Consider the following 72,089-nt stretch of genomic DNA (forward strand, 5'->3'; position numbering starts at 1 on the left):
TGTGTAACTAGGGTTACCATTGTGAATATAGTCCACTTTTTAATATTGTTCATTTCTACAATGTGTATATCTTTCCCTTAACCATTGGAGCGAGGTTTGTTCACTGTTGCCTATCTTTCTATTTATGCTGGGTTATTGTGTCCCTGTTAGCATTATCTATTCACAGGCAATTGAAGTCATCAATATGCTTGATTTCCTGTAACTCACCTCTGGTCACAGCTTTCAGCTTCAATAAAGCGCTGAGCCCAGCTGCTTCTGTGTTATTTCATCCAACATGCTTGTTGTTCCCAACATGACTCCATTAAGACATTAGAGCATTTGTCTAGTATCATTACTTTAAAAAAAAATTGCTGACTGATATCCCTGCTGATGAAGAAGTTTAGAAACCCCTTACGTTGTGGTTGAAAACAGATGATGCATTTGAGCTGAGAGCAGCTATATGGGTGAAGAAATTGCGAAATGGCGACTTGTTAAAAGTCACAGCTGTAACAGTTACTTGTGCATGTGTACACAAACAGAGGCTGTGATAGAACATCTGTGGGACCATTATATCTAGAATCCAGGTCTTTGCAACTGGCATATATAGTTTCTCAAGTAATTGTATTCTTGTATGGAATTTTAAAATCCTGGATGAATGTAGAAAGTGTCAGCCTGACACTTAAATGGGAAATTAGGAATGCAAAGATACGGCGTGGCAAGATGGCGTAGTAAAATCAATGACAATCCAAAGAATGTTATAAAGAGCAAGAGATAACTAAGGAAAGAGAAGACCTATTAGAGACCAAAAAACATATCCTGTGTGTGGAGGCAGCTAATGTAATAAGGATCGAAATGAATATTTTGTGACTGTCTTCACAAAAGAGATGTTGATTTACATAACATGAACAAGCGTGAAATATCAGACAGAATAAACACAGTGGAAGTGTTAAGGTGTTCATCATCTTTGAAAGTGAGTAAATCATTGGGCCTGGATGAAATATATCCCAGGCTGTTAAAAAGGAAGGCTCTGATAATTCTTCTTAGCTCTCTGGCTATTGGGATCGTGCCAAAGGATTGGAGGGAGAACTGCTAATGTTGAGTAAAGCAAGTAATTACAGGCCTGACCAATTTAGTTTGATTTTGTTGTTGGGCATATTATTGTCCATTCTGAGCTGCAGTGTAAATCTTAATTTAAAAATGCACAGATTAATCAGGGACAGTCTAAAATGACATGTTAAGGGATTGTCATGCCTGAGTGACTGGAATGAATGTTTTGAGGAGGTAACAAGGAGTGTTAATGAGCATTTGATGTCATCGACATGGACTTTAGCAAGGGTTTTGGGACTGGTCAAAGGCTAAAGGTCCATGGGATGGTAGGGAGAGAAGCAAACTAGCTCCAAAGTTGGCTTGATGGCAGGAAGCAAGTGGTAATGGTTACACAAAACACTGCTGATAACTGATTAAGGGCGGCACGGTAGTGCAGCGGTAGAGTTGCTGCTTTACAGCGAATGCAGCGCCGGAGACTCAGGATCGATCCTGACTACGGGTGCTGCACTGTAAGGAGTTTGTACGTTCTCCCCGTGACCTGCGTGGGTTTTCTCCGAGATCTTCGGTTTCCTCCCACACTCCAAAGACGTACAGGTTTGTAGGTTAATTGGCTGGGTAAATGTAAAAATTGTCCCTAGTGGGTGTAGGATAGTGTTAATGTACGGGGATCGCTGGGCGGCGCGGACTTGGTGGGCCGAAAAGGCCTGTTTCCGCGCTGTATATATATGATATGATATGAACTGTAATTAGGAGTAAAAACCAAACTGCTGGAGGAACTCGTGGGTTAAGCAACATCTGAGGAGGCAAAGCCAAGTTGAGTGTTTTGCATCAAGACCTTCATCGGGACTGAGAATGGAGAGGGAAGAGAGCCAGCGTAGAGGTAAGTCAGTGGCTGGTAGGTGATAGGTGTAACCAGGAGAGGTTGGGGATGATGGGCAGATGGGGCCAGGTTGGGGAAGAGAGGGAGGAGTTGTGAGAGAAAGTGACTGATGGATGGTAGGTGGAAACAGATAAGGAAAAAAAAGAGCAGATGGAGCCAGGTGTCGGGAGAGTAGGGGGAAAGTGGAGACAATGGCTGGAAAATGATAAGTGGAACCAGATAAGTGAGGGATGATGGGCAGATGGAACCAGATAGTGGAGAGGATAGGAAGGGTAGATTAAGGAAGAAATAACATGGATGAACTAGTGTGTTGGTGACAGATAGATAGGAATGGGAAAGGTGAACAAAGGGAGAGAGAATCTATATGGCTCAGTAGAAGTGGGTAAGGAACACAAAGTATGAATTACTTGAAACTGGTAAATTCAATGTTCATGCCTTTGGGTTGTAGGCTGAGGCGTTGTTTTTCTAGTTTACTTTTGTCTTTGGAGTGGCAGTGGAGAAGGCCAAGGACAGACGGGTTGATGAGGAAATGTGGAGGGAAGTTGAATTGACATGCAATTGGAAGCTCAAGATGGCCGTTGCACTCAGAGCAACTCAGTGCTACTCAAAACGTTTGGCTTGTTCTCACCGATGTAGAGGAGGACACTTCAAGAGCACCAAATGCAATAGATGAAATTGGAGGAAGTATAAGTATACTGCCACAAGAATTCAGCATTTACCATCAACCATCCCCACCATTTGGTCCATGGCTCTTCTTGCTACTGTCTTTAAGTAAGAAGCCTAAAGTTATGCACTACCAGGATCTGCAACAACTATTATCCTGCAATTATCAGATCCTTGAACCAACCTGCACAACGCTAATCCTAGCTTACGCCATGGAACACCATGGACCACATGGAACGCCATGGACCACATGGAACACCATGGACCACATGGAACACCATGGACCGCATCTTGCACCACCAGGGACTTGTTATGTTTTCGAATTGTGTTTTGTATTAATGTCTTGTTTTTTTGCACAGTTCTTTTTACTATCTTGCAGAATTCATGTGCAATTTATGTATATTTTATATTTGTGTGTTTGTCTGAGTCTGTGTGCCTGTGATGCAGCTGAAAAAAAAGATTTTCATTGTACATTTACCTTCACCGTTCTTGTGCATATGACAATAAACTCGGCAACTTGACTTGGATCTCTGCCTCGCTTCGCCTCGGTGCCTGGATATTGTTCAGGGAGGTGATGTAGGTACAAGTATTTGAACAAGAGTAATTATTGATGAGTGTCTTTATGATACTACAGCCTTTACTAGTGGGTATCCACAGGACTCGGTGCCCAATTCGTTGCTTTATATAATATTATTGATTTAAACCTAAATGTAAAGGATGTGATACAAACATTGGCCTTGTGATTGACAGTGAGGAGAACGTTTTAAGCAAAAGGTGGAGATGATCAGTCATTGGGCAGAAAAATGGAAAACAGAATCTAATCGAGTGAAGTAATGCATTTGGGGAGGTACAATAAGATAAGGGAATTTACAATGATTGGGAGGATATTGAGTGATGTGAAGGAACATAAGAAGCCAGGGGGATATGTCCATGGATCCTTAATGGAAACAGATCAGGTCAATAAGGTGTTAAAAAGGCATATGGGATTATTCCTTTAATTAGATGATGCATAAAATGCAAGTGGAGAGAGGCCATGCTGGAAATTAACACAACACAAATTAGGCCACAACAGAGTGCTGGAAGAACGTAAAGCCCACCGTTTGACCTGTTTTTACAAAATTTTAAAAGGCCAGCTCGACATAGATCACCACATCTACACCAAACCCAAACCTATCAGGAGTAGACGAGGGCAATCGATTCAATTTGAGATACCAGCTATCAAGACAGATGTGTATAGCAATTCATTCTTCCCTCGCACAATTAAAGCATGGAATAGTCTTCACCCTACTATAATTATTCAACCAGATGCAACTAAATTTAAGGCAGCTCTTCTCCAAGAAGCCCTTCTTGCTTAAGTCCGTACTCCGCCACCTTCAGTTTAAATTCCATTTGGAATATTTTGGAGGACCAAGAACCAAGAAGAACCAAGAACCAAGAACTCAGCAGGTTAGGCAACATCTGTGGAGGGAATGGACAGATGACATTTCAGGCCAGGATCCTTCTTCAGACTGATCACCACTGACCACCAGATCTGGTCACCACATTACACGAAAGATGTGACTGCATTAGAGAGTGCACAGAGGGATTCATTATAGATAATGTGGGACTCAAGAATTGTACCTATGAAGAAAGCTGGGGTTATTTTCTTTAGAACAATAAGGTTGAGGGGAGACTTAATTGAGCTGTAGAACATTATGAACAACTAGTACAGAATAAGAAAGATAGATCAACTTCTCTTAGTAGAGAGGTCAAAGACCAAGAAGTAGAGATTTAAAGTAATTGGCGGAAGGATAAGATGGAGGTTTATAAAGTGTTATTTTCATCAAAGGGTAATAGGAGTCTGGAAAACACTGACTTAATCGGATGTAGACGCAGATTTGTACCTGGATTTGTACGTTGAAGAGACATGACATGTAGGAGTATGGACCTGGTGCTGAGATTAAGTCTGCTTCTTGTTAAATTGCCTCAGATACAAGGGCAGAGTGAGCTTCTTCTGCATTGTCATTTTTCTACGATTCTATGAAATTTGTACATTGAAGGTGACTGGTTCATCACGATCATACCAGTTCAAAAACGCTCTTCAAACTTGCGTCCATCCCCCGCGACCAATCAAGAGCCCTGTAGTTTATGGTATGTCAAGTGCTCACCGAGGTGAATTTAAGTCTGAGACATACGTCCTTGGTAGTGTGTCAATATTTTGAGGGAGTCCTCAGGGCTGTATTAAAACTTTCAGGGAGTCCTCTGCACGTGTGTCATTATTGTGTAATAGTCCAAGTCTAAGTCAATATTTTCAGGGCATCCCGATGAAAATGCCAATATTATCTGAGTGCCCCTGGGAATATTTCAATATTTGCAGTGATTCCTCCACACAGAAAATCTGAAACTGGTTTTCTCAATATAACAAAAACTAAAATGGACCATGACAAATATTAGAATTCAGGAGTCTTCTCAAAAATCCAAGCCAAAGATGACAGAAATTGAAAGTATAATTATTCAGCATTTCCTTTCAATAAAATTAGACCTAAGATTATCCCATTGAATTGAATAGAAATGCAGAGTTAATAGCAAAAACAATAGCAAACTTTTTTTTTCCTGATTGAGCTTCCTGTCATTAGAGCTTCAAGTTGTTCTTTATATAGAATAATACATGACTGGGATTGTATAACATGCAGGCAATTATTCACAAGGTCCAGGAGATGACACAATGATTACTACCTTGTAATCACTCACCATCACATTTATTTCTTTTAATAAATACTAATCACATCGGAAGCTCTTGCCATTTGGAAGTGTGCTCTGGCTGCAGCATGACAGTTCACAGAATGTAATCTGACATCCCATTCATTGCATTGTCTGATTACCAATTCCGGCAACTCACTCCAGACCAGTAACCTTGCAGGAGACCAGTGGTTTTGAAATTTGAAACCCAAGTCTTTGTTTTGCAGAATAAAAAATGTTTTGATGGGATTGGCTGAATTCTTATGAATATTTGATTGCAATTTTAGAACTGCAGGCTTCTTTTCAATTCAAACATAATGTACAAACTCATTTGTACATAATCTACCATGCCGCTACCTAAATTTCTTCAGGGCAATCTTTAAGTGGTAAAATTTTAAAAGAATTAGAAGAATAGAGAGACTTGGGGAGTTCACAAACATAAATCTTTGACAACAGCAGGATGAGTTGACAAGCATGCTATAAATAGAGACACAAATACGAGTGTGGCTAAATCTTTATAATTATAAGGGGGACTGGGACCAATTGGGAGAGCTTTACCAAAGAGTTGACATAGGCACCATGTGTTATGCAATTCTATAATTCATTCAATACAAACATATATTTTTAATTTTTTAACAAACCTAAATCTTACTGACACTTATTGTAATATAAAGTATGTTAGAACGAACATCATGTTTTCATATAGAATTAACCATCGTATTCTGTTTGTCTAATGAACAAAGTTTAATAATGATTTAATGACACTAATTGATAACAAGATTGTTGGACCAATGTGCATATATTTGATCCTGAAAGCCATATAAGATTTAATTAAATAAGATACTGATTGTAAATCCCCTACCCTTTCCCCCTCCTAAATGCCACATTTAAACTTGCAGACACTATCATTCAGGATGCTTTGCATTGGTCACTTATTTCATTAATTTACTCCATTATCAGCTAAATAAACAAGGTGATGAATATATTTGCTGTGAGTACTGAAGATCTACAGGGAGTTTTGTGACTTTGGTTTTATGGCACTCTGACTGTGAGAGCCAAAAGTGAGAACGCAATTCCCACCTGGAAGAATCAATCATGCTGACATTTTATAAATAGGCTATTAGCAAAGGAGATTAAGATGAATAAATTGAAGGTAGATATAAAACTTGAATAAAACTTGTTTGGAAGAAGAACAGGATTTAGAAGAGGTTTGTCAGGGTATTTTAAAGTGGGTGGAGCATTAATGATTTGGAGGTTGTACGGGACAGCATGGGGCAACAGAAGGACATTATGAGTAATTCTGAGGGCCAAATTGAACTGCAGTGAGGTATCAAGATAGTGGAATGAGCAAAAAAAAAGCTGGAGCTTTAATTAAACCAGTAGGTGGGAGGTGGTTCACTTAGGTAAGAAAATAAAAATCGTTTGAAAAGGTTGGATGATATGGAAGAGCAGAGGAACCGGGGGTGGGGGATATTGGCTTCATATGTTATTAAAAACATTAATCAGTAGACAAGGACATTAAACATTTCATGCCGTTTTCAATTTCATAATAGATGTACAGAACACAAAACTAATGTCAATTGTAGATCTATTTGAAAATGTAATAAGTGGCGCTGTAGCACAGAAAACTCAACAGATCAGGCAGCATCCGTGGGAAGAGAAATAGTTAACATTTCAGGCCTTAGATAGTTCATCCGGTGTTATAGGAAATGGTTACGTTGCTGATTTAATAACCAGTGCATTTGCTATGCAAGTGGAGCAAAAATAAACTGGAGGAATTTGGATTGCAACGTTTGGATTTATTGTTGGAGCAAGGGGGAAATGGTCCCCGATAACGATTCAACTATGTTTTCTTGGGTTTTGAAGGTTTAAATCTTTCTCTACCATAGTTGCAGGGGTCTATCTGGGACTATTGATGTTTTATGGGTTTTTAATGGATTTATAATAGTAATATTTTTGTGATACTCTCCAATTGCAAAGTGGTGTGAGGATTTATTATGTATATCGTCTTCATTCCTGTAATAGTGTTTTCTACATGTCCTCAACATATCAGGTGATGTTATCAGTACCAGCCTGACAGTCTGATCTGGTTACACCTAAGGAGTGGCTTCCTGCTTGGGTTTTATTTTTATGTTAACTTTTTATTTTTCCTCACCTCTTTAACATTTTGCAGTCCGTGGCTATTTTTCACTGTAGAGGGTCAAGCAGTATTTGTGGAGGCAAAGAGATTTGGGTCAAAGCCCTGCAATTGGACCAAGTGAAACCATGAGTTTGAATCCCATTATTAAAAAGCGAGTCTTGCCTCCTTCACCAGAAATATTTCTATATTCTCTTACAACATAGAAGGAAATAATTTAGTCTATTGAGTTCATGCCAGTTCCCTGGGAAATCCCATATCTCCACTAATTTCATGGAGATATACTGCATGGAAACAGAGCCTTCAGCCCAACTTGTCCATGCCAAATAAACTGCTGATCTACATTAATCCCATTTGCCTGCATTTGGCCCACATTCGATTAAACCTTTCCTGCCCATGCCATGTGCTTGTCCAAATATCTTTTAAAGATAATGGTATCTGCCTCTACCACTTCCTCTGACAGCTCAACTTACCACCATCCATGTGAAACAAATTGCACCCCCGGATCCCCTTTAAAGCTTTCCCCTCTCTTCTTAAACATGTATTTTCTCTGTACATGTAACACTATGTTGTACACACTATTTATTTTCTCTTTTGAAGTATCTATATACGCTGTATGGTATGATTTGCCTGGATAGCACACAAAACAAAGTTTTTCACTGCATCTCAATACACGTGACCATAACTAAGCAATGCCAATACAGTCTATCGTGGGGAAAAAGACTGTGACTATCTGCCCTATCTATGTCTAAACCTCCATAAGATCACCGCACAGCTGCCTTCACTCCAAGGAAAACAGCCTGCCCTGTATAGTCTCTCTTTATTACAAGCTTTCCAGTTCCAGGAATGTCCTTTTTGCATTTTTCTGCATCTTCTCTAGTTTAATCTCATCCTTCTCTATCTTAATCCCATTTAGTACTGTCTAACCAATGATTTGTACGACTGTAACAAAACACCAAAACTTCTATATTCAATGCCTTGGTCAATTAACTTAACCATAACACCATACCTTCTTCACCTCTATGCCACCACTTTCAGGGAACTAGGTGTTTGTACCCTTGGCTCTCCTGGACCTCACTGTTCAGTAATACTCCCCATTCACTTTTAGATCCTGGCATAGTTTGCACCACTTTGCACTTGTCTGAGTTAAATTCCATCAGCCATTTCCTTGCCAATTTTCCCATTTTATTCTGTTGTAACCTTAGGCAACCTCCATCATTGTCCATTATAACACCAAATTTAGTGTTGTCATATCTGGACATATCAGGGCATATCTGGCCTGTATGTAAATCCATGGCCATTACTATGAAATGCCCTCTGTATTGAGATGCAGTGAAAATCTTTGTTTTGTGTGCTATCCAGGCAAATCATACCATACAGAGTAAATAGTGTGTACAACCTGCGAATTTCCTTCAACTGTTCCTAGATTCTCCCACTCATCTACACGATAGAGCCAATTTACAAAGGCCAGGGAACCTACCACCATACATGTCTTTGAGATGTGAGAGGAAACCGCAGCCATGGAGGAAACACAAGGGGAATTTGTAATTCAGGGCAGGAAATCTGCTGTTCCTATCTGGCCTGTATGTAAATCCATGGCCATTACTATGAAATGCCCTCTGTAATGTCCACAATTCAGAGGGGACAATTACAAATTAAGAACAGCCTGTAAATAAATGGAAGAAAAAAATCACAGATTTAGGCTCTAAGCAAAAGGAAGTCTACTGAAAGCTTGGAGTCCACATGGAACAGAATGCTGCTTGGTTGTTTTATTTGATAGTAGTTTAAAATTATGAAGGTTCCTGGTAGATCGAATTGGGTAAGATGTTTTCATTATTCTAGAGCATCCAGAAGTCAAGTCAAGTCAGGTGGAGTTTATTGTCATATTCACATGTACAAAATATAAATTATACATAAATTATGCTTAAAAGTACAGCATATATAAATTATACATAAATTATGCTTAAAAGTACAGCACCACGCTACGAAAGGGTTGCACAGCTAGAGAACCATTTACATTGCAAGTTACATTACATTGTATTTATTTAGTTACTATTTCTCAGCTAAATTCAGTCAGAGCCAATCTTTAGTTGGTAATTCAGAAGCTCTGTGAATTCCATGAGGGTAAATTTCCGTTATCTGAACTGCCACAAAATGGGGGTAGAGTTAGACATGGATGAAGAGTTCTACAATGTATTGGTTTGATGATGAGATTTGGAAGAGAGGAAAGGACATATATTTCTAAGAGAGCTGGGAGGATGCGAAAGGCCTGCTCGGGTCTGAGGAAGAAATGAGGTCAAAAGTTTAGAATAGTTTAGATTAGTGGTTTCAGAAAAAAAGGAATAAAGGGAACACATGGGATTAGGAGTATGGAATCTGCTGAGGATAAATGCCGACTGAGCAGCTGAGCTTGATTCTGAGTTGTAATTCCCAATATTTTTATTCCATGTGCAATGTATTCAGCCCTGATTACTCTGCAATGAACGGCCTGGATAGAATGCATCCCAGTAGGCACAATGTTTTTAAATCTGCCAATAACACTTCCATCTGAGTCAGTGCTTGGGCCCCTGTTCTCAAATGAATACAAATCTTTTGTTTCGCTATCGTGCTGTTGTCAAAAGACACCCAGCCTCATCTCCAAGACTGATACTTTAAACAAAGGATCGCCAAGGTCTACATTGCAACAAGCACGGCACATTTCAGGAACAACTGGGGCTAGAGAGTACTGATCGAGAACAGTGATCAAGTCTGACATAACATTTTTTATTACTAAATGTTTGTGTTCTTCGTATCCAAAGTCGCTGGCAAGTTGATCACTAAGTATCCATTGTGTTGTGTCCAAGCTGATGATAAAAACATCTGGGATGAAGAATTCGGTAGTGTCACTCTGTGCATACTTGTTGGCCTTTCTCCTTTGCAATGTTATGCTACTTTTCATCAGTGTTAGGAATGTCTATTAACTGCTCCATCATTCTGCCGTGGAAGACATTTGGGATGGATTTTTCTTCCTTAAATTGTAATTGTGCCTTTTCCCCTTGCTGAGGTACCCAATGACCCCCATAGACTCCATCAGCTGTCTTCTACAGGCATGCACCAGGATAATGTTTTTTTTTCTTTCATTGTCAGCCTGCAACTTCTATTTCATACACCTTTTGCACTGGCAACCAGAAATACATTTGTCCCCGGGGTGTTTCAGATGGCTGATCCACCTGGAACACATCGCATCTTGATTCAGTCCTGTTCCCACTTCATGCCCAAAGAAATGCTCTTCCTACTGTCAATGAAGAAGAGGATTTGATGTTTTACTATTTCCCATTCTTGGCCTAGTATTGCTGTCGGTCACTGTAGGAGTCTAATGGCTGGTTCGACTGAGATTAGTAAAGAGAAAAGCTTTTAAATCAAATCTGGAAAATGAACAGTCTGACCCGAACTGTTGCCCATTCCTTCTCTCCTGAGATGCTGCCTGACTGGCTGAGTTTGATTTATTTTGTGAATAAATACCTTCGATTTGTACCAGCATCTGCAGTTATTTTCTTACACCATTTATTCCATCCAGTTAATCCCAAAATGATTCTATATATTTTCATTCATTTAATTAATCTTCTGATAAAGGATTTACATTTGCCCCACCACTCAAAAGTAGATCCATATAATTTTCAGGACCTTGACAATTATGAAGCCTTATTTTTCATTCATCGTTAGATGAACTCCCTTTATTTACTCTGTTCCTAACCATTAATTTCTATCTTATGCATTTTCTGATGTGTTTAAAAACACCCTGGGGTGAAGTGACCTGTGCAATAGTGACCTGTGTAATTTGACACCAGGCTATTTCACCATTCCATCCACCAGATGCAAAAGAGAATGGAAACGACCATCAAAGTGCTTCTGTAGCTGAGCCTTATTGTAGGCAACTAAAGAGCAGTGGCTGGTACAACAATGTATCATTATAATTAATATACACTACATAAATGCTGCTAATGTCATAACATTTTGATTGACCTCTCTCTTGTGCCGATCATGGATGTTGCCTGGCATTGATAGGTATGATTGTTACTTGTAACTTATAAGCTCATGCATGAATATTGTCCAGGTTTTACTGCATGCCAGCATGGATTGCTTCACTTGCTGATGTTATAGATTCATATAGTTACACAGCACGGAAACAAGGCCTTTGGCCCAACTTGTCCACATCGACCTGCATAAAATAGTCCCATTTGCCTACATTTGGCCTATATCCTGCCAAACCTTGCGTATCTATGAACCTGTCCAAATGTCTTTAACATTTTTCATTTGTACCTGCCTCTGCCACTTGACCTAACAGTTTGTTCCAACTACCCACCATCTGTGTGGTAAAATTTGGCTCTGAAATCAATTTAAATCTTTTCCCTCTCACCTAGAAAAAGGCCCTCCACTTTTAGATTTTTCAACCCTGGAAAAAATACTGTGGCCTTATCTACATCATTCATGATTTGTGAATGGATTTATGCCGTGTCCTGAGTTTTGACATGATGGAAGGAAGATCATTCATGAATCAGCCGAAGATGGTTGGGCCTGAACACTACTCTAAGGATCTAGTGCTGTGATCTCCTCGGATAATTGTGTTCCACCAATCATGTAATACAAGAGGAAAAGATAACAGGCAATATGAATGAGTCGCTGTGAGAGTAGCACAGCTGCAAGATGGAGATGACTGTGACTAGATTTCGCTCAACACCTCCGCTCAGTTCGCCTCAACCAACATGATCTCCCGGTGGCTCAGCACTTCAACTCCCCCTCCCATTCCCAACCTCACCTTTCTGTCCTGGGCCTCCTCCAATGTCAGAGTGAGGCCCAGCGCAAATTGGAGGAACAGCACCTCTTATTTCGTTTTGACAGTTTACACTCCAGCGGTAAGAACATTGATTTCTCTAACTTCAGGTAGTCCCTGCTTCCCCTCTCTATCCCCTCCCCCTTCCCAGTTCTCCCACTAGTATTCCTGTCTCCGACTACATCCTATCTTTGTCCTGCCCCCTCCCCTGACATCAGTCTGAAGAAGGGTCTCGACCCGAAACGTCAATCATTCCTTCTCTCCCGAGATGCTGCCTGACCCGCTAAGTTACTCCAGCATTTTGTGTCTACCTTTGACTGCAACTAAAGATAATTACTAAACTAGAAAGATTATCTCACAAGGAAGCCATTGACTAAAAAGGGCCAAAATCTAGACAGCCCGATTTCACAACTATCCACTCAATGAAAGTCTAAAATACTGCAGATTTTGGTGGCATGGTAAAATGCAATAAAAAGGGAAGTGTTAGGCAGGCACACAAAAATAGACCAAGCAGCATTGAAGAGAAGAGCCCTCTGTAGCGATAAAAGGGGAAGGAAAGATATGCCCAATGCCAGAATCCTCTTGAACCTCCCTTTTGTCTTTCTCATGTAACCTTCAACCTCTGTTGCACAGAGTCTCTTGCCCAGAGTAGGTGAATCGAGGACCAGAGGACATAGGTTTGAAAAAACTGAAGAAATGGCAGGCAAGTTGGTGCAGTGTGTTTCCTGCAGGATGTGGTAAGTCAGGGACACCGCTGGAACTTCTGGAAACTATACCTCCAGAAAATGTGTCCAGGTGCAGCTCCTGAATGAACGTGTTGGGGAACTGGAGAAGCAGCTGGATGACCTCAGGGCCATCTGGGAAAACAAAAGTTTCCTGGACATGACCTATAGTGAGGTTGTCATGCCAAAGATACAGGAAGAGTGAAGGTGGGTGACTGTGAGAAAGGTGAGTACAAGTGGAGTGACCGGCTGTGCCTAATGAAAATAGGTATACCCCCTTGGTAGCTGTCGGGGCAGAAGATGCTTCCAGTCCGAACAGCGGACAGGTCGGTGGCCTCAATGATAGCGATGAGACTTGACCGGTGAGACCGATGTCGGGCAGAGCCATAGTGGTGGGTGACTCCATTGTCCAAGGTACGGACAGGAGATTCTGTGGTAGCAGGTGAGACTCAAGGATGGTCTGTTGCCTCCCTGGTGCCAGGGTTCAAGATGTCACGGACCGACTTTAGAACATCCTAGAGAGGGAAAGTGAACAGCCAGAAGTAGTTGTGTATGTGGGCACAAACGACGTTGGGAGGAAGAGGAAGGAGGTTCTGCAACGTGAGTTTAGAGAGTTAGGAAGGAGACTGATAAGCAGGACTTCAAGGGTGGTTATCTCTGGATTGCTTCCTGTATCTCGTGCTGGTGAGGGCAGGAACAGTGAGATAGGGGATCTGAATGTGTGGCTGGGGGGCTGGTGCAGGGAGCAGGGATTTAGATTTATAGACCACTGGGATCTCTTCTGGGGTAGGGGTGACCTGTACAAAAGGGACGGGATATACCTTAACTGGAGACGGACTAACGTTCTGGCAGGCAGGTTTGCTAGCGGAGGGGTTGACAAATTGGGAATATAAAGATGGAGTTAAAGGGGAAGTGAATACAGGAAAAGTTACAAAAGACTCCCGAATTAATGGGAAGGAAAGTTTGAGAAGGAATAAGAGAGTAAGGTCAGGGCCAATAGCGACCGGTGTGAGAGGGGAGGTGAATACCGAAGTTAGAGTGCTGTATATGAATGCGTAAAGTATAAGAAATAAAGTGGATGAGCTTGAGACTCAGTTAGAAATTGGCAAGTAAGATGTTGTGGGAATTACAGAGACATGGCTGCAAGAGGACCAGGGCTGGGAACTGAATGTTCAGGGGTATACGTCCTATCAAAAAGACAGACAGGTGGGCAGAGGGTGGGATAGCTCTGTTGGTAAGGAATGATATTCAGTCCCTTGCAAGCGGTGACATAGAATTAGGAGATGTATAGTCAGTTATGGATACAACTGAGAAATTGTAAGGACAAAAGACTCTAATGGGAGTAATCTGCAGGCCCCCAAACAGTATCCTGGATATGGGGTGCAAGTTGAATCAAGAGTTAAAATTGGCATGTCACAAAGGTGGTTATAGGAGATTTCAACATGCGGATAGACTGGGAAAATCAGGTTGCTACTGGACCCCAAGAAAGGGAGTTTGTGAAGTGCCTCCAAGATGGATTCTGTGGCAGCTTGTACTGGAGCCTACCAGGGAGAAGGCAATTCTGGGTTTAGTGTTGTGGAATGAACCGGATTTGATAAAGGAACTCAAGGTAAAAGAGCCATTAAGAGGTAGTGATCATAATCTGATACGTTTTAATCTACAATTTGAGAGAGAGAAGGGAAAATCGGAAGTGTCAGTATTACAGTTGAGCAAAGGGGACTATAGAGGCATGAGGGAGGAGCTGACCAAAGTTGACTGGAAAGAGACCCTAGCAGGGAAGATAGTGGAACAACGATGGCAGGTCTTTCTGGGAATAATACAGAAGGTGCAGGATCAGTTAATTCCAAAGAGGAAGAAAGATTCTAAGGGGAGTAAGAGGTAACCGTGGCTGACAAGGGAAGTTAAGGACAGTATAAAAACAAAAGAGATGTATAACACAGCAAAGATGAGCGGGAAGCCAGGGGATTGGGAAACTTTTCAAGAGCAACAGAAGATAACTAAAAAGGCAATACAGGGAGTAAAGATGAGGTACAAAGGTAAGCTAGCCAAGAATATAAAGGAGGATAGTAAAAGCTTCTTTAGGTATGTGAAGAGGAAAAAAATAGTTAAGACAAATGTGGGTCCCTTGAAGACAGAAGCAGGTGAATTTGTTATGGTGAACAAGGAAATGGCAGGTACTTTGGATGAACAGGTACTTTGGATCTGTCTTCACTAGACACAATCTCCCAGATGTACTAGTAGACAGAGGTGCTAGGGTGACGAAAGAACTGAAGGAAATTCACATTAGGCAGGAAATGGTGTTGGGTAGACTGATGGGACTAAAGGTTGATAAATTCCCAGGGCCTGATGGTCTGCCTCCCAAGGTACTTAAGGAAGTGGCTCTAGAAATCGTGGATGCATTGGTAATCATTTTCCAATGTTCTATAGATTCAGGATCAGTTCCTGTGGATTGGAGGGTAGCAAATGTTATCCCACTTTTCAAGAAAGGAGGGAGAAAAAAAACAAGGAATTACAGACCTGTTAGCCTGACATCGGTGGTGGGGAAGATGCTGGAGTCAATTATAAAAGATGAAATTGCAGAACATTTGGATAGCAGTAACAGGATCATTCCGAGTCAGCATGGATTTACAAAGGGAAAATCATGCTTGACTAATCGTCTGGAGTTTTTTGAGGATGTAACTAGGAAAATGGACAAGGGAGAGCCAGTGGATGTAGTGTACCTGGACTTTCAGAAAGCCGTCGATAAGGTCCCACATAGGAGATTCGTGGGCAAAATTAGAGCACATGGTATTGGGGGTAGGGTACTGACATGGATAGAAAATTGGTTGGCAGACAGGAAACAAAGAATAGGGATTAACGGGTCCCTTTCAGAATGGCAGGCAGTGACTAGTGGTGTATCGCAAGGCTCAGTGCTGGGACCGCAGCTATTTACAATATACATTAATGACTTGGATGAAGGGATTAAACGTAACATTAGCAAATTTGCAGATGACACAAAGCTGGGTGGCAGTGAGAAGTGTGAGGACGATGCTATGAGGATGCAAGGCGACTTGGACAGGTTGTGTGAGTGGGAAGATGCATTGCAGATGCAGTTTAATGTGGATAAATGTGAAGTTAGGAAAAGGGGAAGTACAATGAGATTTGGGTGTCCTTGTTCATCAGTCATTGAAAGTAAGCATGCAGGTACAGCATGCAGTGAAGAAAGCTAATGGCATGTTGGCCTTCATAACAAGAGGAGTTGAGTATAGGAGCAAAGAAGTCCTTCTGCAGTTGTACAGGGCCCTAGTGAGACCACCCCTGGAGTATTGTGTACAGTTTTGGTCTCCAAATTTGAGGAAGAACATTCTTGCTATTGAGGGTGTGCAGCGTAGGCTCACGAGGTTGATTCCCGGGATGGCGGGGCTCTCGTATGTTGAAAGAATGGAGCGACTGGCCTTGTATACACTGGAATTTAGAAGGATGAGAGGGGATCTTATTGAAACATATAAGATTATTAAGGGATTGGACACACGAGAGGCAGGAAACATTTTCCTGATGTTGGGGGATATGTCTAGAACCAGGGGTCACAGTTTAAGAATAAGGGGTAGGCCATTTTGCATGGATATGAGGAAAAGCTTTTTCACTCAGAGAGTTGTGAATCTGTGGAATCTCTGCCTCGGAAGGCAGGGGAGGCCGATTCTCTGGATGCTTTCACGAGAGAGTTAGATAGAGCTCTTAAAGATAGGGATAAGGGATATGTGGAGAAGGCAGGAATGGGGTACTGATTGTGGATGATCAGCCATGATCACAGTGAATGGCGGTGCTGGCTCGAAGGGCCGAATGGTCTACTCCTGCACCTATTATTCATTGTCTATTATTCACTTGGACAAGGAAGGATGCCATTTGCCCCAAGCTGGCTCACAAAGTAATGCCTTTCTTCCCATTCACTAATTTTCCCTATGTCCTATTCTCCCCACATAACCAACAACTTTCTCACCCATCACACCATGGAAAATTTACAATGACCAATGAGCTGAACAACCTGCGCCTCTTTAGGATGTGGACGGAAACCAGAGCTCGTGAAGGAAACCTATGTGGTCACAGGGAGCATCTACAAATACAACGCCAGGCATCAGGATTGAACCCATGTCTCTAACGCTTTGAAACAGCAGCTGTTATCTGCTGCACTGTGCTACCTAAATTTAAAGTTTTTCTGCAACATTATTATACAGTATAAAATTATCCTTCGCATTCTGGTCAATACTTATTCCTCAGCCAATACATAAAACATTGGGAGGCTGACATTTGCGGTTACCTACTGGGTTCAAATTGACAACTGTTTCAGCATTATAGCACTGAAAATGCTTAAATTACTTCCCTGGCTTAAAGGGTTTGGGTGGCCTGAGGTTGTGAAATTGTAAGGCAAGTCTTGCTTTTGAGTGCTTCTCAAATACTTTTACTGAAAGCAGCCTTTATTGCCGTTGGCTACACTTGGGCACTATCCTGTGCTTTTACTGTACATGCTCACATGCCTGCTCCAGTGACAAGGTCTAATTGTCCTTCCAGAAGATAACTCCTAAAACAATGCAGTTTTGTTTCACTTTTTAAATTCACATTTGTCTTGAGATAAGTTGTGCATTTTGAAGCTGTCAGTAAACTGATATCATCTTGATGAACCATTGCAAACTGAAACATTAACCCTCTTTGTCAGTCCAGTCAGTTTGATTTTGGATTTATATCCACAGCAGTTTCCATTGAGTTTTGTTTGTGAACTAATTTCACCTTTAGGAATATCCATATAATTCCCATGACTTCATCCATGCCTATTGAGGTACAAAACCCTGGAATTCCCTCCTCAAATTCATTTAATTCCTCCTTTTAAAATAGTTATTAAACCCTGCCTCCAGTTTATGGTCACTTATTACGTGAATCTGCTTAAGTGGTTCAGTTTTAGATTTCTGTCTAGTTATATTCCTGTGACAAAACCAGAAAACACTGTAAATATTCAGTGTTGGAAGGATGAGGGGGGATCTTATTGAAACATATAAGATAATTAGGGGATTGGACACATTAGAGGCAGGAAACATGTTCCCAATGTTGGGGGAGTCCAGAACAAGGGGCCACAGTTTAAGAATAAGGGGTAGGCCATTTAGAACGGAGATGAGGAAGAACTTTTTCAGTCAGAGAGTGGTGAAGGTGTGGAATTCTCTGCCTCAGAAGGCAGTGGAGGCCAGTTCGTTGGATGCTTTCAAGAGAGAGCTGGATAGAGCTCTTAAGGATGGCGGAGTGAGGGGGTATGGGGAGAAGGCAGGAACGGGGTACTGATTGAGAGTGATCAGCCATGATCGCATTGAATGGCGGTGCTGACTCGAAGAGCTGAATGGCCTACTCCTGCACCTATTGTCTATTGTCTATTGTCTATTCAGGCCACAGTGTGAAAACAGTATTTTCCCCAGGGTTAGAGAATCGAGAAAGAGAGGGCAAAGGCTTAAGGTGAAAGGGGAAAGATTTATCAGAACCTAATGGGCAACATTTACATTTATATGGCAAGACCTGTATGGAATGAACTACCAGAGGAAGTGTTGAGGCAGATATAAAAACATTTAAAATATATTTGGACATACATGGAAAGGAAAGGTTTGGAGGACTATGGGTCAAATGCAGGAAAATGGGACTAGCATAGATGGACATCTTGGCCAACAGGGATGGGATGGCCTGAAGGGCCTGTTTGCATGCTGCATAATGCTATGACTCAGCAGGACAGCAACAATTGTGGAAAAATAATTAGATTTAATGTTTCAGTTTGAGGAGTCTTCGTCAGAATTAGGAGAGTAAAAGGAGACACAAAAGATTGCCGATGAGAGAAAATGGGCAGCTTTACGTTTCAGTTAAAGTGTGGGAATGGATGGAGAATCTAAAGGAAATATAGGATGAGTGAGGGGCGGGGGGGGGGGGGGGGGGGGGGGTCGAAACTGAGTCAATATCACACAGAGCAAAATGCAAAATGTCTAGTTCCTTAAATGTCCTGGACAGAGAAAGGAGGACATTTCAATATTCAATATCAATAATATAAACTCCTGCAGGCTGAATCATGATCGGATGAAATGTGGTGGTATTCCTCAACATTCCTGTGTTGGCTCCCTTTGCAACGGAGCAGGGGGCCACAGACCAAGAAGGCAGGGTGCGACTTGTATGGAACATCAATGTGGCAAGCAAAGCAGAACACAAGAAGACACAAGAAACTGCAGATGTTGGAATCCTGTTGGGTTTTTTTTAATTACCGGGAGAGCCACTGGCTCACAGTTCCAGAGACCCAGGTTCGATCCTGATCTCGGGTGCTTCCTGTGTGGTGTTTGCATGTTCTCCATGTGATTGTGTGGATTTTCTCCAGTTTCCTCCCACATTCCCAAAGACTTGAGGATCTGCAGGTTAATTGTCTTCTGTAAAATTGCCCCGAATGTGTAGGGAGTGGATGTGAAAATGGGATATCATAGAACTATTACGAATGATGGTCAACGTGGACTTGGTGGGCCGACGGGCTTGTTTCTATGCTGTATCTTTAAACTAAACTCAATGGGTCAGGTAGCATCTGTGAAGGGAAATGGACAGATTGGACCATTTTCAGACCATGACCATGGACCATGATTCAGATTGGACCATTTTCAGATTTGATCAGTCCCCACCTGGAAACATCGTCTGTCCGTTTCCCTCCACAGATGTTGCTTGAATTGCCAAAATCCTCCAGAAAACCCAGGGTTATCTTTGTGGACTGAACATAAGCGATCGGGAAAGCAATCACCCAGCCAATGTTTGGCGTTTCCAATATAGAGGAGATCATATCAACTAGTTTGGAGGAAATGTAGGTGAATTGTGCTTTGGGGGAAGTTTCCCTAAACGGTCTCGACCCGAAACGTCACCCATTCCCTTCTCTCCAGAGAAGCTGCCTGTCCCGCTGAGTTACTCCAGCATTTTTGTGTCTATCCCTAAACCATGTTGGGATCTACTTCTCCGTGGTCCCCTGCTTCTGCCCACACAGTCTGCCCCGTCCCTGTCCCAATGAGAAAGAGACTTCAACCTGCCTTTCTTTCCCTTCTCCCACACATAAACTCTCCCTGAAGGTCTGGGCTTGTCGTTGCCGAGAGCTGTCTCCTCTCCACACAGCCTTCCAGCCCTCTCCTGGCACTGGCAGATGCGGTGCGAGGGGCGGGGGGCGGGCTGGGTGCAATCTATCAGCCTGCCTTCACACCTTTGAGTTGGAGTGCGCGTGAGAGAGAGAGACAGAGAGAGAGAGAGAGAGAGAGAGGGAGGGAGGGAGAGAGAGACAGAGAGAGGGAGGGAGAGAGAGAGAAAGGAGGGGGAGACGGCGGGGCGGAGCTCGGTTCATCTCAGTCGCTGCAATATTGACTTATAGAGAAACGAGGAACCAGTGGAGGAGGATGGAGCGCCAAGCGGCAGGTTTACACCACCTGGAGACCCTCTGCTTGGAACTGTTGCAATTGTTTTAAAACAAGACCGGTGTAAATAAGAGTCAGGCAGTTGTCGGATCGTGGAGAGGTTGATTTTGCTTTGATCCGGTGCCACTTGGTTGGAGCAGAGAGGCTCTGGACGCCGGCTGCTGCCTGCGCTCGCTGCTGGGGACCCGGTGCCACGGTCCGGCCATGGAGACGGTGCGGGGCTCCAACCCAAGCGCCCGAAGCCGCTGATCCATCCCCCCACCCCCCCGATGGACACCGGTGCCCCCTCCTCGCTGTCCACCAACCTGTCCGACGGCGGGACAGGGCACACCACTGGCATCCGCTCCACCTCCGTCCCGGTCAACATACTGCTGGAAACCATCATGGTTCTGATGTGTGTGGCTGCTATCACAGGTCTGGCCTGAGTAACTCGCTGCCGTGCGTGGACTTAGCTTGTAAAAGGGTGGCAGCATCAATGTAAACCCTTTAAACGGAGTCATCCGCCTCTTCACAGGCTTCGGCGTTAGACTCAAGCGGGTTAACATTGTGCAATAGTTTGTAGCGAGGGACGAGAATCAATAAAATGCCATAAACTACCACCGCAACATCATAAACTATCGTTCAGAACCTTTAATTGGTGTTTGAGTGGAGATTAATCTGTATCCGTTTATATCTAATATACATTGATGTATTCGTGTGTAAAATGTCTGCTTATGTGTACACATACACACGTGTGTATTTTATATATGTACATAAAACTAACCAAATCGATATATCCAAAGCTATTGATTCAGCAAAAAATTAAACCTGAAATATTAATGGGCTGGATTAATATTAGGGGTCATTGGAAAGGAAATTCATTACTTCACAGATTCTCGTTTTTTAAAGCCTTTCAACGATGCTTCAAAGACAAATTGCTTGGGATTGTTCTTACTTCATGGTTACTGTTAATGCGGTTGTGGTTTTGTTATCAGTTTGGTGGCATTTCAGCCCTCAGGGTTTAAAAGCTTCAAATCTGCTATTTTCCTGTCCGATTCCCCCCCCCCCCCCCCCCCCCTCGTCCAACTGCCCCAATTCTGTGCTGCCCTCGAGCCAATACGGCAGAGCCTCAAAATGATTTCTTGTTTCATTTCATGTGAAGAATGAAAAATGTCCTGGCTGCAACATTTTTGAGAGACAAAATAACTTGTTTTACCCCTACTGTTGTTTTCATTATACTCAGAGACTGAAGTGCTTCCATGCTATGCCTTTGTCACAAGGATCCCCCATTCCCATCTTCCTACATGCCCCTTCCAACTCACCTGCAGGCCAAACACCTAGACTATGTACTTACACGGGTACAGAGATCATAGCAAATGCATAACTTATGAGGGAGCCATTCAACCCATTGCATCTGTGCTGGTTGAAAGAGCTACCCAACCAAAACCACTTGTCCTCCCCCCCCCCCCAATCACTGCAGCCTGAAATTCATGGTCCTTCACCAGGAGATTGGAGGTAATGAGGATTTCTACCTCTCCCACCTTCCGTGAGTTCCAAATCCCCACCTTCCACTGGGTGGTGAATGTTTTCCTCATTTCCCCCCTAGCCCTTTCATACTTTAATATATCTCAACTGAAAGCCCCTCGGTATCCTCTTTGCAAAGCAAACAGCCTTTGCATACCTAGTATTTCTTGCCAACTAAAATTTTCCATTCGCAGCAACATCATAAGTGTCTGCATCTCTCCTGCGTAATCACATCTTTCCAGTAATGTGTGACCAGTACTGTATGCAGTACTCAATCTGTGGCCTCATTAATGTTGTATATGGTTCTCTCTTCATCTTACTTTTTGTGCCTTGGCTAATAAAAGGAACGCAGCTCGAATGCCTTTCTAACTTTTTTAACCTGATATACCTTTGATGTCCTGTGGATACAAATCCCAAGTTCCACTGTTCCTCCATATCGCTCAATTTATTGTGTATTCTCTAGCTTTTCTGCACCTCTCCAAATACATTACTTTGCACTTCTTTAGATGAAATTCAGTTTGACATTCGTCTGTTCAGCTGACCAGACCATCTCTATTTAGTGTAGGAAGCAACTGCAGATGCTGGCTTACACCGAAGATAGACACAAAATGCTGTAGTAACTCAGTGGGTCAGGCACCATCTCTGGAGCAAAGGAATAGGTGACATTTTGGGTCGAGACCCTTCTAGGTTCTAGAATCCCATCTAGATTCTAGAAGGGCCAAGAAGGAGCTAGGTTCTAGAAGGTCCCGACCCAAAACGTCGCCTGTTCCTTTTCTAGAGAGATGCTGCCTGACCCGCTGAATTACTCCAGCATTTTGTGTCCATCTCTGTCCAGTATGGTTGAAAGCACACTAGCCACCATCCAGCCAATTTTTATATAATAGCAATCTTCTTTATTGTGTCCCCTAATTTTATTACTATATTAAAAGTCCAGCGGATTGAGAACTGAACTCTATGGAACTCCACCAGTACCAGACTTCCTATTATAAGAATCCCCATCAAACATTCCCCTCTGCTTCCTGTCACTGAGCTGGCTTTAGATCTAATTTGACTGTCTCTCTTAGATTCATGGGTATAAAATTTTTGGGGGATCAGATTCCCAGGTGGGACTTCATCAAAAACTTTGCTAAAATCCATGCAGTGCATATCAAAGGCAATGCCCACATTGTGTATCTTGTTACTACCACAAAATATTCCAACGAGTTATTTGGAGTCTAGATGTGGAGCCTAGAGCTCCTTCCTGCAGACATATACACAATTTGTACAGGTGTAATCCAGCCTCGCATACTTTGTCCCACTAACTCCACCCCAGCATTCATGTACTCATGCTGCCCAGTCACCCTATTTCGATTGATCTAGGTTCTAGAGGCTGTTCCCTCCAGGGCAATCCAGAACCTCTCTTTAGAAGGCTTGTTTTAGAACCCTTGCATGCAGCTCTCATCAAGGCATCTCCTATTCCTTCTCTGCCAGCCAACCTTTGTTATGTAAGTTTAGTTCTAACCCTCCCCAACATCACTTCAGTTGAGAATCCCAGTGCTGTTCTCCGTGGGGGGGGGGGAAGCTGGCTTAGTTTGTGTGTAATAATTCATCTTTAGTCCTGGATCATTACCTATGCTGCTAGAAATTACTGAATGGATTTGTTTTGTTTTAGGTAACGTTCTGGTGATTGCCATTATCGCTGTGACCAAACACTTCCACTCGGTGACCTCGGTGTTTCTGGTCAATCTGGCTGTCAGCGACTGTTTGGTGGGGCTTGGAGTCATGCCATTTGTTGCCATGTCCGTGTTTTATCAGGATTGGAACAGATACAACGTGAGTGTTGCTCTGACTTTCCAGTTAACATTTTGCTTCTGATGATTAAAACTAGACCGCATCGCAACATCACAATCTAGAATGGAAATAATCCATACTTGAGCAGATATATTAATTCTACATTCAACAAACCATGCCCTTATCTAATGGAAAGGACTTGTAGATATGAAAAGTTCCCTGAGGTTGTGTAAGGTAGTGGGAGCTTAGGAATAATCTTTGACCTCTGACCAGAACTCCAGGATACAATTGTTGATTGTAATACATGGAAACCCCTCTCTTGACTGTTGATGCTCATTTTAAGACAGCGAATCTTTCTATAAATAAAAACAAAGTAAGACAAAAACAAGAACAACCCATATTTGCATGGCACCGTCAATATTAAACATACACACTAGACGATTCTTAATAGTATTTTAAGGCAAAATTTAATATCCCGTCATATGAGGAAACATTTGTCCAAAAGCTTGATCAAACAGCTGTGCGCAAAAATTCATCATTGGTCGTATGGTCGTATTGTTCTCTGCCACCAATTTTTTTAATATATCAAGGATGCATTTCTAAATGTTAAACTTTAAGCAGCGTTAAAGGTGGAGATGGAGGAAGAAGGTGATTGGGGAGAGAATTTCAGTGTATAGGTCTTAGGAGGTGGAAAGAGTGCAAAAAATTCAAATCGGGACTTGCTAGGAGGCCAGAATTGTAAGGATTTGGGGACCTGGATGCTGTGGGCCAAAAAGAGATTAGAAGGGGGTTAAATTGATGAATCTGGATTCGGGCCTGGTTTCTAAACAATAGTCCTGTGCAGAACTCTTCGAAGTGAGAATTACATCTCAAAACGTTTAACATACATAATCATTTTGAAGGCAAACCTGAATTGTGAATTATTTCAGTTTATTTTGAGATTATTTCAGAACAGTTGCTAAAATTCCTGGCACGCTCATTGAAAATCAGCATTCAAAGTGCTGATTATCCTGAGTTTTTGAACAGAAATAAACATGTGCAATGCTGGAATGTCAGGGAGGCACCTGTGTCTGTATACATCCAGAAATTAACATTTAATTTTAAAGGAATTTTTAAAAAATAAATTTGTTCTCGCTCCTTATCGGCTGTTCTATTAGATTCCCAAAGTGAAATGCAAGAATTGGGCATTTTTAGTTACTTATATTTTCAAGATGTGGACATCATTGGCAAGGACAATGTTGTTCCACAACCTTGGTTGCCCTTGAACTAAATGGCTTATTAGATCATTCAAGAGGGCCCTTAAGAGTCGCAATGCAGACCAGACCAGGTAAGCACAGCAGATGTCTTTCCCTATAGGCCATTTGTGAGCCAGATGGTTTATTTTACTACAATGGTTGTTTCACGATTACTGTTATTGATGCTGATTTAATTCCTGATTATTTAATTAACTGAATTTAAATTCCCCAGATGCCACATTGAAACCAGAACTCATATCTCCAGACCTGTAGTTGAAGTCTATATATTAGCTGAACCATTATGCTTCTGTGCCCACAATATTACAGGGTAATAATAGGATAACTGTGGTTTCAGAAAGATGGACGGTATTAGAGATTTTAAACTGCAAACTGCTGCTGAAGGATTCAGGATTCCATGTGATAAAAACATAATTTTACTCAGTCACTATAACCTACTACCCCAGATTTTAAATGAGGCTAGTTGATAACAAAAAAAGACCTCCCATGTCCTGGAGACCCAGGTAATAAAAATGGAAATTAACTCATTCAATCACCGTAAACCAGTCGTCATTCTTTGATCTATTCCTTTCATGAAAGCGTTGAGATTCAAAATATTAAATCATTGGCATTTAAATTACGGTCTTTTTTGTAACCTTGCAGTTAAATTAATCAGGATATCTTTGACAGAAATCGTTCCTGATTCGCTAATCCAAAAGCACTTATTTTAAACTCCCCGATGTGTTTGCTAAATAAAGAACCTGGCAGAATTGAATTAGCATCCCCCCCCCCCCTCCAGCTTTCTACAGATTGCAGTGCAGAAGTGAGATGTTGACAGACGGGGACTTTTGCTGATAACTGCTCTTGTTCACTGAGGCTTTTAGCAAAGATTTGCATTTATGTAGCACCTTTCACCATCTTCAGGATGTCTCAAAGTGCCTTGCAGCTAATGGAATCCACTGGAGGTGTGATCAATGCAGCAGTGAAGAAATAAGTGTGTCCCTTTTCCATTAAAAAATGAATTTATTTTCTCTCAAATTATTTGTACAGGACCCATAAAATTAGGCTGCACATAAGCTCATTGCATTTCAAACGTAGTGTCTTATCTTGAATTTATTATGTATCTTGAATTCAAGACTGTAATGGGCTTTGATTGTGAAATTGTGTCACGGAAACAGGCCCTTCAGCTGACCTTGTCCATGGTACCTTGTCCATAGTGGGCTAGTCCCATTTGCCTGCATCTGGCCCATTGCCTTCTAAACACTTCCTATCCATGTTCTGTCCAAATGACCAAAAGTTGTAATTGGATCTGCTTTTATAGCTTTCTCTGGCAGCTCATTCCAGATACAGACTATCCTCTGAGTGCAAAGGTTGCCCCTGAGGTTTCCCTTAAATCTTTCCCTTCTCGCTTAAGCGTATGCTTACGGCAGAATATAGACGAGCTGCAGTAATGGGCATAAAAATTGCAAATGGAGTTTAACCACGCAAGTGTGAGGTGTTGCACTTTGAGAAGTTGAATGTCAGGAGAAAGTATATACTTAATAACAAGACGCTTAACAGCATTGATGTGCAGAGGAATCTTGGAGTCCAAGTTCATCGCTCAATAAAGGTAGCAGCACAACGAGATAGGGTGGTAAACAAAACATATGGTATGCTTGCCTTAGTTTCTAGGGACATTGAATATAAGAGTCAGGAAGTCATAAAGCAGCACTATAGGACTTTGGTTCGGCCGCATTTGGATTATTGTGTGCAGTTCTAGTCTCCCTATCGTAGGAAAGATCTGGAAGCTTTGCAGAAGGTGCGGGGCAGGTTTACCCAAATACTGCATGAATTAGATGGTTTCAGCTACAGGGAGAGGTTGGATAAACTTGGATTGTTTTCTCTGGAATGTTAGAGGTTGAGGGGAGGACTTGATAGAAGTTTATAAAATTACGAGAGGCATAGATAGGGTAGGCAGTCAGAACCTTTATCCCAGGGTGGAAATGCCCAACACTAGAGGGCATAACCATAAGGTGAGAGAGGAAACATTTAATGGAGATGTGTGGTAGCTGGTTTTTGCACAGTGGTAGGGGCCTGGAACTCTGCCAGAGGTAGTGGTGAAGGCAGATATGATAATGGCATTTAAGAGGTTTTTAGATTGGCGCATGGAAGTGCAAGGAATTGAGGGATATTGATCATGTGCAAGTGGATGAGATCTGTTTAGCTCGGCATCATGTTCTGCGTAATAATTCTGAACCAAAGGCCCTGTGCTGGAATGTTCTGGAATGTTCTATGTTCCATGTCCTCTATTTTAGAATCCTCTTCCTTGAGAAAAAGACTGTGAGCGTTCACTTTGTCCATGCCCTTCATAATCTTCTACACTTTGATAAGGTCACCCCTAAGCCTTCTACATTCCAAAGAAAGACGTCTAGCCTATCCAATCTCTCCCTATAACACAAACCCACAAGGCCATGTAACATCCTGGCCTTGATCAGGATTGATTTTTGAGGACGACAAAGGTGATCAATGGGGGTAGTGCAATGGATGTTGTCGATGTGGATTTTTATAAGGTCCTCCATGGTAGACTTATCCAGAAGATTAAGATGCACAGGATTCATGGTGACTCGGTTGTACGGATTCAGAACTTTCTCACTCATACAAGACAGAGCGTTGTGGTGGAAGGACATTATTCTAGCTGGAGGTCTGTGACCAGTGGAGTTCTTTGGGAATCTGTGCTTGGACTTCTGATTTTTATGATAAATATAAGTGACTTGGACATAAATGTAGATGGGTTGGTGAGTAAGTTTGCAGATGACACCAAGATTGCCGGAGTTGCAACAGTGAGGAAGGCTGTCAATGTATACAGTGCGATGTAGATCAACTACAGAAATGGATGGAGAAATAACAGATGGAACATAATCCGAGCAAGTATGAGGTGTTGCAGTTTGTGAGGTCTGAGGTATAAAGTTGATCGCAAGATGCTGAACAACATTGATGTGCAGAGGGTCTTGCTCTCTGAAAGTGGCAATAGAAATAGATAGAGTGGTAAAGAAGGCATATGGTATGCTCTTTTTCATTTGCCCCATTACAGGAAGGATGTTGAGGCATTGGAGAGGGTGCAGAAGTAAGTTTACCAGAATTATGCCTGGATTATGTGTATTAGCTACAAGGAGAAGTTGTACAAATTTTTGCCTCTGGAACCCTGAAGGTTGAGGAGAGACCTGATAGAGGTATATAATTATGAGAGGCATAAATAGAATTAACAGTCGGAACCTTTTTCCCGGGGGGAAATATCAGATGAAAGAGTATAGCTTCAGGCTGAAAGGAAACGTGCAGGGCAGGCTTTTCCCCCAGGGTGTTTGGTTCCTGGAACATGTTGCCAGGTGTGCTGGTGGAGGCTTTGACTTAAGTCAACATGACCTTACACTCCTGTCTGAGGTTCTAATGAGTGGGTACCACTTCTAAACTATTAATATTAGTGAACAGTTGACTAGATGAGATTGGTGTATTGTTACTCACACCAGGGTGCAATTATATTCCTTGTTCACACAATGTTCACAGAGTATACATACAGTAATGAATAAATACAACAATAAATACAATAATGAGTGCAAAACAGCAGATTGCAAGATTGCATAGCAAAATCCAGGTAACAGAAAATAATATTAAAGTACAACGATGGAATACCCAAATGGGGTAGAATCAAGAGTAAGAGAATGTGTCAACACCTCTGGAAATGGGGTGTGAAAGGTGCTGCTGTTTTGAGGCCCCAGCAAAGATTCTTGTTACGCAAGCCCCTTCCTTCCAACTCTTTTCTGCATATTCTTCTAACCAGACTCCTATTCGGGTCAATGACTTAAATTCATTTCCATGACCTTTAATTTTGTTGAAAGCCTCTTTTGTCGAATTGAAAATTTTCAAACGCCATCCAGTTGCTTCTTTGCCCTTGCTGCTTTGTCCGTTTCACAGGTTTGATCTCTTTATGGGGAAAGAGAATACCAGTCCCAACATGACTTTTTACTATTATGTGGCCCCTTGTCATTTGATTGAATAAATACTGAGATTGATTGATTTGTTTGTAGAGCAGGAAGGGAAATGGAGACAAAGTCGTGCGATTATGCTTCAGTTAAGGAGTCGTGGAATCATACAGCATAGAAACTGGCCCTTCTGCCCATTGGTTTCATGCCGACCATCAAATGTCCTTCCATATTAATCCCATTTACCAGGACTTGATAATATTACATACATTGGTGGCTCTAATGCTTCTTAAATGTGGAGAGTCTCTGCCTCCACAAATTTTCTCAGGCAATAGTTTCCAGAGGTCAACCATCCTCTGGGTAAAAACCTTTCTCATTAGATCCCCTCTGAACCTTATTCCTTGCCGTAAATCTATGACTTTTGATGACAGGCTGGAACATTGGTCAAATCACATCAAGAGTACTGTGCAGTCTCCTTATTTTAGGGAGGAGGTGAGGCAGTCCATGAGGTTTCATAACCTGCTGCCTGGCAATAGGTGGGTTGTTTTATTAGGAAAGGTTGACAGGCTAGGTTGTATTTGTTGGAGTTTAGAAACGTGAGAGATAACTTGATTGAAATACATAAGATACAGATGTTTCCTCATGCAGGAGAATCCAGAACTAGGGGGTCACTGTTTAAATATAAGGAGTCATCCATTTAAGATCGACTGTCAGATCCCTATTTCCTCTGATTCCTTTGCAGTCTGCCAATGTCAGTGTTAAATATATGTGGCTGAGCTGTGACTAATAAATGTGGCTGAGCTGTCCTGGTCGGAGAATTTATACACACATGAATAAAGAAGCCCTTAACTGATTTCTAAAAGGTGTCTTTAGATAATGGGTGAAAGGAGGGAGACTGTTTGCAGATGGCACAAGGACCAGGGCAAACTAGATAAAGGGGATGGGAGGAAACGGCTTTTATGCAAAAGGTGGTATTGATTTAGAGCCCAGTGCTTGTAGGGGTGGTCAATACAGAATTAGTTTGGGCTTGCAAGAGGGAGCTGAATAAATACTGGAGGGCAAAGAGCAAAGGAACATCACTGACTGGATTTCTCTGTTAGGAGCTGGCATAGACTCAATGTGCCAGATGGCTCCTTTCTGTGTCTTAATAATTCTAGGGGTGCAGTTAACCTGTTATTCTGAGACAATGGCTCCAGCCTGAGGAAACAGCTGTAGATCCTTTCACTTGAAGCATCTCAGGCTTATAACACAGGTGTGTGTAGGCCAGATTTACTTAGTCTCACTTCACAGGATAAGCTCCTCACCCTAGAGATCATTCAAGTGGGTGAGATACAAACCAACCCAAGATTGTGCTACTTTTTTATTCTTCCTGCCATTTATTTGGTTCCCTTTGACTTTGAGTAACGGGGTTGGGTATATACTGTTGATTCAGCCTGCTATTAAAATATATTTCACGTTTCCCATTATCATTGGTTTCAGTAGTTCAATACTGGATGTTTATGTTCATACCCATTGTAAAAATTACCCACTTTATTGTTTCTTATGATGTTATAGAACTTCCAAAACACAAAACATAAATCATCTCACTATTGTCATCAAACTGTGTAAAATGGATATTATGCTAGCCCTTTATTTTTACATCAGTTGGGATAAGCTCTTTTCGTTGAGAAATAAATTTGTATTGATTTTCAATGCACTGTTACAAATACTTACACAGAAGAAGCGAGATACGAACTCATTTATTCTCCAGACTTCTGAAGACCCGAAACGTCACCCATTCCTTCTCTCCTGAGATGCTGCCTGACCCGCTGAGTTACTCCAGCATTTTGTGTCTACCTTTAATTTAAACCAGCATCCGCAGTTTTTTTTCCTAGAGTTTGAAGGGAGGTGGGCAGAAACTGTTTCCCGTTGCAAATTTACAGATGTGGCTGTCACCACACATTCTGCATCCACTTATTCAGGTGATACATGTTACTCCCACAGCCCAAAATTGCACAAATGCGCATGGCTTTGCCCAGTAACATATAAAAAACAAAATAAATAACAAAGTCAATCATATGTTAATTAAAATAGGGTCCTGTAAGCATGTCCATTATATACAAGTTATAATGCAAAAGGAAACGGTGCAAGTATATTGAACTAATTTATTCAATCACAAGATTATAACAGAAAATTAGAATGTCAAATACTGATTAAAATTATCCAATGTTCTAGGAATCAAAAGAGACAGGATTAGTTAGGAGACTCGTGACTAAGTTTTGTACTACACAACCTTACATACACATGTACATGCAGAACTCATTCAGAAGTCTATTGATAGTTATAGAAATCATACATTTCATTTCATTCTCCTCCCCCTCCAAAACAAAAACAACAAAAAATGCTTGTTATTCATCGTCACGATCTTGATCACTCACCGAAGCATAAAGCTATAACACCAACAGTCATCTTAGTGTACAAATGAACCATAAATACACCTAGTTAATAGTTTTGACAGCAGTATTTTCTTACCTCGAAGAAGTAAAACTGGAAAATACGGATGAAACACAGGTCTGTATACACGCAGCAGCGAGAATGTTTATCGTGAATGACCTATGACCTGGGCATGCGCAGTCGAGATACCAAACTCGCTTATTTGATGGCATGGGGCTCAGTTAACCAACCAAACATGCTGAGGCGCATACAGACAGTGTGCAAGCTCCACGTTCCATACAAAACAGGCCAAGGCCATTTTGCCCATCAAGTTTATACTGGCATGCAGAATAATTCTATTCCCCCAACAATTTTTCCTTTACCTATTTTCCCCACATTCCCATCAATTCCCCACAGTCGCAGTGGGTCAACTATGCACTAAGGGCAATTTACAGTGGCCAATTGCCAACCAATCTGCATGTCTTTGGGATGTGGAAGGAAACTTGTCAGGACACAGGGAGAATGTGCAAACTCCGCAAGGACATCACCACAGGCCAGGATTGAACTGGGTTGCTGGGGCTGGAAGGCAGAGCACTACAAGGTGTGTCACTGTTGGCCCTGATCCTGAGTTCAGCTCCTACTCTGAACTTAAATACAGTAAATTAACATCTGATATAATATCACCAGTTATCATGTTTTTGCTACATAACTAATAAATTGTTAAACGCGTTAAGTAACTTTCCTGATATGTGGACATGCATTCCAAGATCTCTCTACACTTCTCAACATCTTGTCATTTAAATGTTGTTCCTATTTGGTTAACTGTAGCATTTTAGGGGATCCACCTTAATGCTCTTAAAGAGACCAATATCTCTTCTTTCTTGATCTCAATATGCCCCAGCATATTACTGTACCCAACACTGATCTTGCCATCATCCATGTACTCCTTGATGAATACTTATGCAACAAGCTCACCTACATCCTCTGACTCCATGCATCCTGAAAAATGAACAAATAAAGTTCTACAGTTTGAGAAGCTGGCTCACCATTTTCTTTTCAAGGCCAATTAGGGTTGTTGTTCTTGGTAACAACGGGCGAATTCATTGAATGGAACAAGACAACTTGCTAAAAAAAAATTGCAGAAACCAGAAATAAAAACAGAAAAGTATTCAGCAGGTGAGACAGCATGTGTGGAGATAAAGTTAATATTTTTGTTATAATCTTTTATTAGAATTCAGAAGGGTGAGTTAACAGGCACATTTTACTTTGCAATGGCACAGTGGTGCAGTGGTAGAGTTGCTGCCTTACAGCGCCAGAGAACTTAGTTCGATCCTGACTATGGGTGCTGTCTGTACAGAGTTTGTACATTCTCCCTGTGACTGCATGGGTTTTCTCCGGGTGCTCCAGTTTTCTCCTACACTCCAAAGACGTACAGGTTTGTTGGTTAATTAGCTTCTGTCAATGGTAAATTGTCCCAAGCGTTTAGGATAGTGCTAGTGTATGGGGTGATCACTGGTCGGCACGGACTCGGTGGGCTGAACGGCCTGTTTCTGTTTTGTATCTCTAAAGTAGAGGAAGTGGAATAAGGCGGAGAGAACAAAGGGAATGTCTGTGATAAGATGTAGATCCAAAAGTTTTAAATCTGCAAAATTGGAAATAATAAAATGTTTTCGTAATGCTATATACGCGATAAACTATGTTGGCACTAGGTTTCCTACTCCAAAATGTTATTTTAACAAAAGCAGATTATTTTTGTCTCATTCTCATATTGAGGTTTTTGTGATCCATTCTGACTGATGGTTGGGACGAGTTGGGGGTAAGGCAGAAATGATGAAAGTTCCATTATAACCGATAATTTCAATAATAATTTTACACAAAGCACTACATTAAATAAGCCTTCACATGCATTCATGAGATTCTTGCAATATCTGAGGGTTTGATTCTCCAAACAGGAGACCAGAGTTTTTTGTCTTGTTTTGATCTGTTTTATTTTGTAAATTAGTCATTCTGATTTCCAGCAGTCTGGCTTTCAAACAACCAGTCTTTTCTTACACATTCTTTCTACGTGCCTGGTTACAGGTCCCTGTAGATTATGTTGACACTTTCCATTTACATTCCCCCATCTGGTTTCATATTCTACATAGCTAACCTGTCACCATGTCACCATAATCAAAGCAATCCTACATCTCCTTTATGCAGGAACAACTTTATCAATGTTGATTTCCTTTGAAACTTTGACACAGAAAGGCATCTGAGTAAGTTATAAACCCAGCAGTGTAATCCCCACTGTGTCACGATAGCTTACATGTACACACATAAACAATTTTTTATGTATCCTGCATACACAGACACACACACACATACATATATATATACACACACACATATATATATATATATACTGTGTGTATATATACTGTATATATATATTATATATTATGTATATATAAAACCTTTGTATGCACTAAAAAAATCATTTATATACATAAATGTTTATATGTTAATGTTATATTATAATTATAAATCATGATATAAATTAGAACATGTTTTTTCAAAAGCATTTCTATCATTAAAAATAAATTCTTAAAATAACAACAAAATCATCTCTTGAGTTTTAACTGGTTCATAACAGAGGCAGGAGTTTGTGTGCCTTGTTTGTAAAATGTAGCAAGGACAAAAGGAAAAGGCAGCTCAAAAAATCTGAGCCTTGCCTGTGTTGTTGAGAACATATTGATCGTCAGTAAAGGAAAGATCAGGTTCTCAGGGACCTTGTACTCAATCACATGTGGAGGAGTTAGAATCTTAATTTCTCAAGATCAATAAGTAGATATCTGTGGACGAGGGCAGGGATTTCCTGTACATGCAGACTGGGACCAAAACTGTGAATCCCCTTTTTTAGAAGTGGGTTGATGGCTTTATTCCAGATAGAACCACAGGGATAGGTTCCTGTATGATTTCACGATTGAAACCTGTGTTTACATAGTATCCCAAACCCAGTAAGACTGCTCTTTAATCAGATTTAAAACGGGTAAAGAGTCAGGTTTTAAGGGTTGGTGAGCGGCTGAGACTTTTGGGGACAAATTCACAGGTTGGATCCAGGTAGTCAGAGGCATGAGGACAAAGTTGAAGGAATAGAGGATATTACCAGAACTATCACTAAGAGCATTAAGATGGATAAATCCCCAGGGCCTAACGGGATCTATCCCAGGTTATTGAGAAAGGCAAGAGAGGAGATTGCAGGTGCCTTTCCAGATACTTCGGTCTATTTTAACTACCGTGTGGACTCGTGGTGTTCAGGGTGGGGTAATTCGTATATCCTCCTCCTACAATGTCTCTTAATTATCCCATAATTATGCCATTGTGAGGGAACAACAGACCTTTGATCTGATCCATTAGTTAAAGGATTGCTTTGCTCAACATGCTGATTTTTGGGGTTATTTGTCATGCACGTATTAAATTGTAACTTCACTAGGTCAGCTCCTTATCAGTAAATTAGCCAATGACTGAATCACATGACTTGACAGATGAAAGGAGGGATATTCCACATGATGAGGTCACTGATTGTAATGGAATATAATTCTCCTGATGCTTCTGGCCCACATTGCCTTATTGATTAACTGTCTGATTTATTTTGAATCCCATTTAGCACATAACATAGTGGAGGGCAGCCACGTTTAGAGACTTTAGGACGGTATGGATAATGCGAGGGTCACTCCTGGCAGCAATGTCATGGACATATGTACTGACAATGGATGGTTTGTGGAGATAAGGTTAAGTAATAGGTTAGTAATAGGGCCGAGCACTTCAACTCCCCCTCCTATTCCCAGTCTGACCTTTCTGTCATGGGCCTCCTCCAGTGCCATAGTGAGGCCCACCGGAAATTGGAGGAACAGCACCTCATATTTCGCCTGGGCAGCTTGCAGCCCAGTGGTATGAACATTGACTTCTCCAACTTTAGATAGTTCCTCTGTCCCTCTCTTCCCCTCCCCCTTCCCAGATCTCCCTCTATCTTCCTGTCTCCACCTATATCCTTCCTTTGTCCTGCCCCCCTGACATCAGTCTGAAGAAGGGTCTCGACCTGAAACGTCACCCATTCCTTCTCTCCCGAGATGCTGCCTGACCTGCTGAGTTACTCCAACATTTTGTGAAGTAATAGGTTTGCACACTACATGCCACACAGCCGATCTAATAGTCAGGGCTCAGCTAGTTTGGTGGTAATAGTGATTTCCTCTTGCAATGGGATACTTAAGATCCCAAATTTTTTACACTTGATTCTCAATGCTTCATCTAAGTGCAGTTTAGCTTGAAGGACAGAGGGGAATGGCTGCTTTAAACTAAAATACCTCCACATGTGCAGCATGGGCAAGAACCTTGTAGGTCCCACACCACTGCACAGAAGTTAAGGGGATCATGAGGGAATCTGAGGCAGGTTCTGTCAGGGCTGTGGGTGGAATTGTAAAGGCAACCTCGGAGAGTTTGCCACAGGGCTGCATCTTTTCGACTGGATGACAAAAACCTAGGATCAAATCTCCTGCCTTTCAACCCAAGGTAGCACAAACCTCAGAGGTGACCCAGAGGATGAAAGAGAAATACAAACGGATCTTATGATAATATGAACTACTTCAGAAAGACAACCCCCTTCCCCTTCCCCTTTCTGCTAGAGTTGCAGAATCATAACCGCAGCTCCCTCCAATGGCTCAAATTATTATCACAGATTCCAATAACATCGTATGATGTACAAAACGGATTCCGTTTGATACACTTAGCTGTAACGATAGACTAGATTTAATTTCTGCTGGTATATCACAGCAACCTACACTGTATTAGCAAGTCTGAATACCCCCACACCCAAAGGTAAATAGGTAAATGAATATTCTTAAAGTACCGCTTCAAGTATTTGTTGTTCTACCAATATGTCCAAATAATTGTGTTGAAAAATTATTCAATAACTTTTGAATTGTTTGCCACAAGTAAGTATAGCAAATATTGATAAATTGCATGTCTCCCCACACTGATTATTTGTCGTGGTTTAATTTATTGCACCAGTAAGTAGTCTTGGGTCAGATGACATTTTTGCCAATAGTCTGTGCAACACCACTTTATATCAGGAAAATTAGTCCCGAAAAATTAGAATTGTGTAGTGATGCAGCATGGAAATAGATCAATTTGCCAAGATGCTAATGAAGGTTTCATTCCGAGTTCCTTCAGCGTGTAGTTTTTTGCTTAGGTTGTCGTAGTAAATGACTTCCCCAATGTCGACTGGGATTTGCTTTATGCATCCAAGAGATTTTCCTAAAGTAATATGGATAGTTCAATTCTAGGAGAGGTCACTGTGGTCCTTGTATTTAGAATGAGTCTGGCCAGGTGACTGGTGTTTCAGTGCAAAAGCATTTTGGGAACAGCGATCACAACTCCCTAGGTTTTCAGATAGTTATGAATAAGCATAAACCTGGACATTTGGGGGGAAAATACTAAATTAGGGTAAGGCAAGTTACATTATCTGGCAAAAGCTAGGGAGAATAAATTGGGAGCAACTATTATTGGATAAATCTACATCAGAGATGTGGAAGTTGTTTGAAGGCCTGCTGATTAGAGTTCAGAACCAGCTTGTACCAATAAGGAGAAGGATGGACCAGCTTGTTCCAATAGGAGAAGGATGGCAAGTTGATGGCAAGGCCTTGGATAACCAGAGAAGTTCTAAATTTGGCCGAAAGGAAAATGGCAGCATACGTAGAATTTAGGAAGATGAAATCAGACAGGGCCTTTGAGGATTATAAAGCAAGCAGAAAAAACATCAAGCAGACAATTAGACGAGCTAAAAAGAGGCATAGATTGTCACAGACAAGTCAGTTTAAAGAAAATGCAAAGGCTTTTCATGTATACTTTAAAAACAAGAGGGTAACTAGGGAGAAGGTAGGACCACTCAAGGATACAAGAGGGAAATTATGATTGGAGTCAGAGGTACTAAAGAAGTACTTTGCATCAGGATTTACCAAAGAGAAATACATGGAGAATAGTGAGATAAGTGCAGGGTATAATCATATACCTTGTTACCCTGCAGTTTGGGACAAAGAAGGATTGGTGTTGAGTCTCTTGATAAGTATTAATTGGATAAATCCCCAGGGGCTGTAGGGATCCATCTCGGCTTATTGAGAGAGACAAAAGAGGAGAGTAGCCAGTTCCTTTGTTTAAGAAGGGAAGTAGAGATAACATTTCCCATTTGCAACCCTCGAAAAATGCTGAGCCATGCAGAGTTTTGACTTTTTTTTAGACTTTCTCTGGAGGATATTGCAGTGGAACATGAGCAGGTTACTATTCTGGAGCATAACAGGCTACCCAAATAACTGGTCAGTGATTGGAAAAGCTGAAAACTACAATTTTCCCCCAGAAGGACGAGGAGTGTAGAGGTTAAATGGAATGCCTGGTAGTTATCCTGGCTGATAATTAATTTATGTCACAGAATCTGTAAGCATCCTGACAAGTGCGAGTTCTTATTTAAGATATGGCTAAATCTGTAGTTACCTGCGCCAATGTTTCGTTGTGTGTATCAACGTTAGATTTTGTCCAAAAAAGTATCTGTGATGTGCCTTCCAAAGTTTAATTCCGTCAGGTGTATAAATGCAAGTTGTGATTATAAAGAAATGAAGTTGCATTTTTATAGAGGTTTTTGTGAACTTAGGACAACTAGCGATGCAGTCCCTGTTGTAGTGATTTGTTGAATTTGAAGAGGTTCCATGCACTAAGACATTAAGCAATTCCAAAGGATTATTTTATCCAAAATCATGGGATTTTAAGATTTTATTTCTCACCTTCATTGAGAAATGAATTTTGCAATTCAAAACTCTGGCAAAACCATATTTAAACAACTGGTCAGAAATAGACAGGAAGGACATGTTGGTCATGGAAAATGTGCACAGTAGATTCACCAGAAATGAAATCTGGCTGGAAGAGTTAACAAGGATGTAGGGGTTCGGAACAGCAACCAATCTGCTGCAGGAACTCAACCTACTGTTTGTTGCTCCAAATTCCAGTATCTACAGTCTCTTGTGCCTGCAAGGATTTTGCTTCTATTCGTTCAAATTACCAGATTAAGATGTAATCTAATTAAAGAGTTGAAGATGATGTGCTAGCTAGAGAAATAAAATTTCTATCAGAATGAGTGAGTTTGAGCCGGGCTGTTCAGAAATGCTGTTAGAGACCACAGTTCAGTGCCCATTGGCAGTAAAAATATTAAGTTATGTGCACTTCCAAAGACCCAGATGACACTTGACACCAGCATGAATTCTAAATCTGGAGTTCGAGCGATGGCTGGAGACAGGCTGGTGCATCTACAAAGCTGAGAGCTTTGTAGATGGCACATGTAGGCAGAATGTCGCATCTCAACATGAATGCACAGGCGGTGAGATGGAAGGGTGATAACTGGGCAGACCCGTTGCAGCAGGCAGGTGGTTAAGGAGTCTCCTGATTCCTCCCATTCACTGACAGATTTCCTCTTATGAGCGAGGCTGATGATTCTTCAGGAGAGCGCAGTTTGATCCATGAGAATGGCAACAGAAGTAGTTCAACAGCACAGGAGAGGGATTTGGAATAAAAGAGCAATAGTGGGAGGAGATTCTACAGGCAGGGGACAAGAAGGTTTTTTTGTGGCCTTAGACACGAGTATAAAATGGTATGATGCCTCCCTTTTGCCAGGATGACTGAACGGTTGCAGAGCGTCCTGAAGGAAAAGTTGTGGTTTACATTGGTGGCCGATGACATGGGGATATGAGAGGGCGATGAATCTTAGGAATTCTTTTCATGAAGACCCTATGAAAGCTTGGTCAACGATTGCATTTAAAATGGTTATTGATGGGTTTCTGTATATTAATGGATATAAGTGTAGGAAGGAACTGCAGATGCTGGTTTAGACCGAAGATAGACACAAAATGCTGGCGTAACTCAACGGGACAGGCAGCATCTCTGGAGAGAAGGAATGGGTGACGTTTCGGATCGAGACCCTTCTTCAGACTGATCAACGGATATAAGAATTGGGCAGGAAGATGATGCTGAGGTGGAGAATAAACCATAACCTGTTGAATGGCAGAGCAGGCTCAAGGGGCTGAATGGCCTACTCTTATTCCTATTTCTTGTTCTAATGTTCTCTCTCCAAAAGGCTGCAGTGGGCAGGCATTAATTAATTGATAGATTTTGTTCAAACTAAATCGCAAGGGATTTGCAACCACGACTAGTAAATAACATTTAGATCAAGAGGAGTCATGTTCTAAAGTGGGTTTAATTTCTGATTTATTAGAATTTAAAAGTTGAAAAATTATGTGAAACAAGAATAGAAATTTGATTAGACAACCCACAGTGAACTGTAAATAGTTGTGCTCGCCATTTTGTGAAAGGGATAAGAGGTTTCAGTGACGGTGGGGGGTGGGGGAGGGGGGTGGTGGTGGGGGAAGAAAGAGTGGGGGTGGGGGGGAAGGCGGACAGTGGGGGTGGGGAAGAGGGGAGAGTGGGGGAGGGGGTGGGGAGGAGAGAGTGGGGGTGGAGGGAAAGGGGGGATGGGGTAAGGGGGTGGGGGAGTGAGGGTGGGGGAGAGTGGGGGTGGGGAGCAGAGAGTGGGAGGGTGGGGGAGGAGAGAGTGGGGGTGGGGGTGGGAGTAGGGCTGGGGAGAAGGGCAGGGTGGGTGGGGAGGAGGGAAGAGTGGGGGTGGGGGAGAGTAGGGTTGGGGAGGAGGGAAGATTGGGGTGGGGGGAGTGAGTGGGGTGCGGGCAGGGAGAGTGGGGTGCGGGCAGGGGAGTGAGGTGGGGGTGAGGGGAGGGGGGAATATGGATGGAGAGGAGGGAAGGGGGTGGAGGCAGGGCTGGGGGAGTGGGGGTGGGGCAGGGGAGGTCCAAGTGGGGGTGGGGTGGGGGGGATGGAGTGGGTCAGTGGGGGAAGGAGGGGGGGATAAGGGGGATTGAGTGGGGGGTTTAGCGTGCTGCACCAATACAGGAGAGGCTTTGGTTCCAGGATTCACTCACTGACACCCTCTCCCCTTCCCTCTTCCCCCTCTACGAGGAATGGGCCCAACTTAGTCTAGTACATTACTAAAACTCTCGGTTTGTTTGTGCGTATATGTTTATGTGTGTGTACCATGCCCTATACACAGCCAAAATGGTACATGATAGCGTGACCATTTTAGGCCCACCTTACTCACCATTGTCCTGGGGACCCTTTAAAACAAGTTTCATTCAAATTGGTGTTATATTTTTAAAGTTAGAGAGATTTTAAAGTTTAGAAATTACCTTTTAAACCGAATTCAATATGATCTTCAGATAGCAAAGGTTTATGGGATTTGCTGAAGAGGGCAGGGTAGACTGAGGGCCTGCTTCCATGTTCTAGGACTCTGGTGTGTGGTGGGGGATGGTCCTGCGTGTGCATGAATCACATGAATGGAGGGTTGTCCTTTGGATGTGCCCAAATCGCAACAATGTCCTGTCGGTGTGCCTGTGTCTCAGTGGCAATTGTGGGGATAGTAATTGTTCCATGAGTGTTACTGTATCTCTCTAGTACTAGGGGATTTTCCACAGAGTGTGCCTGTATTTCACTGGTGGTTGTGGGGTGGGGTTTGGCCTGTGGATATTGTGCCTATACCCCGACAGTGTTGGGGAATTGTCCTGTGGGTATCTGTCTGGCAGTGGTTCTGGTCGGAGATTGTTCTATGCACGTTGCTGTAGGTCACCAGTGGAGGTGTTGGGAGATTATCCTGTGGGTGTGCCTGTATCTCACTGATAGTGTTGGGACATTATCTTGTGTGTGTGTGCCTGTATCCCACTGTCTGATAGTGTTGGGACATTATCCTGTGGGTGTGCCTGTATCCCACTGATAGTGTTGGGACATTATCCTGTGTGTGTGCCTGTATCTCACTGATAGTGTTGGGGGCCAATCCTGTGTGTGTGCCTGTATCCCACTGTCTGATAGTGTTGGGAGATTATCCTGTGGGTATGCCTGTATCCCACTGTCTGATAGTGTTGGGACATTATCCTGTGTGTGTGCCTGTATCTCACTGGTGTTGGGGCCAACCCTGTGTGTGTGCCCGTATCGCTGTGATGGTGTTGGGACATTATCCTGTGGGTGGTCCTCTATCTCGGGGGGTGGTGTGAGTGTTGGTGAATGGTCCTTGTCGTGTCTCTGCCTCATTGACCCTCACTCTCCCTCTCTGTTTCTGTCCGGCTGCAGGACCTGTGTCTCTATGTGGGCTACACCTCGTCGGTCTACTGCACGGCCTCGGTGCTAACGCTGGCCGCCATCGCCCTGGACCGCTACCACGCCATCATCGACTGCCTGCAGTACAACTCGCAGAGCACCGTGCGCCGCACGGCCGCCACCGTGGTCTGGATCTGGCTGCAGTCAGCCCTCAGCAGCTGCCCTCCGCTGCTGGGCTGGGGCCGCTTCGGCTACTCGCCAGCCATCCGCAGCTGCTCGGTGGCCTGGGCCGACAGCCTGAGCTACACGGGCTTTGTGGTCGTCGTGTCCTTCCTGCTGCCCGCCTCCGTCATGATCTTCTGCTATGTGCGCATCGTCAAGGTGGCGCGGGGCCACGCCAAGCGGATCCACGACATCGAGAACCAGCTGCAGCGCCGCCCACCTGGTCGCGCCACCGTCCCCGACCGCCCCACCTTCTCGCAGCTCATCTCCAGCGTCAACTCGCCCATCTTCGCCCATCACCAGTGTGAGGAGGCCCGAGGCCGCTGCCGCCGCCCGCAGCCTGGGCTGCAGGCCAAGGGGCCGGACATCTTCTGCAAGTATGGCAGCCCGGGCCGCGAACACCACGGCGCCTTCCGACTTTTCCTGGTCATCTTCGCCTTCTTCTGTTGCTGGGTGCCGTACGAGGTGGTGGGGCTGGTGCAGGCCATCGAGATGGCAGTGGTGGGCAGCCAGCGGGTCTCCAGAGTACCGTCCGGCCTGGTGACAGCGGCCTACTGGCTGGCCCTGCTCAACTCGGACATCAACCCGCTGCTGTATGCGCTGCTCAGCAAGAGGTTCCGCAAGGCCCTGCGCCATTGGCAGCGCCGGCTGGAGGCCAAGGTGGGTCTCGGGCGAGCCCGGCGGGAGGAGGCGGCCTCTGCCGCCGGGCTCTCCGCCCTCCTGCACACCAAGACGCCGGCCGGCCAGAGGAGGACCAGCTCCAACGTGACGGCCATCAGCCAGCCTAGCCCCTGCCAGCCGGGGCTCCAGGCCCGCTCCTGCTCCGTCTTCTCCATCAGCTCCCTGCCCCGCAGCAGGCCGGACGAGCCCTTGGACGACCTGCTGTCCGGCCCGGCCTCCACCAGCTCCCTGGTCTTCGTGCCGTGCGGAAAGGTGTCGGAGTGCCACAGGGACCCGCAGAATGACCCCCGTCCCAAACAATATTTGAAAGTCCCGCAGCTTTCCCAGGAGGCTGACACCATGCTGTTGCCATCACAGACTTTCAGTGAGAAGCAATCGTCCACTTATGTATTTGGAAATATCATCGTTAAGGTTGAAAACGATGCAGTTGACCTGTAGATGCTTCGAACATTACTGCGCCAGTTGTAAACCTGGATGCCTTCAATGGGGTACTGCATTAGTCCATGCAAGTGCCAAAACAGTGAGTCCTAGTTGACTCAACTGCAGGTTAAACACAAGCATGGTTACTGTGCACACATAGCCCACACTCATTTCGGGTAGGGGAGACATTAAAGAAGCCTAGGAAGAAATAAAACAGTGTATAGGTTTGAATGGCAGGGTAAAGCCCAGTTGATCTTACATGCTGTCTCACACTCATGATGGCTTGAGCACAATTGTTTAATGCTAGAGAGAGCCATTTGGCAGTTTAGATCATGTTGACACCGACAAAGCAGTCCAGTCAGTGCTATTCCTCCATTCCTCTCCTGTAGTCTTGCAAATTACACTCTCTGAAGTGTTTAACAAATACAAATTCCCCGTTGAAGGCTCTGATTGCTTTTACCAGCCTTGCTCGTAGAGTACCACATCACAGCAACCCTCTACACAAAGTTTTTCCTCATAAGGCCCTTTGCACCTTTTATCCAAATCTATGCACCCCTCCCTGGTCCTTCATACCAGCTGCTTATGGGATAAGGCACCTCTCTATTTGTAAAAACTCAGCATAACAATAATTTGACAATGTTTCTCTGAACACCCCCCACCCACCCCTAAATATACACAAACAGACATTACATAACTCCCAATGACAGGCAAAAAGTGCAAAGGAAAAACATGAACCAATAAGGGAGAATTACATCTGTTCTGTCCCCATCTGTATTGAAGTTAGATAAGAAATCAAAGACAAAAGGTGTGAACCATCTATGCACCTTAACACTGCTCATCGCATATCCCATGGATGATGTGACGACAGCCTTGTAAACGGCTTTGAAGAGAATCAGATCTATTCATTTTGTGTTTAATTTAACATGTTTGACATGATCATTCAATGTCAATAGACAATAGAAAAGAGGTGCAGGAGTAGGCAATTCGGCCCTTCGAGCCAGCACCGCCATTCAATGGTCTGTTTCACTGACCACAGATATTGCCTGACTCATAGAACATAGAACAATACAGCACAATAACAGGCCTTGCGGCCCAACATATCTGTGCCAAGCATGATGTCAAGTTAAACTAATCTTCTCTGCCAGCATGTCCTTCAAATCCCTCCATCCCTGCATATCTGTGTGCCTATCTAAAAGCCTCATAAATACCACTACTTCCACCACCACCCATGGCAAACTGTTCTAGGCACTCATCACCTTCTGTGCAAAAGAAAAAGTCCTGTACAGCACATCTCCTTTAAACTTTCCCCTCTTACCTTAAAACTATGCCCTCTAGTCTTTGATATTTCCATCCTGGATAAAAGTTTTCAACTGTCTACCCAATCTATGCCGCTCATAGTTTTATATACTTTCATCAAATCTCTCCTCAACCTCTGATGGTCCAGAGAAAGTAATCCAAGTTTGACCCACCTCTCCTTACAGCTGATACCCTCAAATTCAGGCAGCATTCTGGTAAGCCTCTTTTCCATTCTCTCCAAAGCCTTCTGTAATGGGTCGACCAGAACTGCACACAATACTCCAAATACGGCCTAACTAAAGTTTTGTACAGTTGCAACATGACTTTCTGACTCTTATAATCAATGTACCAACCGATGAAGCCAAGCATTCCCGATACCCTGTGTTGACACTTCCAGGGAGGTATGAACTTTGACCGCAAGACCCCTCTGTACATCAATGCTATTAGCTGTCTTGCCATTCACTGTATTCTTTCCCCTTACATTTGACCCCCCAAAGTGCAAATTTCACACTTGCTGTGTATTTTCAACATTTTCTATTTTAATATTGGACTCCGCACGTCTGGAGAATTTTTAATTTTTATTGTAGTGGGTTGGATTTCATGACAAGCACAGACTACATCAAAAATTTGGCAGAGTAAACTAAATATTTTTCCAGTTTTGTTGAAGATGCAAAGCTAGGTGGAATTGTGAGTAAAGAGGTGGATGTGGCTTCAAGAGTATATATAAATATGCTCTATCAGAGGGTGAGCTGGTCATGGAATATTATGTGGGGGAAATGTAAGGCCACACACTTAGGTGCAGAAAACCAAAAAGCAGAGTAATTTTTAAACATTCAGGGACTGGAAAATGTTGCTGTTCAAAGCAGGCATGTATGTACTTTCTCGGTAAGTCACTGAAAGCTCCCTTAAAGGATTGGAAACCAATTAGGAAGGTAAATGGTGAGTAGATTGAGCACAGGAGCAAGAATTTTATTGGCAATTATATCGGCCTTGGTGAGAGCATACTGGGAGGTTTGATGTATAGTCTCCTCAAAAAAAACATATTTGGCATAGTGGAAATACAAAAAAGATTCACCAAACTATTTCTGGGATGATGGGTTTGAATAAACTAAGACTATATTCTGAACCATTTAGAAAAACATGACATCTCATAAAAACCTTGCAAAATTCTTACAGGGCTTGATAGGGTCATAAGATCATAAGTGACAGGAGCAGAATTAGGCCATTCGGCCCATCAAGTCGGCTCCGCCATTCAATCATGGCTGATCTATCTCTCCCTCCTAACCCCATTCTCCTGCCTTCTCGCCATAGCTACTGACACTTCTGACAGGGTGGATGTAGAGAGAATATTTACCCTGCTGGAAAAGTTAAACCAGAGATCTTAAAACTTAAGGTTTTATGATAGACAATAGGTGCAGGAGTAAGCCATTTGGCCCTTCGAGCCAACACCGCCATTCTCTGTGATCATGGCTGATCATCCACAATCAGTACCCCGTTCCTACCTTCTACCCATTTCCCTTGACTCCGCTATAATTAAGAGCTCTATCTAACTCTCTCTTGAAAGCATTCAGGGAATTGGCCTCCACTGCCTTCTGAGGCATAGAGTTCCACAGCTCTCTGAGTGAAAAGGTTTTTCCTCTTCTCTGTTCTAAATGGCCTACCCCTTATGGTTAAACTGTGGCCCCTGGTTCAGGACTCCCCCAACATCGGGAACATGTTTCCTGCCTCTAGTGTGTCCAATCCCTTAATAATCTTAATAATCTTATATATTTCAATAAGATCCCCTCTCTTCCTTCTAAATTCCAGAGTATACAAGCCCAGTTGCTCCAGTATTTCAACATACGACAGTCTCACAATTCCGTAGATTAACCTCGTGAACCCTCAATAGTAAGAATGTCCTTCCTCAAATTTGGAGACCAAAACTGCACACAATACTCCAGGTGTGGTCTCACTAGGGCCCTGTACAACTGCAGTAGGACCTCTTTGCTCCTACACTCAACTCCTCTTGTTATAAAGGCCAACATTCCATTAGCTTTCTTCAGCGCCTGCTGTACCTGCATGCTTACTTTCAGTGACTGACGAACTAGGACACCCAGATCTCATTGTACTTCCCCTTTTCCTAACTTGACACCATTCAGATAATAATCCGCCTTCCTGTTCTTACCACCAAAGTGGATAACCTCACATTTACCACATTAAACTGCATCTGCCATGCATCTGCCCACTCACACAACCTGTCCAAGTCACCCTGCATTCTCATAGCATCCTCCTCACACTTCACACTGCCACCCAGGTTTGTATCATCCGCAAATCTGCTAATGTTTCTTTTAATCCCTTCATCTAAGTCATTAATGTATATTGTAAATAGCTGCGGTCCCAGCACCAAGCCTAGCGGTACCCCACTAGTCACTGCCTGCCATTCTGAAAGGGACCCATTTATCCCTACTCTTTGTTTCCTGTCTGCCAACCAATTTTTTATCCATGTCAGTACTTTACCCCCAATACCATGTGCTCTAATTTTGCCCACTAATCTCCTATGTGGGATCTTACCGAAGGCTTTCTGAAAGCCCAGGTTCACTTCATCCACTGGCTCTCCCTTGTCCATTTTCCTAGTTACATCCTCAAAAAATTCCAGAAGATTAGTCAAACATGATTTCCCCTTCATAAATCCATGCTGACTCGGAACGATCCTGTTACTGCTATCCAAATGTTCCGCAATTTCTTCTTTTATAATTGACTCCAGCATCTTCCCCACCACCGATGTCAGGCTAATGGATCTATAATTTCCTGTTTTCTCTCTCCCTCCTTTCTTAAAAAGTGGGATCAGGTCAGAGCACCAACTTTCTGTTCTCACTTCCCTTAGTAACCTTGTGCACCTTGCTTATCAAAAATCCATCCACCTCTACCTTAATAATATCCGAAAGCACTGCTTCTACAATACTTTAAGGAGAAAAGTTCAATTGATTCAGAATTTGGGAGAAAGAAACGACGCGTCTCTAATACATCAAGCTTCTCGGAACTGTAAATCTAGGACTGTTACCTTGATGTTTAAATGCTTCCTCCTATTCAATGCCCTTTGAATTAGTTGCTTCTCTGTGACTGTACACGTTTAGAAATTCCCCTAATTTCTCCATGCCTAATGTTCCATGCTCATCAAATTCATTTTATCATTTTACCAGCAGCACCTTTAACTCCCTAGGTTACAGATCAGAATGCCAACTCTCCTCCATCCCTCTGTTCTCAGTTAAACCCATACCATTGTCCAATTTGATTAGTCCACCCAACTTTATTCCTTGGCTCAGCATTGTTTCAGTCTTTAGGGCTCTTGGAATAATTTTCCATATTTTAAGCTCAGGCTGTTGACATAAAAGATTTTACAAACAATAGTTTTATTTTTAATGGTTTCTTTGTCCTGCCTGAACATGATATTCGGTCAGGTCCTTCAGTTCTCTGACTTTTGAAACCAATTTGTGGAACACTGAATGCTTGCAATGTACAGATTGAAAATGACTGTCTTTTTCCACAATTATACTGGTCCATTGGCAGCTGGGTCAGGCTCATAAAATGAAATAAAATGGGAGCGGACAAAACTTTACTCATCCCGACAGCACAACTGCTCAAGGAACTCAATGTGCCTTTCCAATTTGGAGAGACCATATGCAGTTTAGTTGATTGTGGTTCAATTGATAATAAAATTATTTAAAAAACCTCCAATGCTTCCACTATCTTGTCTAATGTGGCAACGTCTAAATGTTTCTGTTACATAGAACAAAATCTGAGCTGATCAATTCCACATTGATCAATTCCATCTTCCAGGGTTCTCAAGAATCTATTAACTTCAGTGTCAGTGATTTATTGTTTGTGATTATCTTGTGTGTCCAGTAACTTGTGAAAATTACCATGTTCCCAGCAATTATTTCTGAAAACCCTCAGATATCTGAGTTTGGTCCTTTCAGGCATAGACTCCAATTGTGTAATTGTCCTGGCTGTCCTTGTATGGTTTGTATCCCATAGTCTGAAAGGAATCAGTTCCCTGGAGAAATTCTCAGATATGTTTTCAGCTTCCCACCCTGTTTTGTTTTTGTTATTGGGGTAGACTCCTTCCACCTGACAACTTAATGATTACTTAATTAAGGACAAGTACACCCTTTAAGAATTGATTGAAGCACCACATTGAGGAATCCATAATTCTCTCAGCAATGATATGTGAACACTAATTGCAGGATTCAGCTTCTAATTTAAGGAACATTCGCTGAAAGTCCCAAAGAAGTGAATGGATGGAATGCAACTTCAGCTCAAGGAAGTCTGGTTTGTGTTGTCCAAAGAGTGGCATGAAGCCCCAACTTTCTGAATACAGAGCTAAACAGTATTTTCATGAATGTCAAATATAAAATCCTGCCAATTTATTTGTATTTTGAATTGCCAATATTCACAACTTTATACAATTCTTTTTTTTCATGATTGAATTCCTAGAAGTGAGTCCAAGCATGCAAAACTTTCCTTTTCAGTATGAGGACTGCAGGCTCAGTCATCTGCTTTACCATGTCAATGTCTATGTCGTCAACCATTGCTCCAATTCCAGCTTTAAATTCGCTGACGATATCACTATTATTGGATGAATAATGTGTAACAAAAATCAGAGTACAGGAGAGGGATTGATAAACTGGCTGAGTGGTGCCAGAAGTACAATCTTGCTCTCAGCATTAGCAAAGCCAGGGAGCAGATTGTTGACATCACAAAGGTGAAATCTGGGGGACTATGCACCTATCAACATTAGCAGGATGGTGGTGGAGAGAGTCAACACTTAAATTCCTAAGCATACACATCTCTGATGATCTAGCCTGTACCTAGCACATTGATACTTTCAAAACACCTTGCTTCCTAAGAAACTTGAGGAGATTTGGCTGAATATTCCATCGAACTCCTACAAGTGGACAGTGCAGAGCATCTTGACTGTTCGCATCATGGCCTGGTTTGGAAATTTGGATGTTCAAGACAAAGAAGGTTGAAGAAAGTGATCGATGTTGACACATTTATCATGGGTACTGACCGCCCCATTGTTGAAAGGATCTACAGGATGCTGCCTCAAGAAGGCAGCTAATAGCATCAAATACCTACGTCACCCTAGCAGTGCTCTCTTCTTCCTGGTACCAACAGGATACACATGACAAGTAAACCCTCGTGACTTTCTTATAAGGTAGAATTAGTGTACTGTAAAGTTAGCAAGGGCTTTCGAATGAGATTGGCTATTTGACTGACTAACATTTTTAGAAATGTAAGTGTTGGGTACCATCCAGCGATAGAATAGGCTTGATGACAGAACCTAAAGGTTCTCATTTAATAAAAGCAGAAAATCCTGGAAACATTCAGTAGATTTGGCAGCAACTCCAGATGATCAAAGTTCAGGACTGGTATGTTCCAGTTCGGATGAGGGATAAGGATGGCAAAGTAAGGAAACCATGGATGACCAAAGAGGCTACAAATGTTGTCAAAAAGAAAAAGGGACTGCACACAAGGTTTAGGAGGAATTTTAAGCAAGGAGGAAAAAATGCAAGCAGGCAATTAAAAGGGCCAAAAGGGGCCACAAGTCGGATTAAAGAAAATCATATGCCTTTTTATGCCTACATTAAAAACAATAGGGTAACTAGGGAGAAGGTAGTACCACTCAAGGATAAAGGAGGGTATTTATACTTCAAGTTAGGGGATGTAGGCAAGGTTCTACATGAGTACTGTTCATGTTTTCACATGGAGGACAAGTGAGATCAGTGTGGAGAATACTAAAATGCAGTTTTAGATTGAGAAAGAGGTAGTGTTGGAGCTCTTGAAAGGGCCTGAGGGGTTCTATCTCAAGCTGTTGATAGAGGCAAGACCAGAGATAGCGGGAGTCTTTACAAAGATCTTTGTATCTCCTCTAGCCACAGGCAAGGTTCCAGAGGGCTAGAGAGTAACTAATGTTGTCCCTTTGTTTAAGAATGAAAGTCAAGAGAATCTAGGGAATTATAGGTTGGTGAGCCTCACGTCAATGGTAGGCAAACGTTTGGAGAAGATTCTTTGGGATAGGAATTATTCCCATTGGAAGAGGTTGGGTTAATTAGGGGCAGTTAGCGTGACTATGTAAGCAGCAGGTCGTGTCCTACTAATTTGTTTGAATATTTTGAGGTAAACGTAAATATGCTGGTTAGTAACTTTGCTGACGATGCCAAGATTGCTGCGGTCGCAAACTGTGAGGAAGGCTGTCAAGGTATTCACCAGATATTGATCAGTTATTGAAATGGTTGTTGAAATGGCAAATGGAGTTTGATCTGAGCACGTGTGAGGTGTTGCACTTTGGGAGGTCAAATGTAAGGGGAAAATATAAATTAATAGCAAGACCTTCAATAGCATTAATATACAAGGAATCTTGGGGTCCAAGTCCATAACTCCCTGAAAGTGGCAGCACAAGTAGACAGAGTGGTAAAGAAGGCTTATGATAGGCTTGCCTTCACTGGTCAGGGCATTGAGTGTAAGAGTCAGGAAGTTATGATGCCGTTTATAGGACTTTCAGTAGATTAGGCCGCATTTGCAGTATTACATGCGGTTCTATTGCTCATTACAGGAAGGATGTGGAGGCTTTAGAGAGGATGTCAAGGAAGTTTACCAGAATGATGCCTGGGTTAGGGGATATTAGCTACAGGGAGATGTTGACAGATGTGATTTTTTTCTCTCGAACGCTGGAGACTGAAGGGAGACCTGATAGATATATAACATTATAAGATCTTCCCAGTACAGCTTTAATATGCTGTGTGTCATTGGCATCATTCTCTCATTGCTCCCTTTGCATGACTTATGTAAGTATCAAGGATGAGTCAGTTGTTACTGCTATTTTTAACAAATACTTAAATAGACAGTGTGAGAAACATGCCTCACAGTAACCACTGTTCACCATTGGTATATCGCTGGTTGGATTATGTGCATAGCACATATAACATTAAAATAAAACATATTTTAAAATGTATGTTAGTATGTATAGTACTCAAACTACCCATACCCAACCATGCCATGGCTCAGTAAGGCTCTCACCTTTGAGTCCGAAGACTTTGGAGTCACCCCAGAGCCGTGAGGACAAAAACTGATACTGCAGCCTAGTTTAGAACTTTTGGCGATATTCTTTGTTGAGATATTAATAAGATCCAGTCTCTGGGTGGAGCTGAAAGAACTATGGGGAATTCTCATAGTCAAGAATCAAAGAGCTGTACAGCATGGAAACAGCCCTTTATTCATCCCCACCAAGTTGCCTAACTGAGCTACTCCCATTTGCTTGTGCCTGGCCCATATTCCACAACTTTCCTATCCATGTCTGTCCGAGTGTCTTTTAAGTTCTTAATTGTACTCCACCACTTCCTCTGGTAATTCTTCCCAAATGTGTAACACGTGCTCTGTGTGAAAAGTTGCCCCTCAGGTCCCTTTTAAATCCATCCCCTCTCACTTTAAACCTATGCCCTCTGGTTTTAGATTGCTACCCTAGGGAAAAGACTGGATGTTTGCATTATCCATGCCCTTCATGTTTTTATAAACTTCTATAAGGTCCTCCTATACTCTCTGGAAAAAAGACCCAACCTATTCAGCCTCTCTTTATAACTTAAACCTTCCAGACCTGGCAGCATCCTCGTAAATTGCCTTTGCACTCTTTCCAGTTTATTGTCATCCTTTCTGTAGCCAGGTGACCAGAACTGTACACAGTGTCTGAATGTGGGCTTATCAGCATCTTGTATAGCTGTAACATGACATCCCAACACCTGTACTCAATACACTTTTCAATCAAGGCAGGCACGCCAAATGCGTCTTTACCAACCTGTCTACCTGTGTCATCACTTTCATGGAACTATCTATCTGCACCCTTAGATTTCTCTGTCCTACAATACTCACCAGGTGCCAATCATTTACTTCCAAGTCCTGCCCTCATTTATCTTACTAAAATGCAACAACTCATATTATCTGAATTAAACTTCATTTGCCATTCCTCAGCCTATTGTCCAGTTGATCAAGATCCTGTTGTAGTCATAAGATAACCTGCACTGTCCACTATACCAACCATTTTTTTGTGTCATCCACACACTTACTAATCATGACACCTACTTTCTCATCCAAATTGTTAATACAAAAAACAAACATCACTGCATCCAGCACCAATCCCAGTGGCACACAGCTTCTCTAATCTGAAGAAGAAATCTCAGCATCCTGTCTCCTACTTCCAAGGCAATTTTGTATCCAATTGGCCAGCTCGTTCAGGATCCCATAGAATCTAACCTTCCAGACCAGATGTATGATAAGTGTAGGAAGGAACTGCAGATGCTGGTTTAAACCGAAGATAGACACAAAATGTTGGAGTAACTCAGCAGGATAGGCAGCATCTCTGGAGGGAAGGAATGGGTGACGTTTCGGGTCAAGACCTTCAGACTGGAGTCAGGAGAAAGGGAAACGAGAGATATAGGTTTTTGTCTATCTTCAGATGTATCATAAACTGCCAAAGATTTACGTTTAAATGAAGGTTTGTTGTTGTCATGTGTATTGAGGTACAGTGAAAAGGTTTGTTTTGCACACTGTCCAAACAGATCAGATATACCATTCATAAACACAATCAAGTCAAACTCAAGTATAATAGATAGAACAAAGGGGAAGATAGAGTGCAGAATATAGTTTCAACATTGTTGTGCATTATAGCACATCAGTTCCACAAAGTCCGATGCTAATGTCCATGTAAACATCATCCATTGCTCTACTCTCATTAATCTTCTCGGTCACCTTTACAAAAAATTCAATCAAATTTGTGAGACACAACTTCCCACACAAAAAGCCATACTGACTATCCCTAATCAGTCCTTGCCATTCCAATTGTATTTAGATCTTGTCTCTTAGAATCCTCTCCAATAACTTACCTGTCACGAATATTGGGCTCATTGGTCTGCCCTTCTCAGGCTTTGCCTTACAGCCTTTCTTAAACAAAAGCACATTAGTTGCCTTCCAATCTTCCAGCAACTCACCTTTGTCATTGATACAAATATCTTTGCCAGGAGCCCTTCAATTTCTTCCCTAGCTTCCCTCAATGTCCTAGAATACACTTAATCATGTCCGAGGGATTTATCTATCTTTAAGTGTTTTAAACCCTCCGGCACCTCCTCATCATTAATGTTGACATTCCCCGAGGCATCACTATTAAATTTACCAGAATTTTATACATCCATGTCTTTCTCCACCATAAATTCATAGATAACGTTGTTGATCATCATTAAGGAGCCCTATTCTCTCGTTATTATTTTGCCCTTAAAACACTTGTAGAATCTCTTTGGATTCTCCTTTCCCTTATCTGCCAATATAGCTCATGTGCCATTTTTGCCCTCCTGATTTCCATCTTAAGTGTACTCCTACAACCCTTATAATCCATCAATGTTTTTGATCCCAGCTGTCAATACCTAATATATGCCTCCTTCTTATCTTGACCAGAACCTTTATATCTTCACTCTAACAGGAACATAATGGGCTTCGATTCTCATTATCTCACATTTAAAAGCCTCACTCAAACAACTTTTAAAAATTGGTCCAATACCATCACAATTGGCCTTGTCCCAATTTAGGCTTAAACATATGGATCAGCCTTATTCTTTTCCATAATTATATTAAAACTAATAGAATTATGTTTGCTGGTCGCAAAGTGCTCCCCCACGAATACTTCATTAAATATCTGCCCTACCATATTTCCCAGGAAGTTGAGTTTTGCCCCTTCTCCAGTAAAAGCCAACTACATATTAAATTGGAAAAATTTCCTGAACACACTAATCTAAATCCCACCCTAATTAAGCCAGTAGCACCATGGTAGTCAGTTTTTTTGGTAAGTTAACATCCCTCACTATTACAACCCCAATATTCTTGCAACTATCTGTGACATTCCCACATATCTCTTCTGTTTCTCACTGATTATCGGGGAGTGGCTACAATATAATCTCATCAAAGAATTATCCCCTTAATTACTTGTTCCACCCACATACAATCACTGGATGATTCCCAATGAATATTCTCTCTAATTACTGCTGTGATCATCTACTTAATCTAAAATACAAATCCCCTCCCCCCATCACTCATGAAGCTGTCAGCCCTGTCCCTCCCACAGCCATGTTTCTGTAACTGCCATAATAATCCAGTCCCATGTACCAATCACTGCTCTGAGTTCATCAGCCTTACCGGTCAGGCCTCTTGCATTGAAACAAATGCAGTTTAATCTCTCAGTCTTCTTTTATTCCCTGTCTGTCCTGTCTACTGAACGTGCTCTCTTTAACTTCTATATTTGTCTCAACCTGTCCCACCAATTATGCCAGTCCGGTCAATATAGTTTGTGTAATTTAAGTGATGGATATCATGTTGTTTGTGGTAGCTTACTGTGTCTAAATTGGATGCCATGTTTCCTATAATACACCAGTGACTAAATTAAAAAGAGTACTCCATTGGCTGTTGACTTCACTTTGGAAGTTGTGACATGTGTCGTGGAAATGACAATGACAGGAACAGATGCTGACAATAAACTCGAACTGACTTGACAAAAAAATTAAAATGCTGTAAATCTGAAACAAATAAAAATGATGCTGACACTCAGCAAGTCAGACAGCATCTGTGAAAATAGAAACAGTTAATATTTTGCAGCTGTGACCCTGCGTCAGGACACTTGTCTTTATGACAATCTAATAGTTACATGGTCAAACTTATTATTAGTTTTTTTATTGTAGATTTATCTACTTACTTGAACAAATTCACCGGCTGCCATGAAGGGCTTCAAATTCGCTCCTGCAAAAGATGCTAGTCCAGTAACTTAAGTGCCATGTTCCTGTGCCATCACAGAATTTTGCATTTTCTTAACAGATAGGCACTTCCATAAATACCTAGACATAAATAACTATCCAGATATCGGAAATCCACATCCCGATTCCAAATGACCTTACAGTTGTTAACAAGGTTGTTAAAGCAGAAACATTGTGTTCATACAAATCCTACCACCTTGCAATTTTGAGAAAATTTGTAGGCTATTTATGACACATGAATTAGCACTTCCACAAAATGGAAAAGCAATTCAGGGTCAGTGGATGTATCAACTACTTGAACCACATTCACATGGTAGAAATATTTAATTACCATAATTTGTTTGCCTTTAAAATGTGGCTGAGAATTTGTGCAATAAGATATTATATTTTCAGAAATGTAAATGAGAAAAGTTCCTAAATAGCTGAGATTTACCCTAGATCAGATTTCTGAAGATCAGGAAGACTGCAAAATGACATAACCCACAAAGCAGCAGGCAAAACTGTTAACATCTCCACTGTGTGTGCTTTCCAGAGCACAATGTAAAGGTGAACGCAGTCACTTTTGCTGTCATTACAATGGCAACCACAGGTCAATGAGGGAGAAATTACATTGGTGATTAACTTTGTGAATTATAGTTCAAATGTCATATGTCTGATGCTACACAAAAAATGCACAATATTTTAGTGTCCTTTTTTAAAAGAAATCCATCTAATTTGCAACTAGACAAACACTATTTATCCCTGGAGCATGTTCCAAAGTTTGACCATAATCAGTCAATAACATATCCATATAATACACAAGTTACACATCTTTTGTATTTGACACTCTACAAGTGTCAATGCTAGCCCAAACAAGGATTCCTTTGACACTGGGAGAGAAAATATTTGTGCACTCCAAAATGAAAAAGAGGAAAATGGTCTTCACTTCCCAAACCTAAAAGCCTGAGTCTACAAAGTTAATCATTTAGCCCAACCAGTGGCAGCACTTGGTGCAGAATACGCCACTGTTGCAATTAAAGGGGTGAATTGGGACGTGCTTTGAATATTTCTGAGAACAATGGAGGCAGCTTTATGGTTCTATACGTGAACCATATTAATGAACTGCTTAAACCTGGAACTGCAGACACAATCAAGGTTGGTAGTCTCCCTTAAATCAGCCAATACTCAAGCATTAATCCAGATCAACACCGAGAACATTAGAACTTTTATTCATACCGTGATTACAATATTTTCTTATTATAGTCAAGCAAATCCATCCAGCAATTTTAAGTAGTCCAATGAAATAATTATTTGGACTTTTATTATGCAGTATCTTTTGATTGAGTATTATGTGGAGCAGTGGTTTTGCAGATTAATCTATTCGTAAGCCGGATAATAAGGTGAAATAAGGAATAAGGCAATCACTGCAATACATGCATTGCAGTGGAAGTTAATTACAGCAGCAGTTCTCAGAAGGGTTGAAGCCCAGAGTGGTTGGGCAATTCCCTCTGACCATTTTACAGTTGTGACACTACACACACAAGAAAGATTCGCTCTGACAGTTGTTTACAGTAAAATGGCAAAGATGTTCTTTTCGAACTGTTCCATGGAAAACAGAAACCATACACCACTAACATATGGCCACTGTTAGCATCGTCTTTAGTTATGGCTCAGGCACACACATTTCAGTTTCATTATGCAATTATATTTTTAGATCTCTGTAAAAGGGAGAAGTACAAATTACATCACAGGGTTTCTGGAAAGTGCAAAAGTGCTTGCTTGTAGTTCTTGCACTTGGGTTTTTCAAGAACATTCTGCAGAAAAATGCTGATTCTATCCTTCCAAAGAGATTATTTTATACATATAATTGTAGACGAGCTGTGCAATTTTAAGATGTCATGCAACATTGTTCATTTTCATTCAGTTTTTGCACATTTAGTACGGAGCAACGAATATATTAATTAAATGGAAGGTAGACACAAAATGCTGGAATAACTCAGCAGGACAGGCAGCATCGCCTTTCAAGTCCTGTCAGTCTTTCCACCACAAGTTTCTATCCCTGTTAACAACCTATGAAGTTAATTAAACATGTTAAATTTAATAAATATGCATTATTCCAAATGTGTGCAGCAGCCGGTTATTTTGTACTATTTAAAGACAGCCATTTAAAGTGATAATTTGTTAAATTGAGACTTCTCAAAAGTGATATTACTTCAGATTCAGATTTGTTTTCAAGGTAATACAGAGAAAATTATACACATTTAAAATAAATAGTTTAACCACAAATTACAGTAGTTCCAGTTCTGTTGGAGAAATCCAGCTGGCGTAATATTTACTGGTTCACCAGCAGGGGGAGCATAATCTCCAAGCTGTACTTGAACATGGAGACAAGGTTAAAAAATAACCTTGCGTTGCTCTATTTTAAATCATTCTCTGACATTCTCTGTGTTAAATATGATTCTTAAAATGGTGATACAACAATGTCAACAATGAATTAAAAACCAAGTCAAAAGGTTGACAGACCATTCACCCATCAAACTCAATGGAGGAGTGGACAAATTTGCAACTACATAGCTACAATTACACGTCCAATCCTTGTGAACTTAGGCCACATTTGAAGTGTGCATTTGAAGGAGGATCATACTAGGATGGTCACATCACTATCACTAGAATTTGGATGTGAATAGATCAAGTGAATCAGACAGCATTATGTTATGCTGATTTTGGCTGCAGCTTTCCTTACATTGCAATCAGCATTAAATCAAATCATATCATATCATATATATACAGCCAGAAACAGGCCTTTTCGGCCCACCAAGTCCGTGCTGCCCAGTGATCCCCGGACATTAACACCATCCTACACCCACTAGGGACAATTTTTACATTTACCCAGCCAATTAACCTACATACCTGCACGTCTTTGGAGTGTGGGAGGAAACCGAAGATCTCGGAGAAAACCCACGCAGGTCACGGGGAGAACGTACAAACTCCTTACAGTGCAGCACCCGTAGTCAGGATCGAACCTGAGTCTCCGGCGCTGCATTCGCTGTAAAGCAGCAACTCTACCGCTGCGCTACCGTGCCGCCCTAAAATAACAGCAGAATGTGACAGTAAATGATGGTCACAATATTATTCTCTCTGGAACACAGAACTACAAAAGCAAACCATTGTGGATGCTGGAAATCTGAAATGGCATCGACCCAGGAACTTTAATTGTTTCTGATTTAACAGCTACTGCCAGGCCATTTCAGTATCTTCGGCATTCATTTATTGCAGCACAGGAGTGTTTTTCTGAGGGCACAATTTATTTTGTCCGCTATAAAACATATGCTGTGCTCAATTCCCAATCAACAGCCAGCGAAAGTTGGTTGAATGCAGTCTCTGCCGGCGGGTGGTTATAATTTGTCAGTGCTCTCCTGCGGCTGATATCCTACACTTTGTATTTTCGCCTTGTATTTCAGATAATCTCTTCTTTTGTCAAAATACTTGATCTGTTGAGTAAAGGGTAGTCTGTTAAAATAATCCACTGACAATGAGTAAGTAGATTGAATTGCATGGTAAATAGATTTACAGGTATACATGTCATGATGAGGTTAGCATTTATTGAGCATCCTTAAATAGCCCGGGAATGGTATTCACCACTATCATGCAGGGAAGGTAACCCATTGGTGACTCCAATTTGTGATATAATTGACTTTCAAATGGGCCACTGAGCGCTAAGTGTGGGGTTAATAAATGCTGGCCTTGCTTAAAGTACTAATATCTCATGAATACAGGGGGAATAAAGCCAATGAGAACTGACCTAACAAATCTCTTTGTTGAAGGAGTTGGTTGTTGTTGTACCTTCAGTCCAATTCTTGTTATCTATGTCCTGCTGATATCCTGGCTACCCAAACCTAAGCCAGGTGGGTAAGAAGGCAAGTCCTCTGGTTTGGGTTGATTTTAGATTTCTATGGCTCAGACTTGGATTCCAAGTCATATCAAATCTCTATGATCACCAGAAAGCATGCAGGTACAGCAGGCAGTGAAGAAAGCCAATTGAATATTGGCCTTCATAACAAGAGGAGTTGAGTATAGGAGCAAAGAGGTCCTTCTGCAGTTGCAGTTGGTACTGATTGAGAATGATCAGCCATGATCACATTGAATGGCGGTGCTGGCTCAAAGGGCCGAATGGCCTCCTCCTGCACCTATTGTCTATTGTAAAGGGAAACAGAGTTAACAATTCAGTTCAACAATGTAATTAGAACTTTTCGCAACAGGCCTGAAATAGTAACACTGCTTCTCTCTTCACAGTTGTTGCTGACCTGATGAATGTTTCCTGCACCCACAGCATTCCTTCTTGCACTGGGGTTAGATAGTCCTGGAATACGCTTGCAATAAACTGATTATTAAAAAACAGGAGTCGCCTTAAAATATTCAATTGAAAAAATGGGGAGCCTAAAGTTAAAGTTGAAAGAATTGCAGGCATTTCTGACAAGTTAACTATCCAAAATCTTTCAGATTTTTTTATTCCGATCACTCTCAGCAGTTGTTTGTTCTAAATATTTAACCATTTTGAGTTAAATATGTGATTGGGAACGGCTCTCCTACATCAGATTGAGCAGCAAAGACATGCGTCCGTCAGATTCATGTACAATTTGGATCTGCTGTCATCAATAATAACCTCCACTTTGCAGGCCCTTATATGGAGCAAAACATTCACTTCATGAGTAAGTTGCCAGTTGGAGAGTCAAAATCAGATTAAACAGTCAACATGTCCTCATGAGGAAATTATTGACACATTTAATAAAGTTCCTGTCACACATTGGATGTTTTTTTGGAAAGGCTTTCCAAACAAAATGTTACTTCACAAGAGGTCTTGGTATTGGAAGTAATATTTTTGCATGGACTGACTAACAGGAAGCAGCAAAAAGATGATTTTTAGGTTGCAGCCTTACCTGGTAGGGTGCTTCAGAAATCAATGGTAGGACCAGAGTTGTTTCTGATATACACTAGACCAAGTGGACCCGTTGGGCCCAAACCTCTCCTCCCCCCCCCCCTCCTCTCGCCCCCCTCCCTCCCTCTCCCCTTCTCCCTCCCTCCTCTCCTCCTCCCCCCCTCCCACCTCTCCTCCCCCTTCCACTTCCCCCTCCCTCACCCCCATTTGGCAAATGGAAGATAGACACAAAAAGCTGTAGTAACTCAACAGGACAAGCAGCATCTCCAGTGAGAAGAAATGGGTGACCTTTCGGGTTGAGACCCTTCTTCAGACTTCAGTCCAGGATCATCCAGTACAGCTGTACTGGTAAAACGTAGAAATTGTTATTTAAGAAGGGCAGCAAGGACAATCCAGGGAACTACAGGCTAGTGCATAAGTTACTAGAGGGAATGCTGATGGACAGGATTTATTAGCTTCAGTCAAGGTTGTATGTGGGAAACTGTGTCTCAGAAATCTGTTTTTTGAATAGATAACCAAGATGAATTGTAAGAGCAGAGCAGTGGACAGTGCCAATATGGACTTTAGCCAGGTGTTTGATCAGGTCCCACATGGTAGACTAGATCGCATGCGATCTAGAGAGTGCTTGCAGATTGGACATGTAATTGGCTTGATTGTAGATGGAGGAAGATTTCTTTGGACTGGATGCCAGCGACTAGTAGCATGCCACCGGGAATGGTGTTGGGCCCATTGCTGTTCATCATTTATGTAAACAATTTGAATGAGAATGTGCAGGGCATGGTTAGCAAGTTTGCATACGACATTAAAATAGGTAGTATCATAGACAGTGAAGATTATCAACAATTACAGCAAGAGCTTGATCAGTTGGGCGTGCACCAAGGAATACAAATGTCAATTAATTCAGATGTGTGAGGTGTTGCATTTTCTGAAGTCAAATCAGGGTAGGATTTCACAGTAAATGGTAGAGCCCTGAGGAGTGATATAGAACAGAGGGACCCAAGAGTACAGTACATAGTTCCTTGAATGTGGTGTGACAGATTTTTTTAAAGTACTGGAGCAACTCAGCAGCTCAGGGAGCATCTCAGGAGGACATGGATGGGCAACGTTTCATAGAAACATAGAAAATAGGTGCAGGAGTAGGCCATTCGGCCCTTCGAGGCTGGAGGGGGATCCACCGCCGGGGATGTGCACACATTCTCGGTGTCCGAGCATGAGGTGAGGTGGGCTCTGACGCGTGTGAACACGAGGAAAGCTGGAGGCCCAGATGGTATATCTGGGCGAGTACTAAAGTCTTGTGCTACTCAGCTTGCTCCAGTGCTCACCACAATATTCAACCTCTCCTTGGCAAAGTTCGTGGTCCCTGCATGCTTCAAAAGATCCATCATTGTACCGGTGCCAAAGAATGCCTCTCCAGCGTGTTTAAATGACTACCGACCGGTGGCCCTCACCTCGGTTGTCATGAAATGCTTGGAGAGGCTAGTCAAGAAGCACATCTGCGCCCTCCTTCCTCGCAACATGGACCCACTACAGTTCGCATACCGTCCGAACAGGTCCACGGATGATGCGGTCTCCCAGGTTCTACACACCGCTCTCTCTCATCTGGACAGCCAGGGGGGCTATGTGAGGATGCTGTTCATTGACTTTAGTTCAGCATTCAACACAATAGTCCCCAGCAGACTGGTTGAGAAGCTGCTGGAACTGGGGCTTAGCACCCCTCTGTGTGCCTGGGTCCTGGACTTTCTCACTGCCAGGCCCCAAGTGGTCAGGATGGGGGAACACACATCTAGCTCCCTCACCCTGAACATAGGATCCCCCCAGGGCTGCGTCCTTAGCCCCCTACTGTACTCCCTGTACACACATGACTGTAGGGCCAGGTTCAGCTCAAACTCCATCATCAAGTTTGCTGATGACACTGTGGTGGTGGGCCGGATCTCCAACAACGATGAGAAGGCCTACCGGGAGGAGGTGGCTGATCTGGCACTCTGGTGTCAGGACAATAGCCTCCTCTTGAATGTCACTAAAACAAAGGAGCTGATTGTGGACTTCAGAAGGGCTAAACATCCAAGGACGTACACGCCACTGGAGATAAATGGGTCTATTGTGGATAGGGTGAGCAGTTTCAAATACTTGGGAGTCCGCATCGCAGAGGATCTGACGTGGGCAACGCACATTGCCGCACTGGTGGGTAAGGCTAAGCAGCGCCTTTACCACCTTAGACAACTGAGGAAATTCAGAGTGTCGCTGAGGATCCTTCATTGCTTCTACTCTGGGGCTGTAGAGAGCATCCTGTCCGGCAACATTACAGTCTGGTTTGGGAACAGCTCTGCCCAGGACAGGATGGCCCTGCAGAGAGTAGTGCGTTCGGCAGAACGCACCATGGGAACTACACTCGTCCCCCTGCAGGACCTATACATCAGGAGGTGCAGATCCAGAGCAAGCAAGATCATGAGGGACCCCTGCCACCCCAGTAACGGACTGTTCCAGATGCTACGGTCAGGCAAACGCCTCCGCTGTCACGCTGTGAAAACGGAGAGGATGAGACGGAGCTTCTTCCCACAGGCCATCAGGACTGTCAACTTTGATAACCCCAGAGACTAAATTTTTGTCGACACTTTTGTGCTATGTTTAGTAACTTATTAACTTTATTTATATGCTGTAACTGTAATTATTTTTGTGCACAACCCGCAGGCATTGCCACTTTCATTTCACTGCACATCGAGTATGTGTATGTGACAAATAAATTTGACTTGACTTGACTTGACTTGACAATATGATCATGGCTGATCATCCAGCTCAGTAACCTGTACCTGCCTTCTCTCCATACCCCCTGATCCCTTTAGCCACAAGGGCCACATCTAACTCCCTCTTAAATATAGCCAATGAACCGGCCTCAACTACCTTCTGTGGCAGAGAATTCCACAGACTCACCACTCTCTGTGTGAAGAAATGTTTTCTCATCTCGGTCCTAAAAGACTTCCCCCTTATCCTTAAGCTGTGACCCCTGGTTCTGGACTTCCCCAACATCGGGAACAATCTTCCCGCATCTAGCCTCTCCAACCCCGTAAGAATTTTATATGTTTCAATAAGATCCCCCCTCAGTCTTCTAAATTCCAGCGAGTATAAGCCTAGTCTATCCAGTCTTTCTTCATATGAAAGTCCTGCCATTCCAGGGATCAATCTGGCGAACCTTCTCTGTACTCCCTCTAAGGCTAGAATGTCTTTCCTCAGATTAGGAGACCAAAACTGTACACAATACTTCAGATTATAAACCTTCTTCAGTCTGACTGTATCAACAGTATGAATTTTCCAATTTTAGATAACAACTCCCCTTTTCTTTCCCGTACGTCACACTGGTGCGCATCCATTTCTCCCACTATTTCACCCTTCCATCTACATCCCTCCCTCTGGCTTCACATTTCACTCCTCTTAGTTCCTCATCTTATACCCTTTTGTCTCCTTTTCATCTTTGGCCTTTGACCACCCCTCTGCCAATCAAACCTCCCTCAAATGTTTCCATCTATCACTTGCCATGGTTTGTACCACCACCACCTCTTTTCTAGCATTCTTCCCCCCTATTACATTCAGAGACATTGCCTATCCATGACCTCCAGAAATGTCATCTGACCCGCTGAGTTACTCCAACATAGTGTGTTTTTATGTAAACCTGCAACTACAGTTCCGGAATGGAATGTTGGCCTTTATGTCAAAGTGGTCAGTGTATCATTGTGCAAGGAACTAGTGAAACCACATCCAGAGCACCATAAATGGCTTTGCTTCTCTTATTTACAGTAAAATAGATTATCATTGGAGGCAATAGAATAGACAATAGGCATTTCAGAAAAGGCTCATTAGGATAACCCTGGCTATATATGGATAGTATTAGGCAGAAGGGTTGAACAGATTGGGTCTGTACTCACTGGAAATTAGCAAAGTAGGTCTTACTAAACTGTACACAATTCTAAAGTGGCAGGGAAAGTGCTGGGAGAATGTTTCCCCTTGTAGGAGATTTCTGGGCCAAAGGGCAACTCAGAATAAAGGGGTGCCAAAATGTGACTGGAATTCAAATTAATTCTTCTCACCAAGGGGTGAATCTTTTGAATTATTTGTCCCTGTACGCTTGATCCTTGAATATATTCAAAGCTGCAATAGATTTTTAAACTGTACATTAAGGGCATTGGGTGGGAAAATGGCCAAGGGAAGTTAGATTAGTCATAATCTTATTGAATGGTGGAGCAGGCTTAGGGGACCAAATGCAAACATGGCCACATGTCAGAAGATCAAAGATTCGGTCAAAGGTTATAAAGAGCACTGTGAAGGAAAAAAAGAGGTAGAGAGAATTAGGAAAGGAGTTCCAGAAGTGTGGGCCTGGCAACTGCAACCATGCCCACCATTGACAGGATACTTAAATCCAGGGGTAGGCAAGGGGATAAAAATTCAAGGAGTGCAGATTTCTCAATCGTAATCTCTGAGGTTTTAAATAGATCTCGGTGTTCTGATTTAGATTCAAATCTAAGTAAGACACCAATCTCAAGAATAGCCCTTGAGGCAGAATACTCTCTCACGCAGTGTGTAGACATACTGGGTGAAAGAGTGTGAAGTTGTTTTGGGTGGATGTATTAAGATGGCAAAGTGGTACTCCCGATCTTGGTTTTTGCGTAAAACACCGTGATTTCAATACTTACCCACTGCTGTGGGCAGCTGCCTTCAAATAACATTCTGAATTTCTGACACTTTGAAAAGTCTTCGTCAGTCTGATCCAGACACTGCCAGTACTTGTCCCTTGCTCCCCAACAGACCTTCCTTTCCTCCGCTGTTGGAGCAGTCATTCTGCCTGAGAAATTATAATTTCAAAAATAGATCATTGCGTTTATACAATATGGCTGTCATGATGAGGGTCCTTCAAGGCTTGTGTAGGAAAGAACTGCAGATGCTGATTTAAATCAAAGGTAGACACAAAATGCTGGAGTAACTCAGCGGGAGAAACAGCATCTCTGGAGAAAAGGAATGGGTGACATTTCAGGTCGAGACCAGCAATTTGTTGTCTTTCAAGGTTTGGTCAGAGATTAGATTTGTTTCCACATAAGACCATAAGTCGGTTCACACTTCCATGTAACCACCATCCAGGGAAATAAACAGCCTGAAACATCGACAAACGCCTTTCCCCCACAGATGCTGCTCGCCCCACTGCGTACATCCAGCATTGTTTTTTTAATCCTATTTGCACTCATTTGATCACATGTCCAATATCGGACCCCTAAAACAGCTACGATTCTGATCTGTATCATGGGAGGAGATTACCAGATGGACAGATGACATGATTCAGGGATGTGCTCAAACTTTCCTTGAAGACGTGCAACATCTCCAGACTCTTGGGAATCTCTGGCCCATGACCAATCAAACTGAAGAAACATTTGCCTGGTATTAATCCTCCAATCTTATCACTAAGCTCCAAGACCAAGCCCTCTGTACCTCTCTTTGCATTTGGATCCTTGACTTTCTCATCAGCAGACTTCAATCATTGTGGAATGGTAAAAACACCATCTCCTTATTGACTATCTATGCAGGTGAACCTCAGTGCTGCTTGCTCAGTCCCCTGCGCTGCTCTCTTTACATTCATGACTGTGTAGCCAAGCACAGTTCCAATGCCGAAAATGCCACTGCTGTTTGTCAAAGCATGGTTGGTACGAGTCTGCGTACGGTAGATTGATTAATTGATTGAATACATTTTATTAGCCAAGTATGTATACATACAAGGAATATCCCTCAGTCTGAAGAAGGGTCTCGACCCGAAACGTCACCCATTCCTTCTCTCCCGAGATGTTGCCTGACCTGCTGAGTTACTCCAGCATTTTGTGAATAAAAACCTTCGATTTGTACCAGCATCTGCAGTTATCTTCTTATATGCCTTGGTGCTTTGCTCGCAAGTAACAACACAATATACAGTAGACAATTAAAAATAAAACATAATTGAAACTTGTGAAGAATGAAATAAAATACCAGAGCAAAAATACAGACTTTTGGCAGTTAAGTAGAGCTGTTGCTCATGGAAAAAAACTGTTTTTTTGTCTGGCTGTGGCGGCTTTGACAGTGCGGAGTCAACTTCCAGAGGGAAGTGTTTCAAAGAGTTTGGGGCTGGCGTGAGAGGGGACAGAGGTGTACAGTTCGTCGATGGGGGGAAGGTTGCAGCCAACAACCTTCTCGGCTGATCGAACGATGCGCTGCAGCCTCCAGATGTCATGCTTGGTGGCTGAGCCAAACCAGACCATGATGGAGACGGTGAGGACAGACTCTATGATGGCAGTATAAAACTGGACCATCATTGCCTGTGGCAAATTGTGTTTTCTCAGCTGCTGCAGGAAGTACATCCTCTGTTGGGCCTTTTTGACTGGAGTCGATGGTGCCCTTCCATTTAAGGTCCCTGGAGATGATGGTTCCAAGGAACTTAAATGATTCCACGGATGTGACTGTGGTGTTGATGATGGTGAGTGGAGGGAGGGGAGGGGGAGTTCTCCTAAAGTCTACTTTCAATTCCACTGTATTAAGAGCATTGAGCTCCAGGCTGTTGTGATGGCACCAGGACGGCAGCTGTGTCACTTCCTGTCTGTAGGCAGATTCCTCCCCATCTTGGATCAGTCTATTCAGGGTTGTGTCATCCGCAAACTTGAGAAGCTCGACAGAGGAATCTTTGGAGGTGCAGTTGTTGGTGTAGAGAGAGTAAAAGAGAGGGGAGAGTACACAGCCTTGCGGTGCTGCTATGCTGAGGGTCTGCGGGTCCGAGATGTGCTTTCCCAGCCTCACATGCTGCTTCCTGTCTATCAGGAAGTTGGTGATCCACTGACAGAGGGGTTCAGGCAGTCAACTGGGAGAGTTTGGAGAGTAGTAGCTCTGGCACAATGGTGTTGAATGCAGAGCTAAAATCCACAAACATAATCCTTGCATAGGTCCCCTGGCAGTCTGGGTGCTGGAGGATGAAGTGCAGGCCTAGGTTGACTGCGTCATCCACTGATTTATTTGCCCAGTATGCAAACTGCAGGGGGTCCAGCAGGGGTTTGTGATATTTTTCAGGTGGGCCAGCACGTCTTTCAAGGGTCTTCATGATTACAGAGGTCAGGCCTGTAGTCATTAAGACCAGTAATCCTTGGCTTTTTGGGTATGGGAACAATAGTGGAGACTTTGAATCAGGCAGGGACAGTGCAGGTTTGCAGGGACTGGTTGAAAATGTCTGTGTAGACTGGTGCCAGTTGTTCGGTACAGAGCTTTAGGGTAGACATTGTCTGGTCCTGGAGATTTCCAGCATTTCTGTCTTCTGAATAGCTTTTCCACCTCCTCAATTGTTATTGTTAGTGATGGAGAGGTGACCAGACTGATGTTGGGCAGCAAGGAGGGGATGGGTAGTGGACGAGGGCCCAGTCTTTGCAGACTGGAGTCGGGCTGTAAGTGGGTGTGAAGTGGTGATTGGGGAGGAGTGGGTGGGGAAGGGTCCAGTCTTTGTAGACTGGAGTCAGGCTGTGAGTAGGTGTGATGTGGTGATTGGGGAGGAGTGCGAGGTGGGGAGGGGGTACCGGGGTTATGTTTCTGTCTATCGAACCTGCAGTAGAACTCGTTCAGGTCATTGGTCAGCTGATGATTGTCCAAGGTGGTTTTCCTCTTTTAGCTGGTGATTTCTTGCAAGCCCTTCCACACTGAAGAGTCATTAGCTGAGAACTTGCTCCTCAACTTCTCAGAGTACCTTTCCTTGGTAGCTCTGATTCCTCTTCTCAGCTTGTACTTGGCCTGCCTGTAGAGGTCTGCATCCCCGCTCCTGTAGGCCTCATCTTTTGACTGGTGGAGCTGTGTGAGTTCTGTTGTAAACTAGGGCTTGTCATTGTTGAACTTGATCTGGGTCCTAGTGGGAATGCAACTGCCCTCATAAAAGCTGACATATGATGTCAGTGTCTGTATATTCATCGAGGGTTGTGGTTGCTTCCCTGAACACATTCCAATCAGTGCAGTCAAAGCAGAACTGTAGATTTTCAATGCCCTCGCTTGTCCACTTTTTCATTGTTCTGACCACAGGCATAGCAGATTTTAGTTTCTGCCTTTCAGTCGGAATAAGGTGAACTAAACAATGATCAGAGAGTCCCAGAGCCGCATGGGGAACAGAGCGATATGTGTTCCTGATTATAGTATAACAATGATCGAGTGTTTTCTCCCCTCTGGTGGGGCAGGTAACATGATATCTGTATTTTAGAAGTTCTCGGCTGAGGTTAGCCTTGTTAAAATCCCCCAAAACAATGACCATGGAGTCCAGGAGATCACTCTCTACCCTCATTACTTGGTCAGCGAGTTGCGTTTGCGCCTCACGTACGCAGGCTTGGGGGAGGGGGGGGGGGGGTGAGGGGATGTAAACTCCAGCAAGAATAAAAGAGGTAAATTCCCTCGGAGAATAAAAGGGTTTACAATTTATAAAAAAGATTCCAGAGAAGTCTTTGTTTGTTTGGCACAGGAGTTGCAGTTCGTCCACTTTGTTGTTGAGAGACCGTAGATTTGCAAGGAATATACTCGGAGGCGGTGTGCGTAATCATCGCCAGAGTCTGGCGTGTGCTCCAGAGTGCTTCCCCCGGATCCTCCTCCATCTTAAGACCTTGAACACAGCCACAGCCCTGCCAATGAATATGTCCAAATAATCCAGCGAGTGAGAGAAATCCAGAACAATGTTTGGAGGTACCGAATATCTGATGTGGATGAGTACCTCTCTCATGTAAGTGATCTTTGTGGGATTTTCACAGATGACACAAACAAAGAAATACAGACAAAACAGCAAGGAGCAGTACACCGTGGCAGTCATCGTCAGCGCCACAGAGAGATGGCTCAACTGATTGACTAGTGCTGCAACAAAAATCTCTCAATCAACATTAACAACAAAACCAAGGAATTAATTTGTCTCTTCAGAAAAGGGAAGTCCAGAGACCATATGTACGCTTTCATTGGTGAGTTGGTGGTGGAGAGAGTGAGCAGCTTTAAATTCCTGGGGATTCAAATCTTGGATGAGCTTTCTGGGCCCAGCCGATGGATGTAATTCCGAAGAGTGTGTGCCAGCACCTCTTCTTGCTGAGAAGTTTAAGGAGATTTGGCATTTCACTGAATACTCGAGCATTTGTCTACAGAAGAACTGTTAAAAAGTCTCTGGCCTGGTTGCATCATGGGCAGGTATTGCAAATCCAATGTACAGGTTGGCAAGAGGCTGCAGAGAATGGGAGACAGAGCCCAGTCGATCTCAGGCAGTGACGTCCCACTATCAAAAGCATCTACATGAGGCATTGCCTCAAGAAATCTATCGTCATGGTTCCCTGCCATCCTGGTCATGCACACTTCTTGCTGCCACCATACAGAAGCCTGACGTCACACACCACCAGATTCAGGAACAGCTTCTTTCCTACAACCATCTGGTTCTTGAACCTACCTGTACAAACCTAATCCTACCTGAGCAATGAAACACTAATGATTACCCCTTGCACTCCCATGGATGTTTCAATTGTATATTTGCACTAATTTCTTGTCTCATTTATGAATAATTATGCACATTGATGTTCTTTGTGTGTTAGTCACTGTGATGCTACTGTAAGCAAGCTCTCCATTATACCTGTATGTCACCGTACGTATGCATTCACGAATAAAGTCAAGAATGTAGAAACAAGGAACTGTAGATGCTGGTTTACAAAAAGTGCTGGAGTAACTCCAGAGTGGAAGCAAGTCATCCTCGATCTTGAGGAACTGCCTGAGGGGAGGAAGTGGAATGGAGGAAGGAAGATTGAGCAAGTTCCATCCATCCATCCCTGCCTGAAATGGCGATGGGGCAGTGCTACAAGGTCAAGTTCTGGTGGACTCTCGAAGGGATAAATTACAGTTACCATTGTAATTCTTTTCTTAGATCAAGTTTTATCCTCAAACTAGAAAGTTCTAGTGAAGTTCAGCTGCAAACCTTAATTTACGAAGAATACTGAACTTTTGGCCTGTGATAATTTTTCTTTGTGAGATTACTAATTTAATAGCAGAAGCATCTGCGGTTCGACTACAGATGATTGCGTCCGAAGCCCCGAGGAGAGATGGACTGAACCTCTGTCAAGTCTGCACTGTCTCTTTTTCCCCTTTACATTTCCAACCTATGTGACTCCCCGCCCGTCTCCAGCCAAAGGTTCCGGCCACTTTATCGGTAGCACACCTGTTACCCAGGGTATTTGAGGCTGAGAATCTCTGCCAGTCATCGCAACACCGATCCTGGGATAATTCTGACTACCTCAAGACCCCGAACTATGCACAGTATTAACTACATTTCCGTATTCACGAGCTTCACCTTCATTCCTGCCGCTGCAACCTTCGGTTCCCTGCTTATCCTAAAATGGCGACGGGTGTCAGCGTTTACCTCCGGACCTCATGGCAACGGCCAAGCGGCGCTGGTGGGAAGTTACTTGCGTAACGCACAAAGCAGTTCCGGTAATTATTGAGTCGACGCCATCTTTCCTCAAGGCAACACGGGATCTATCAGCCCAAGATAACGCGAATATGCTCCATCAACCCACGAATGTCTCCGTTACTGAATAACGTTTGCGACTTAAATTATGGTAATTACAGATATGGACACAAGAGACTCGGATACTGGAATCTTGAGCGGAAAACAAACTGTCTGAAGAAGGGTCTCGACCCGAAACTTCCTTCTCTCCTGAGATGCTGCCTGACCTGCTGAGTTACTCCAGCACTTTGTGAATAAATACCGTCGATTTGTACCAGCATCTGCAGTTATTTTTTTAATATTACATTTCGTTAGTCGTCTGAAGAAGTAGAGCCGGTTCTTGGCCGTAGCGTTCTGTTTGGACCAGGACAAATTGTTGGCGATATTTGTACTCGATCCTCATTCTTTTGTTTTGAACGAAAAACAAACTGGAACTGCTGGAGGAACTCGGCGAGTCTGGAAGTATCTGTGGAGAAAAATGGACAAACGAAGTTCGCCTCGGGATCCTTCTTCAGATTGAGGAAAAAAAAAAGTAGCCTGTCTCTTCCCTCTCCAGACGCTGCCAGACCCGCTGAGTCTTCGAGCAGAAGATATACACAAAAAGCTGGAGGGATGGGTGACGTTTCGGGTCGAGACCCTTCTTCAGACTGATGTCAGGGGGGGGTGGGACAAAGGAAGGATATAGGGGGAGACAGGAAGATAGTGGGAGATCTAGGAAGGAGGAGGAGAAGAGAGGAACCGAGGAACTATCTAAAGTTGGAGAAGTCAATATTCGTACCGCTGGGCTGCAAGCTGCCCAAGCGAAATATGAGGTGCTGTTCCTTCAATTTCCGGTGGGCCTCACTATGGCACTGGAGGAGGCCCATGACGGAAAGGTCAGACTGGGAGTGGGAGGGGGAGTTGAAGTACTCAGCCACCGGGAGATCAGGTTGGTTAAGGCGGACTGAGCGAAGGTGTTGAGCGAAACGATCTCCGAGCCTGCGTTTGGTTTCGCCGATGTAAAGAAGTTGGCATCTAGAGCAGCGGATACAATAGATGAGATTGGAGGAGGAGCAGGTGAACCTCTGTCTCACCCGAAAAGGGTCTCACCTGCGGTTGCAGGGGAAAGTGCCCGGGAATGGGTGGTTTGGATAGGAAGGGACGAGTGGACCAGGGAGTTACGGAGGGAATGGTCTCTGCGGAACACAGAAAGGGGAGGGGATGGGAAGATGTGGCCAGTAGTGGGGTCCCGTTGGAGGTGACGGAAATGTTGGAGGATGATTTGTTGGATACGCTGGCTGATGGGGTGAAGGTGAGAACGAGGGGGATTCTGTCCTTGTTACGAATGGGGGGAGGGGGAGCAATGTAATGAACGAAATGTAATATGTCTCCAATGACTCTTATCAATTTCTACAGATGCACCATTAATAGCATCCTATCCAGACGCATCAAGGTTGTTTGGCAACTGTTCTGCCCAAGAAATTGCAGTGAGTTATGGATTAGTCCAATCCATCACACGGACCGGCCTGGCACCCCATCGACTCCATCGACACTTCACCTTGTGTTGAGAAAGCAGGAAAATTAATCAAGAATCACTGACACCCCAGTCATTCTCTCTTCTCCTCTCCGTTGTCGGGAAGAAGATACAAAACTTTGAAAGCAGATAACAGCAGATTCCAGGACAGTTTCCAGAACTTATGAACTTATGAACCAAGCCTCAGCTGGCACCATCACACCAACGCATTTACATTCCTGGTCTCCACCCCATCAGACATACCTTATTCTCTCCATCCATCCCTCTTCATTGCAGTTTTCTTCTATATTCA

At 42.8% G+C, this 72,089-nt stretch overlaps 2 protein-coding genes across 2 annotated transcripts; one reads left to right on the forward strand and one right to left on the reverse strand.

Annotated features, from left to right (window-relative positions):
- Positions 1–20,333: 20,333 nt before the first annotated feature.
- Positions 20,334–47,737, forward strand: LOC144596701 (melatonin receptor type 1A). Its single transcript, XM_078405387.1, has 3 exons — positions 20,334–20,803; positions 23,544–23,704; positions 41,469–47,737. Exons 1-3 carry the CDS (start codon positions 20,659–20,661, stop codon positions 42,774–42,776), a joined length of 1,614 nt encoding a protein of 537 aa, XP_078261513.1. The 5' UTR covers positions 20,334–20,658; the 3' UTR covers positions 42,777–47,737.
- An 8,296-nt stretch (positions 47,738–56,033) lies between these two features.
- On the reverse strand, positions 56,034–70,302 carry coa6 (cytochrome c oxidase assembly factor 6). Its single transcript, XM_078405388.1, has 3 exons — positions 70,129–70,302; positions 64,478–64,626; positions 56,034–58,350 (listed from the first exon to the last, which is right to left on the reverse strand). Exons 2-3 carry the CDS (start codon positions 64,619–64,621, stop codon positions 58,255–58,257), a joined length of 240 nt encoding a protein of 79 aa, XP_078261514.1. The 5' UTR covers positions 64,622–64,626; positions 70,129–70,302; the 3' UTR covers positions 56,034–58,254.
- Positions 70,303–72,089: the final 1,787 nt, after the last annotated feature.

Source organism: Rhinoraja longicauda, chromosome 9 (assembly GCF_053455715.1).
Source record: "Rhinoraja longicauda isolate Sanriku21f chromosome 9, sRhiLon1.1, whole genome shotgun sequence".
NCBI classification, from domain to species: domain Eukaryota; kingdom Metazoa; phylum Chordata; class Chondrichthyes; order Rajiformes; family Arhynchobatidae; genus Rhinoraja; species Rhinoraja longicauda.

What these genes read in the sequence shown, in the direction of transcription:
- LOC144596701 (XM_078405387.1), top strand. Translation starts at nt 20,659, where the DNA reads ATGGACACCGGTGCCCCCTCCTCGCTGTCCACCAACCTGTCCGACGGC. An exon ending in GTGTGTGGCTGCTATCACAG is followed by an intron (nt 20,804 to 23,543) that starts GTCTGGCCTGAG and finishes GTTTTGTTTTAG; the next exon opens with GTAACGTTCTGGTGATTGCC. An exon ending in AGGATTGGAACAGATACAAC is followed by an intron (nt 23,705 to 41,468) that starts GTGAGTGTTGCT and finishes GTCCGGCTGCAG; the next exon opens with GACCTGTGTCTCTATGTGGG.
- coa6 (XM_078405388.1), bottom strand. Translation starts at nt 64,621, where the DNA reads ATGACTGCTCCAACAGCGGAGGAAAGGAAGGTCTGTTGGGGAGCAAGG. An exon ending in GCAGCTGCCCACAGCAGTGG is followed by an intron (nt 58,351 to 64,477) that starts GTAAGTATTGAA and finishes TTTACTCAACAG; the next exon opens with ATCAAGTATTTTGACAAAAG.